Source organism: Rhinoraja longicauda, chromosome 9 (genome assembly GCF_053455715.1).
Source record: "Rhinoraja longicauda isolate Sanriku21f chromosome 9, sRhiLon1.1, whole genome shotgun sequence".
Lineage (NCBI taxonomy): Eukaryota > Metazoa > Chordata > Chondrichthyes > Rajiformes > Arhynchobatidae > Rhinoraja > Rhinoraja longicauda.
In genome coordinates, this window is record NC_135961.1 from 62441376 (window position 1) to 62512979 (window position 71604).

General features: G+C 49.3%; 2 protein-coding genes across 2 annotated transcripts in view; both read right to left on the bottom strand.

Moving 5' to 3' along the window:
* Window positions 1–8377: 8377 nt before the first annotated feature.
* On the bottom strand, window positions 8378–37576 carry hao1 (hydroxyacid oxidase (glycolate oxidase) 1). Its single transcript, XM_078405620.1, has 8 exons — window positions 37411–37576; window positions 31367–31518; window positions 19573–19828; window positions 17288–17460; window positions 16291–16382; window positions 15046–15204; window positions 12570–12639; window positions 8378–8919 (listed from the first exon to the last, which is right to left on the bottom strand). The coding sequence occupies exons 1-8, from the start codon at window positions 37545–37547 to the stop codon at window positions 8849–8851; spliced, it is 1110 nt and encodes a 369-aa protein (XP_078261746.1). The 5' UTR covers window positions 37548–37576; the 3' UTR covers window positions 8378–8848.
* Window positions 37577–42796: 5220 nt separating this feature from the next.
* The window catches only part of tmx4 (thioredoxin-related transmembrane protein 4), a 62690-nt gene continuing 33882 nt past the window's right edge, over window positions 42797–71604 (bottom strand). Inside the window, 7 exon segments of the mRNA XM_078405621.1 lie at window positions 42797–49630; window positions 52162–52225; window positions 53680–53781; window positions 55355–55400; window positions 57369–57497; window positions 61274–61305; window positions 61307–61320. Of these exon segments, the coding sequence (XP_078261747.1) occupies window positions 49341–49630; window positions 52162–52225; window positions 53680–53781; window positions 55355–55400; window positions 57369–57497; window positions 61274–61305; window positions 61307–61320 (677 nt within the window). The 3' untranslated portion in view covers window positions 42797–49340.

Sequence of the window (71604 nt, forward strand, 5' to 3'; positions counted from 1 at the left end):
TCACAATCACAATCACAATCACAATCACAATCACAATCACAATCACAATCAAACTTTATTAGCCAAGTATGTTTTGCAACATGCGAGGAACGTCATTTGCCACACAGTCATAACAGTAAAAAGCAACGGGACACAAGATACATTTTAACATGAACATCCACCAAAGTAACTCCTCCACATTCCTCACTGTGATAGAAGGTGAAAAACAAGTTCAATCTCTCCCTTCTTTGTCCTCCAGCGGTCGGGGGCCTCGGACTTTCTGTTGACTGGACGATCTTGACTCCCGTACCCGGCGGCGGGCCTTCCTCGTCAGGGCGACCAAATTCCTTCATCCGAGGGGGGGAAATCTCAGCCCCCCCCCGCGCCGGCGATCTATAATGTTCTATGGATTCAGGGTCAGTTCCTGTGGATTGGAGGGTAGCTAATGTTGTCCCACTTTTTAAGAAAGGAGGGAGAGAGAAAATGGGAAATTATAGACCAGTTAGTCTGACATCAGTGGTGGGGAAGATGCTGGAGTCAATTATAAAAGACGAAATTGCGGAGCATTTGGATAGTAGTAACAGGATCATTCCGAGTCAGCATGGATTTACGAAGGGGAAATCATGCTTGACGAATCTACTGGAATTCTTTGAGGATGTAACTAGGAAAATTGACTCTACAAATTGAGAGGGAGAAGGGAAAATCGGAAGTGTCAGTGTTACAGTATAGCCAAGGGGATTACAGAGGCATGAGGCAGGAGCTGGCCAGAATTGACTGGAAGGAGGCCCTAACAGGGAAGACGGTGGAACAGCAATGGCAGGTATTCCTGGGAATAATGCAGAAGTTGCAGGATCAATTTATCCCAAAGAGGAGGAAAGATTCCAAGGGGAGTAAGAGCGTGGCTGACGAGGGAAGTCAAGGACAGCATAAAAATAAAAGGGAAGAAGTACAACAAAGCAAAGAAGAGTGGGAAGCCAGAGGATTGGGACTCTTTTAAAGAGCAACAGAAGATGACTGAAAAGGCAATACGGGGAGAAAAGATGAGGTACGAGGGTAAACTAGCCAATAATATAAAGGAGGATAGTAAAAGCTTTTTTAGGTATGTGAAGAGGAAAAAAATAGTCAAGGCAAATGTGGGCCCCTTGAAGACAGAAGCGGGGGAATTTATTATGGGGAACAAAGAAATGGCAGACGAGTTGAACCGGTACTTTGGATCTGTCTTCACTAAGGAAGATACAAGCAATCTCCCAGATGTTCTAGTGGCCAGAGATCCTAGGGTGACGGAGGAACTGAAGGAAATCCACATTAGGCAGGAAATGGTGTTGGGTAGACTGATGGGACTGAAGGCTGATAAATCCCCAGGGCCTGATGGTCTGCATCCCATAGTACTTAAGGAGGTGGCGCTAGAAATTGGTGGCGCTAGAAATTGTGGACGCATTGGTGATAATTTTCCAATGTTCTATAGATTCAGGATCAGTTCCTGTGGATTGGAGGGTAGCAAATGTTGTCCCACTTTTTAAGAAAGGAGGGAGAGAGAAAACGGGAAATTATAGACCAGTTAGTCTGACATCAGTGGTGGGGCAGATGCTGGAGTCAATTATAAAAGATGAAATTGCGGAGCATTTGGATAGTAGTAACAGGATCGTTCCGAGTCAGCATGGATTTACGAAGGGGAAATCATGCTTGACTAATCTTCTGGAATTCTTTGAGGATGTAACTAGGAAAATTGACAGGGGAGAGCCGGTGGATGTGATGTACCTTGACTTTCAGAAAGCCTTTGAAAGAGTGGGGATAAATGGGTCCCTTTCAGAATGGCAGGCAGTAACTAGTGGGGTACCGCAAGGCTCGGTGCTGGGACCGCAGCTATTTACAATATACATTAATGACTTGGATGAAGGGATTAAAAGTACCATTAGCAAATTTGCAGATGATACAAAGCTGGGTGGTAGTGTGAACTGTGAGGAAGATGCTATGAGGTTGTAGGGTGACTTGGACAGCTTGTGTGAGTGGGCGGATGCATGGCAGATGCAGTTTAATGTGGATACGTGTGAGGTTATCCACCTTGGTGGTAAGAATAGGAAGGCAGAGTATTATCTGAATGGTGTCAAGTTAGGAAAAGGGGACGTACAACGAGATCTGGGTGTCCTAGTGCATTAGTCACTGAAAGGAAGCATGCAGGCAGTGAAGAAAGCCAATGGAATATTGGCCTTCATAACAAGAGGAGTTGAGTATAGGTGCAAAGAGGTCCTTCTGCAATTGTACAGGGCCCTAGTGAGACCGCACCTGGAGTACTGTGTGCAGTTATGGTCTCCAAATTTGAGGAAGGATATTCTAGCTATTGAGGGCATGCAGCGTAGGTTTACTAGGTTAATTCCCGGAATGGCGGGGACTGTCATATGTTGAAAGACTGGAGCGACTAGGCTTGTATACATTGGAATTTAGAAGGATGAGAGGGGATCTTATCGAAACGTATAAGATTATTAAGGGATTGTACACGTTAGGGGCAGGAAACATGTTCCTAATGTTGGGGGAGTCCAGAACCAGGGGCCACAGTTTAAGAATAAGGGGTAGGCCATTTAGAACGGAGATGAGGAAAAACTTTTTCAGTCAGAGAGTTGTAAATCTGTGAAATTCTCTGCCTCAGAAGGCAGTGGAGGCCAATTCTCTGAATGCATTCAAGAGAGAGCTAGATAGAGCTCTAAGGATAGCGGAGTCAGGGGGTATGGGGAGAAGGCAGGAACGGGGTACTGATTGAGAATGATCAGCCATGATCACATTGAATGGCGGTGCTTGCTCGAGGGGCCGAATGGCCTCCTCCTGCACCTATTGTCTATTGTCTATTTCGGATCAGCAAGTCTGATGAAGCCTCCGAACCCAAAACATCGTCTGCCAATTCCTTTCGCAGACGCTGCCGCCTGACTTGCCCGACTTAGAGAGTTACTCCAGCACTTTGTGTTTCACTCAAGATTCCAGCATCTGCAGTTCATTGTGTCTCCCCATTACTGATGCGTTCCAGACCCCCACCACTCTCTGTTTTAAAAACTTTGCTCACATATCTCCATGAAACTTTCCCCGTCTCACTTTACAGCCCTGTCCTCTGGTGTTGGACATTTGATCTCTCCCTTGTTCAAAGAATTCTATCATCAAGTAAAATTTTGCTTGTTTACACCATGTGCAGAAAGGAACTGCAGATGCTGGTTTGTACCAAAGATAGACACAAAGTACTGGAGTAACTTTTCACTGTGCCTTGGTACACGTCACAATAGACTAAACTAAACTGAACCCCATACCCCCTGACTCCGCTATCCTAAAGTATACTAACTCAGCGGGTCAGGCAGCATCTCAGGAGAAAATGGATGGGTCGAGACCCTACTCCAGCACTTTGTGTCTACCTGAAACTTTGTTTGGTTTCGTACACCTGTAAACAGAGAAACACAGAATTGAACGTTCTCTGAAGATTACTATGAAAGTTCACAAAAGCACGGATAAAATTTGTGACAATTATATTGGCAGGATATTCGATACTGAGATCACGGTATTTATTTTAGTGCGTTAGTCAGAATGGGCTGCTTCGGCACTCTGCAGGAACTAAGCGTGTTTGGAAATGTCATAACAATATAATCCTTTAAGTAAGCGTTGTTAGCAGTAAGACATCTGAGATTCGCAAGCTTAGTCCTCCAAATCCCACTCCAGAAGTGAAGTCTTAAGTTCACACTTCAGTGCAAGAACGAGGCAGCGTCTCTGGAGAGAAGGAAAGGGTGACGTTTCGGCTCGAGAAATTGTGCTCCTCAATGAGTAGGAAATCCCATTTTCATTTATCCCCCGTCATTAATCTTTGACATTTGAATCTTTCGCTTCTTTGTTTGTTTGTTCGTTTGTTCATAGAAACACAGAAACATTCGGCCCTTCGACCCAGCACCGCCATTCATTGCGATCATGGCCGATCATCCACAATCAGTAACCCGTGCCTGCCTTCTCCCCATATCCCTTGATTCCGCTAGCCCCTACAGCTCTATCTAACTCTCTTTTAAATTCATCCAGTGAATCGGCCTCCACTGCCCTCTGTGGCAGAGAACTCCACAAATTCACAACTCTCTGGGTGAAAAGGTTTCCTCTCACCTCAGTTTTAAATGCCCTCCCCTTTATTCTAAGACTGTAGCCCCTGGTTCTGGACTCCCCCAACATTGGGAACATTTTTCCTGCATCTAGCTTGTCCAGTCCTTTCATAATTTTATTCTGGTTCCGGTGAAGGAGCTGTGCACATGGCAGCACAGCCAACAGTCACTTATATTTTTTTCAGACACTTGTATTTCCCCTCAGATTTAATTTAATTTTAATTTCAGGTTTCCGTGTACCATGTTGTGTGTTGTGACTGTTGGCAGACCCATTTTCCCTCCGGGGATGAAAAAACTTCTATTGTATCGTATCGTATCGTATCGTATCGTATCGTATCGTATCGTATCGTATCGTATCGTATCGTATCGTATCGTATCGTATCGTATCGTATCGTTGTTAAAAACGTAATTCAAAAAATCTGGCAGGTTTTGTTTTCAAAGATTTTTTTAGATTTAGAGACACAGCGCAGAAACAGGCCCTTCGGCCCACCGAGTCCGCGCCGCCCAGCGATCCCCGCACACTAACGCTATCCTACACACGCTAGGGACAATTTTTTAAAAACATTTGCCCAGCCAATTAACCTACATACCTGTACGTCTTTGGAGTGTGGGAGGTAACCGAAGATCTCGGAGAAAACCCACGCAGGTCACGGGGAGAACGTACAAACTCCGTGCAGACGACGCCCGTAGTCAGGATCGAACCTGAGTCTCCGGCGCTGCATTCGCTGTAAGGCAGCATCTCTACCGCTGCGCCACCGTGCCGCTTTCAAACAGTACCAAACAGTCACTTGAAGATAGCAGTTTTTAAGCAAATTCTCATTAATGTGGCAAAGACGCAGAATTCCTTGAAATTACAGAACATTGTAGAGGTTTAACTTGAAAGTGGTCTGCATTTTATTTCTATTTTTTCAAAGATAAATTCCGTTGCCTGAAGAGTGTTTGGTTTTATAGACAATAGACAATAGACAATAGGTGTAGGAGGAGGCCATTCAGCCCTTCGAGCCAGCACCGCCATTCAATGCGATCATGGCTGATCACTCTCAATCAGTACCCCGTTCCTGCCTTCTCCCCATACCCCCTCACTCCGCTATCCTTAAGAGCTCTATCCAGCTCTCTCTTGAAAGCATCCAACGAACTGGCCTCCACTGCCTTCTGAGGCAGAGAATTCCACACCTTCACCACTCTCGGACTGAAAAAGTTCTTCCTCATCTCCGTTCTAAATGGCCTACCCCTTATTCTTAAACTGTGGCCCCTTGTTCTGGACTCCCCCAACATTGGGAACATGTTTCCTGCCTCTAATGTGTCCAATCCCCTAATTATCTTATACGTTTCAATAAGATCCCCCCTCATCCTTCTAAATTCCAGTGTATACAAGCCTAATTGCTCCAGCCTTTCAACATACGACAGTCCCGCCATTCCGGGAATCAACCTAGTGAACCTACGCTGCACGCCCTCAATAGCAAGAATATCCTTCCTCAAATTTTTATTCATTCACTTTTTTTTCTTCACTTTACTGTTGCCACAATTAAATGTAATTAAGAATCCTGTTTTACAACGGTGAGCACTCACTGGCAACAGTACATAATTTGCAGTAAAGTCCTCTGGGACATCCAAAGATCATAAAAGGTACTGCATAAGTTCACAAGTCACAGGAGCAGAATTAGGCCATTTGGCCTCTTTGAGTCTACTCTGCCATTCAATCATGGCTAACCTATCTTTGCCTCTCAACGCCATTCTCTGTCCTTCTCCCCGTAACCTTTGACACCCGTATTAATCAAGAACCTGCCAGATATCCGCTCTAATGATTTGGCCTCCACCGTCGTCTGTGGCAATGAATTCCACAGATTCACCACCCTCTGGCCAAAGAAATTCCTCCTCATCTCCTCCCTAAAGGTATTCTGACTAGACCTCGGATCGTAGACTCTCCCACTGGTTGAAACATCCCATCGATGGCCCTCTAACCCCATCCCATGCATTCCTGCCTCACCTGACAGGTGTTGTGAGTGATGGGGGGGGTACTTATCCAGCTCAATATTATTGATAGAAACTAGATATTCCAAGCCTTGGATAGAGTGGATGTGGAGAGGATGTTTCCACTAGTGGGGGAGTCTGGGACTAGAGGACACAGCCTCAGAATTCAAGGACGTTCCATTGGGAAGATGAGGAGGAATTTCTTTAGTCAGAGGGTGGTGAATCTGTGGAATTCATCGCCACAGAAGGCTGTGGAGCCGATGTCCATGGGTATATTTAAGGCAGAGACACAGTGCCCTCCACAATGTTTGGGACAAAGACCCATCATTTATTTATTTGCCTCTGTACTCCACAATTTGAGATTTGTAATAGAAAAAAATCACACGTGGTTAAAGTGCCACATTGTCAGATTTTAATAAAGGGCATTTTTATACATTAAATGCTGGAGTAACTCAGCAGGTCAGGCAGCATCTCGGGAGAGAAGGAATGGGTGACGTTTCGGGTCGACCCGAGATGCTGCCTGACCTGTTGAGATGCTGCCTGACCTGCTGAGTTACTCCAGCATTTTGTGAATAAATCGATTTGTACCAGCATCTGCAGTTATTTTCTTATACATTTTTATACATTTTGGTTTCACCATGTAGAAATTACAGCAGTGTTTATACATATTCCCCCCCCATTTCAGGGCACCATAATGTTTGGGACACAGCAATGTCATGTAAATGAAAGTAGTCATGTTTAGTATTTTGTTGCATATCCTTTGCAAGCAATGACTGCTTGAAGTCTGCGATTCATGGACATCACCAGTTGCTGGGTGTCTTCTCTGGTGATGCTCTGCCTGGCCTGTATTGCAGCCATCTTTAGCTTATGGTTGTTTTGGGGGCTAGTCCCCTTCAGTTTTCTCTTCAGCATATAAAAGGCACGCTCAATTGGGTTCAGATCGGGTGATTGACTTGGCCACTCAAGAATTAACCATTTTGAGTGGAATCATTGCCTTGCTGTAGAATGAACCGCCTGTGAGCCTGTGAGTTTCACAATGGTCAAAGATAGACACAAAACGCTGGAATAACTCAATGGATTAGGCAGCGTCTCTGGAGACACGGTGGCGCAGCGGTAGAATTGCCACCTTACAGCGAATGCAGCGCCGGAGACCCAGGTTCGATCCTGACTACGGGCGCCGTCTGTACGGAGTTTGTACGTTCTCCCCGTGACCTGCGTGGGTTTTCTCCGAGATCTTCGGTTTCCTCCCACACTCCAAAGACGTACAGGTATGTGGGTTAATTGACTGGGTATAAATTGTCCCTAGTGTGTGTAGGATAGTGTGCGGGGGTGGCTGGGCGGGTCGGACTCGGTGGGCCGAAGGGCCTGTTTCCGCGCTGTATCTCTAAATCTAAATCTAAATCTAAAAAGGAATAGGTGACGTTTTCGGGTCGAGACCCTTCTTCAGACTAAATGTTTATGTTCGTCAGACTCTTGGTCTGAAGAAGGGCTTCGACCCGAAACTTCACCTATTCCTTTTCTCCAGAGATGATGCCTGGACCCGCTGAGTTACTCCAACGTTTTGTGCCTGTCTTCAGTTTAAACCAGCCTCTGCAGGGGCTCATGTCGTCGACCTCCCCGTGGTGAGCCCTGTCAACTGACCACAGTCATAACTTCTGTTGCCTCAAACGCAAGAAGAAAAAGCCTCTATAGTTCCCCCCCCCTTCACAATGATCAAGACGGTTTTAACATAGAATCTTTGCCCTGATATGTTAATTCTGCTTCACCGATGCTGCCTGACATGCTGAGTGTTTCCATCAGATTTAATTTGTATTTAATATCAGATCTGGCCATAGGGTGCATGAATTTATCTTACACAATAAGGTGAGAGAAAGGTAAGGAACAGATATCATCCTGTGAAATACCCTGTTGTAAGTAATGCAGTAAATCAAGATATCGCTTGGACTAAGAAACATTCCTTTTGTGATTGCAGAGTTTTCACCAAGAGTCTAGTGGGAGAGTCTCGGACTAGAGGGCACAGACTCAGAATTAAAGGATGTTCCTTTAGGAAGGTGATGAGAAGGAATTACAATAGACAATAGACAATAGGTGCAGGAGGAGGCCATTCGGCCCTTCGAGACAGCACCGCCATTCAATGTGATCATGGCTGATCATTCTCAATCAGTACCCCGTTCCTGCCTTCTCCCCATACCCCCTGACTCCACTATCCTTAAGAGCTCTATCCAGCTCTCTCTTGAATGCATTCAGAGAATTGGCCTCCACTGCCTTCTGAGGCAGTGAATTCCACAGATTCACAACTCTCTGACTGAAAAAGTTTTTCCTCATCTCAGTTCTAAATGGCCTACCCCTTATTCTTAAACTGTGGCCCCTTGTTCTGGACTCCCCCAACATTGGGAACATGTTTCCTGCCTCTATCGTGTCCAACCCCTTAATAATCTTATACGTTTCTTTAGTCAGAGGGTGGTGAATCTGTGGAATTCTTTGCCACAGAAGGCTGTGGAGGCCAAGTCAGTGGATAAGGCAGAGATTCTTGATTAGTGCGGGTGTCAGGGGTTACGGGGAGAAGGCAGGAGAATGGGGTTAGGAGGGAGAGATAGATCAGCCATGATTGAATGGCGGAGTAGACTTGATGGCCTAAGTCTGCTCCTATTATTTATGACCTGATGAGAGTTCATTTTCCATCCAGAATCAATTTATTCCCGGGAGAATCCCCAACCGTGGTCCCACCACTCTACGGCGATACTTCTGCCGACTCCTTCGTCTCGTTCCAGTGGTGGCTTCCTTCAAATCCGTGCTCTTGCCCAAGGCGCCTTCTTCACGAGAGATCGGTCGATTTCGTTCACGTTACGACACCCTGAAACAATATTTCACATGTAGTTCAATAGGCTTCACGTCCATCAGTGACAGGAGCAGAATGAGGCCATTCAGCCCATCAAGTACACAACGCTATTATATCACGGCTGATCTATCTCTCTCCCTCTCAACCCCATTCTCCTGCCTTCTCCCCATAATTCCTGGTGCCCGTACTAATCAACAATATATCTATCTCTGCCTTTAAAATTTCCATTCACTTGTCCTCCACAGCCTTCTGTGGCAATGAATGCTGTAAATAAGGACAGAGTCATAGAGACATAGAGTAATTCAGTGTGGAAGCAGGCCCTTCGGCCCAACTTGTACACGTCAGCCAACTTGTCCCATCTACTTGAGACCCACCTGCCTGCAGTTGTTTATATCCCTCCAACCCAACATATCGCACAGCGTGGAAGCAGGTCATTCAGCCAAAATTGACCACACCGACCAACATGTCCCCATCTACACTAGTGTAGATGGGCTATTGCATGCTAGCCAATTGTAGTGCTTGTTAGTAGTAGTCCCGCCTAGTACGTGCTTTATAATATTAAGAACTCGCCTACGTCAGGCAGTCGATGTAGCAGCTCAGAGCTGTTATGTACTGCAGGTCCTATGATGTAAGTGCTTCAATAAAATGATGTGTTGTATCTTAGCGTGGACTTAAGCACTTTATTACAACTAGTCCCACCTGTCTGCGTTTGGCCCGTATCCCCCAAACCTATCTAATCCATTCACCTGTCTAATTATTTCTTAAGTGTTGTGATGGTACATGTTCCATATCCCTCCGTTTGCTGCACATCCATGTGCGTGCCTATCCAAAATTCCCTTCAACGCCAACGTTGGTATCTGCCGCCACCACCATCACCCCTGGCAGCACGTTCCCGCCACCCAATAAAGCCTGCCCTGCTTGTCTCTATTTGACTTTGCCCCTCGCATCCTCAAAGCTATGCCCTCTACGGGGCAGCACCGTGGCGTAGCGGTAGAGTTGCTGCCTTGCAGCGAATGCAGCGCCGGAGGCCCGGGTTCGATCCCGACTATGGGGGCGCTGTCTGTACAGAGTTTGTACATTCTCCCCGTGACCCGCGTGGGTTTTCCCCCAGATCTTCGGCTTCCTCCCACACTCCAAAGACATGATGGTCTGTGGGTTAATTGGCTTGGTGTAACATGTAAATTGTCCCCGGTGTGTGTAGGATAGCGTTAGTGTGCACGGGGGGGTCCTGATCGGTGCGGACCCGGTATGGCCAGTTTCCGCGCTGTATCTCTGAACTAAAAAGAAACTAAATCAAAAACACCAATTATGGAGTGGAGAGGTAAGTTGACGCATAAATACAAGTGAACATTAGTCACTGAAAGGAACTCAAGTGAGCACATGCAGACATAATTGTTGAAACAGATGCTGCTCTTTAGAATGGGGTAATGGAGTGAATGTGCTGGGCCTTTCATGTGCTGAATGTGCTGAAGCAGACAGTGACAGTCATATAACTCGTACCGGCTGTGGCTGTATTTTACCACCAGCTACCACGCCCAGGTATTTATTTCACAAAATGCTGGAGTAACTCAGCAGGTCAGGCAGCATCTCAGGAGAGAAGGAATGGGTGACGTTTCGGGTCGAGTCACGCCCAAGTCAACAATGTCTGTTAGCGCACCCAGTAACATGGATAGCGGAGTCAGGGGGTATGGGGAGAAGGCAGGAACGGGGTACTGATTGAGAATGATCAGCCATGATCACATTGAATGGCGGTGCTGGCTCGAAGGGCCGAATGGCCTACTCCTGCACCTATTGTCTATTGTCTATTGTCTAACCTGTTAAGACCATCATCGTCGGTCACTGGAAGCGAGTCTGACTGTCCTCTCCATTGGGTCGGACGCCTGTGCGTGACTTTGTTTAACATGGGGAGACTGGTGCACAGACAGCCACCACACGGTCCTTGGCAGATCTGGGTCAGGACCCAGTGGCGTGGAGTCCAAGACGACCGGGGACCCTTTCCTGCTGCAGCCTTCATCCATCCGCCTTCCCAGCCGTTGTGACGCTCCACTAAAGTCAGCCATCATCCTCCCTCCGCCTGTTCCACCATTGAGGTCTTGGTCGGATTGCTCTTTGTCAGGGACCTCCCCCTCGACCTTACCGCCATGGGTGACCCTACCAGGAGCGTGGCTCCAGACGGCATCGCTCTCAGGATCTCAGGACCACACGAGCTTCTCCACCACGACACGGCGACAATCCACGGAGAAGCGTGTTAAGGCCACACTCAAGAGCAATGATGAGGCACGACCTTCCAAGCAACCTCAGAAGTTGTGCAGCAGAGAACTGCAGATGCTGCTTTACAACGAAGATGGACACAAAGATGGGCGGCACGGTAGCGCAGCGGTAGAGTTGCTGCTTTACAGCGAATGCAGCGCCGGAGACTCAGGTTCGATCCTGACTACGGGTGCTGCACTGTAAGGAGTTTGTACGTTCTCACCGTGACCTGCGTGGGTTTTCTCCGAGATCTTCGGTTTCCTCCCACACTCCAAAGACGTACAGGTATGTAGGTTAATTGGCTGGGTAAAATGTAAAAATTGTCCCTAGTGGGTGTAGGAGAGTGTTAATGTACGGGGATCGCTGGGCGGCACGGACTTGGAGGGCCGAAAAGGCCTGTTTCCGGCTGTATATATATGATATGAAAGTACTGGAGTAACTCATCGGGGTCGGGCAGCATCCCTGGAGAAAAGTTATGGGCGACGTTTCGGGGTCAAGACCCTTCTCACCTTAAATCTTTCCCCCCACACACGAGTGTTCAACCCTTTATATCACAGCACTGTCTGCCTCGCCAACAATCTGTCTGTCCTTTCTACTGTTTTATTACTTTAAGTGTGTTTAAAAGTATGTTTTAGTGTTCCTTGGTTTGTTTTATGTGGGTGGGGGAGTTGGAGTAAACTTTGGGAGCAAGTTCACAAGTTCACAAGTTCTAGGAGTAGAATTAGGCCATTCGGCCCATCGAGCCCACTCCGCCATTCAATCGTGGCTGATTTCTGCCTCCAAATCCCATTTTCCTGCCTTCTCCCCATAAACCCTTGACACCCGTTCTAATCAAGAATTTGTCTATCTCTGCCTTAAAAATACCCACTGACTTGGCCTCCACAGCCCTCTGTGGCAATGTGTTCCACAGATTAACTACCCTCTGACTAAAGACGTTCCTCCTCACCCCCTTTCTAAAAGAGTGCCCTTTAATTCTGAGGCTGTGACCTCTGGTCCTAGACTCTCCCACCAGTGGGAACATCCTCTCCACATCCGCTCTATCTACGCCTTTCATTATTCTGTAAGTTTCAATGAGGTCCCCCCTTGAAGTTTCGTTATAGTTTGGAGATACAGCACGGAAACAGGCCCTTCGGCCCACCTAGCCCGCACCAACCAGCGATCCCTGCACATTAACACCAACCTACCCACACTAGGGACAATTTACATTTACACCAAGCCAATTAACCTGGACGTCTTTGGAATTGTGGGAGGAAACCGAAGATCTCGGAGAAAACCCATGCAGGTCACGGGGAGAACGTACAAACTCTGGACAGACAGCGCCCGTAGTCGGGATCGAACCTGGGTCACTGGCGCTGCAAGCGCTGTAAGGCAGCAACTCTACCGCTGCGCCACCGTGTTTTCCAAGTACAACTTACCTGCAAGAGCTAAGGCCAGCCTGAATTCTTCCTTCAGTATTTGTAGGACTTTGTCAACGCCTTCCTCCCCCTGTCGCTCAAAGAAAATAGTGATTAGAAAACAAAAGATAGACACAAAAAGCTTGATTAGTGCGGGTGTCAGGGGTTACGGGGAGAAGGCAGGAGAATGGGGTTAGGAAGGAGAGATAGATCAGCCATGCTTGAATGGCAGAGTGGACTTGATGGGCCGAATGGGCTAATTCTGCTCCTATCGCTTATGAACCATGAACTTATGTACAAACAAGAGGTCATCTCGAGATAGAACAGGGAGGTCATGAAGGCCGTCCGCCAACTCTGGATTGCTTGGATTTTTTTTTTAGATTTAGAGATACAGCGCAGAAACAGGCCCTTCGGCCCACAGGGTCCGCGCCGCCCAGCGATCCCCGCATATTAACACTATCCTACACCCACTAGGGACAATTGTTACATTTGCCCAGCCAATTAACCTACAAACCTGTACGTCTTTTGAGTGTGGGAGGAATTCGAAGATTTCGGAGAAAACCCACGCAGGTCACGGGGAGAACGTACAAACTGCGTACAGACAGCACCCGTAGTCAGGATCGAACCTGAGTCTCCGGCGCTACATTCGCTGTAAGGCAGCAACTCTACCGCTGCGCCACCGTGCAGTAATAAACTTAACAGAAGCAGAATTAATGTCAATGAACACTAGCCTTGACCCATAGTAAGTGAAATCATGGATAGACACAAAAAGCTGGAGCAATTCAGCGGGTCAGGCAGCATCTCTATGTATGTAAGGTACATCCGATCTGTTTTGGATTAGAGGCAAAACAAAGCTTTTCACTGTACCTCGGTACCTGTGACAATAATAAGCTTACACCTAAACCTAAAGATAAAGCAGGTGCTGGTTTGCGCCAAAGAAAGGCACGGTGGCGCAGCGGTAGAGTTGCTGCCTTACAGCCAATGTAGCGCTGGAGACCCGGGTTCGATCCTGACTACGGGCGCCGTCTGTACGGAGTTTGTACGTTCTCCCCGTGACCTGCGTGGGTTTTCTCCGAGATCTTCGGTTTCCTCCCACACTCCAAAGACATACAGGTATGTAGGTTAATTGGCTGGGCAAATGTAAAAAAAAAATTAAAAATGGTCCCTAGTGTGTGTAGGATAGTGTTAATGTGCGGGGATCGCTGGGCGGCGCGGACTCGGTGGGCCGAAGGGCCTGTTTCCGCGCTGTATCTCTAAATCTAAATCTAAAAAATCTAAAATGCTGCAGTTACTCGACGGGTCAGGAATGGGTGGCGTTTCGGGTCGAGACCCTTCTTCAGACTGAGAGTCAGGGGAAAGGGAAACGAGAGATACAGACGGGGATATGGGGAGATATGGAACAAATGAATGGAAGATACGCAACAAAAAAATAGAAAAAGAGCTTTGGCAATAGATTTAAAACTGAGGTGAGAAAAAACCTTTTCACCCTGGGAGTTGAGAATTTGTGGAATTCTCTGCCACAGAAGGCAGTAGAGGCCAATTCGTTGGATGAATTTAAAAGGGACTTAGATCTCTACACTTGTTCACTGTTAGTCAAGTTTCTGCAATGAAGACCTTGTTTTACTGTTTCGTCAAGCTTTTGAGCAAGACCTCGTTGGTCAAGTTTTATGTGCAAGACCTTGTTTTTTACTGTTAGTCAGGTTTCTGTTATTAGGACCTCATTTTACTGTCGAGTTCCTGAGTAACCTTGCCATTTGAGAATGTAAAACCTCTACCAAAGTCACACTTGGGAGATCAGCTTTGACTGATCTCCCAAGATCTGCGCACCAGATTTAATAAATCGCCCGTTACTTCGAACACCAACTCCCAGTGGCCTTTCCACTTTGCTCCTACAGATACCCAAGTTTTTTTTTGTTCAAGATTCCTGCATCTGAAATTCCTTATGACCTTATGACCCTCTGAGTGAAAGGTTCCTATTCAATAGACAATAGACAATAGACAATAGGTGCAGGAGGAGGCCATTCGGCCCTTCGAGCCAGCACCGCCATTCACCGTGACCATGGCTGATCATCCACAATCAGTACCCCGTTCCTGCCCTCTCCCCATACCCCCTGACTCCGCTATCCTTAAGAGCTCTATCTAACTCTCTCTTGAAAGCATCCAGAGAATTGGCCTCCACTGCCTTCTGAGGCAGATAGTTCCACAGATTCACAACTCTCTGAGTGAAAAAAAGTTTTTCCTCATCTCCCTTCTAAATGGCCTACCCCTTATTCTTAAACTGTGCCCCCCCCCCCCCCCCCACCGGTTCGGGACTGGTGTCGGGGGTTATGGGGGAGAAGGCAGGAGAATGGGAGTTAGGTGGGAGAGATAGACCAGCCATGATTGAATGACGGAATAGACTTGACAGGCCGAATGGCCTTTATTTCTGCTCCTATCACGTGTGGGCCCATGAGCTTATATCCACCGCTCTTCCAGGAAGGGCTTATTTTCTCTTTACCTGATATGCCAGCCCCCAGAGAACTGGCCTTCCCACAAACACGGCCTTGGCACCCAAAGCAAGGGCCTTCAGCACGTCGGTGCCTTTCCTCACGCCACCGTCCAAGTAGACTTCCACCCTCCCTTCCACGGCCGCAATGATCTCAGGCAGGGCATCGATCTGCAGGAAGACAATAGACAATAGACAATAGGTGCAGGAGGAGGCCATTCTGCCCTTCGAGCCAGCACCGCCATTCAATGTGATCATGGCTGATCATTCTCAATCAGTACCCCGTTCCTGCCTTCTCCCCATACCCCCTGACTCCGCTATCCTTAAGAGCTCTATCCAGCTCTCTCTTGGATGCATTCAGAGAATTGGCCTCCACTGCCTTCTGAGGCAGTGAATTCCACAGATTCACAACTCTCTGACTGAAAACGTTTTTCCTCATCTCCGTTCTAAATGGCCTACCCCTTATTCTTAAACTGTGGCCCCTGGTTCTGTTCTCCCCCAGAAGGCCGGGCGTCTCTTATTTCATCTTATATCACTTCTTATTTCTCACACAGTGCGTAGCTACTTACAGTTACGTCAAAGTTCATATGTCCATCAGTCCATAAGTTCTAGGAGTAGAATTAGGCCATTCGGCCCATCGAGTCTACTCCGCCATTCAATCCTGGCTGATCCACCTTTCCCTCTCGACCCAATTCTCAGGCCTTCTCCCCATAACACCTGACACCCGTACTAATCAAGAGTCTGTCCATCTCTGCCTTAGAAATATCCACTGACGGCCTCCACAGCCTTCTGTGGCAATGAATTCCACAGATTCACTACCCTCTGACTAAATAAATTCTTCCTCATCTCCTCTCTAAAGGTACGGCCTTTTATTCTGAGGCTATGGCCTCCAGTCCTAGACACTCTCACTAGAGTCATAGAGCGATACGGCGTGGAAACAGACCATTCGGCCCAACTTGCCCACACCGGCCAACAATGTCCCAGCTACACTAGTCCCACCTGCCAGCATTTGGTCCATATCCCTCCAAACCTGTCCTATCGATGGACCTGTCTAACTGTTTCTTAAATGTTAAAATAGTCCCTGCCTCAAACACCTCCTCTGGCAGCTCGTTCCATACACCCACCACCCTTTGTGTGAAAAGGGGGCTTGGTCTGGTCTACGTCCCGGGTCTCTGGCGCTGTGAGGCAGCAACTCTACCGCTGCGCCACCGTGCCACACATGTAAAATATTTTGGGGATAAATGTGAGTGACCTTACAGTTGCTGGCACGCAGTCCAGTTGTCGTGCTCCGTGGTTCGATACAAGTATTCCGGCAATTCCATGTGTGACAGCTTCCTTGGCATCATCGGCTAAAATTACAAAGCCTCGGCAGTTTAGTTTAGTCCAGAGATACAGCACGGAAACAGGCCATTCGGCCCACCGAGTCCGGACCGACCAGCGATCCCCGCACAGTAACGCTGCCCTGCACAGATCAGGGATCGTTTACAATCTTTACCAAAGCCGATGAACCTACAAGCCTGCGCGTCTTTGGAGTGCGGGAGGAAACCGGAGATCCCGGAGAAAACCCACGCGGGTCACGGGGGAGAACGTACAAAGGCCGTACAGACGGCGCCCGTAGTCAGGATGGAACCCGGGTCTCTGGCGCTGTGAGGCAGCAACTCTACCGCCGTGCCACCGTGCTGCCCTAGTTCTCCATCACCACCCACCCCCCCCCCATCCCTTACTATCAGTCTGAAGAAGGGTCCCGACCCAAAACGTCACCCATCCTTTTTCTCCAGAGATGCTGACTGACCCACTGAGTTACTTCAGCACATTATGTCTAATTATGCGTAAATGTATCATGGTTAGGGTTGCCAACTGTCCCGTATTAGCCGGGACATCCCGTATATTGGGCTAAATTGGTTTGTCCCGTACGGGACCGCCCTTATCCCGTATTAGGCCCAGGGGGCGCTGTAGACCTGGACACTGTAGACCCGGACACTGTAGGCCCGGTCACTTTAGGCCTGGGGGCCAACCCAGGCCCGGACACTATCGGCCCAGACACTGTAGGCCCGGAAGCCCGGGCGCCGCCTAACGGAAGTTGCGTAGCGACCCACCTCCCGGCAAAAGGCCGCCGCCATTGGTGGAGCGGGAGCACGTGGCCGCCGGCTGGGTGAGGTCACATGGGGCGCCTTTCGTCCCTTATTTGGGAGTGAGAAAGTTGGCAACCCCTAAACATGGTACCTTTCACCTGAGGTGAGAAAAGGCTACACACCTCTCAGGATGCCCTTGAGGACGATGGGTAGTTTGGTCAATTGTCTCAGCCAGTCAATATCCTGCCATTTGATGGTGGGGTCGATGGCGCTGGAAGTGTACGCAGCGAGACCACTGTCTTCCCCATAGTCCTTTTTGGAAAAGGACAAGTCAAGGGTCTCGAAGTTGGCCATCCTAAAAGACACGATTCAGAACAAAAAGCTTGATCGCAGTCATTGACAGTCTGGAAAATGCAGCGATAGATCGAAGGGAAGATAGGTCAGAAGATATTTGGCACAAGTTTAATTTAGTTTAGTATTTTTGAGCGGGGAAAAACTTTTGTTGCGTGCTCACCTGTCAGCGGAAAGATAATACATGATTACAAATCGATCCATTTACAGTATACAGATACTTGATAAGGGAATAATGTTTAGTGCAAGGTAAAGCCAGCCACAGTTTAAGAATAAGGGGTAGGTCATTTAGAACGGAGATGAGGAAAAACATTTTCACCCAGAGAGTTGTGAATCTGTGGAATTCTCTGCCTCAGAAGGCAGTGGAGGCCAATTCTCTGAATGCATTCAAGAGAGAGCTGGATAGAGCTCTTAAGGATAGCGGAGTCAGGGGGTATGGGGAGAAGGCAGGAACGGGGTACTGATTGAGAATGATCGGCCATGATCACATCGAAGGGCCGAATGGCCTACTCCTGCACCTATTGTCCATTGTCCAGTCAAGGATAGACTGAGGGTAAGAAATGTTGCTGTAGGAATAGACATTTAAGAGTGAGGAGCTATTGTAATATGTGAGTTTGTAGATCTGCTTCTGTGGCTAGCAGGCGCCTTGCAAGGACTTGGGCGGCACGGTGGCGCGGTGGTAGAGTTGCTGCCTGACCGCACCAGAAACCCGGGTTCAATCCTGACTACGTTTGCTGCCTGCATGGAGTCACGGTTGCTGCCTACAAGTGACAATGAACTAAACTGAAGTGAACTAAGCTTCTTCAGACTGAGAGTCAGAAGATCTTCAACTCTCAGTCTGAAGAAGGGTCTCAACCCGAAATGTCACCTATTGCTTTTCTCCAGAAATGCTGTCTGACCCGCTGAGTTACTCCAGCATTTTGTGTCCTTCGTGAAGCCTTTCTGAGTGTACAGTTGCAGGATAAATGGGGCAACCTGTGGTGCAGGGTACCCAAAGACTACTGGGAAAAAACGTTCCCCGACGTTGGGGGATTCCAGAACCAGTGGTTACAGTTTAAGAATAAGGGGTCGACCAATTAGGACTGAGATGAGGAAAAACCTTTTCACCCAGAGAGTTGTGAATCTGTGGAATTCTCTGCCTCAGAAGGCAGTGGAGGCCAATTCTCTGAATGCATTCAAGAGAGAGCTAGATAGAGCTCTTAAGGATAGCGGAGTCAGGGGGTATGGGGAGAAGGCAGGAACGGGGTACTGATTGAGAATGTTCAGCCATGATCACATTGAATGGCGGTGCTGGATCGAAGGGCCGAATGACCTCCTCCTGCACCTATTGTCTATTGTCTATTGTCTATTGTCTATTGTCTATTGTCTATTGAATGGCGGAGTAGACTTGATGTGCCGAATGGACAAACTAGATGCAGGAAAAATGTTCCCAATGTTGGGGGAGTCCAGAAAAAGGGGTTCCAGTTTTAAGAATAAGGGGTTGGCCATTTAGGACTGAGATGAGGAAAAAAGTTTTCACCCAGAGAGTTGTGAATTTGTGGAATTCTCTGCCACAGAAGGCAGTGGAGGCCAATTCACTGGATGTATTCAAGAGAGAGTTAGATTTGGCTCCTAGGGCTAACGGAATCAAGGGATATGGGGAGAAAGCAGGAACCATAGGCACACTCCCACCTGCACCCTCCGCTCTGCTGCTGCCAATCTCCTATCCCCCCACATCCGGACCAAACTCAGATCCTGGGGGGACAGGGCTTTCTCCATTGCTGCTCCCACCCTATGGAACTCACTACCCCAAACCGTCAGAGACTCCTCCACGCTCACCACATTCAAAACATCAATGAAGTCTCACCTGTTCAGTACTGCCTTCAACCACTGAAGGTCACCTCACCTTCTGTCTCCTTTCTCTGATCGTTTATTTATTTACTTATTTATCTATTTATTAATTTCCCTATGTTCTCTAAATCTCTGTAAAGCGTCTTTGAGTATATGAAAAGCGCTATATAAATAAAATACATTATTATTATTATTATTATGATCATATTGAATGGCGGTGCTGGCACGTAGGGCCGAGTGGCCTAATCCTGCACCTGTTGTCTATGTTTCCAGCACCTTCCATTACCTGAGGTGAGGGGGCAGTTTGAACCTGTTTCGTACGTCCGCTAAGCGCTTGCCCAGGTACGGCGTGTCGACGGTGAGGAAGATTGCCCGGTAGCCGGCCGCCTCTGCTCTCCTCACCAGGGACGCGGTGACCTTCCTGTCCTTGTAGATGTACAGCTGCAGCCAGCGCGTGGCCTCAGGCGCTGCCTCGGCCACCTCCTCGATGCTGGAGGTAGCCCAGGTGCTCAGCATCATGCCCGTACCCTGCGACCTGCAAGCTGGGCTCCCCCAGCACAAGAGAGAGTTAGCCCTAGACTCGTAGAATCATGGAAGTCATTGTTACTTGGTGTTAGAGGTATTTATTTCACAAAATGCTGAAGTAACTCAGCAGGTCAGGCAGCATCTCAGGAGAGAAGGAATGGGTGACGTTTTGGGTCGAGACCCTTCTTCAGACCCGAAACGTCTCGACCCGAAACGTCACCCATTCCTTCTCTCCTGAGATGCTGCCTGACCTGCTGAGTTACTCCAGCATTTTATGAAATAAATACCCTCGATTTGTACCAGCATCTGCAGTGATTTTCTTACACAACCTACAAAACTGCACGTCTTTGGAGTGTGGGACGAAACCTTAGACTCGGAGAATCATAGAAGTCTTTGTTACTTGGAGTTAGAGAAGCCAATATTCGCACACCACTGGGTTGTAAGATGCCCTAGCGAAATAGGAGGTACTTAGAGATACAGCGCGGAAACAGGCCCTTCGGCCCACCGGGTCCGCGCCGACCAGCGATCCCCGCGCACTAACGTTACTCTACACCCACCAGGGACAGGTTTAACATTTACCAAGCCAATTATCCTACAAACCTGTACGTCTTTGGAGTGTGGGAGGAAACCGAAGGTCTCGGAGAAACCCCACGCGGGTCACGGGGAGAACGTACAAACTCCGTACGGACAGCGCCCGTAGTCGGGATCGAACCCGGGACTCCGGCGCTGCATGTGCTGTAGGGCAGCAACTCTACCGCTGCGCCACCGTGACCGCCCACGGACTTAGCCGTAGAGTCGTAGAATCATAGAGTCATCGTTACTTGGAGTTGGAGAAGTCAATGTTCATACCGCTGATGCCCAAGCGAAATAGGAGGTGCTGTTCCTCCCATTACTGGAGGCGTGCGTGGATGGGACTGGTTTAGAGGGATATGGTCCAAACGCAGGCAAGTGGGACTCGTGTCGATGGGACATGTTTTTTTCCATTGTGGAATTAGCCCCTGCAGCCCAACCTGCCCATGCCCACCAAATTGTCCCGTCCACACTAGTCCCACCGGCCCGCATTTGGCCCAGATCTCTCCAAACACTCTCCTATCCATGTACCTGTCTATAGAATATAGAACAACTTAATCTGAATAACATCACGGCCAGGATCGAACCGAGGTCCCTTGGTCCAAGAGGAAGAAAATTGCAAGGCCTCTGGACAGAGCCAGTATGGGCACAATGGGCCGAGTGGCCTCTTATGCGGGCGGATTCTTGGAGTGGGCAATCAACTGTACACGGCGCTACACTGCCCTCTTGTGTTTGACCGTGTCTTGCAGTTAGAGGCTCTTTTGCTTTGGCAATACTTGTCAAGGGGTGTTTTATTGTCATACGACACCAAGTGGACCCGTTGGGCCCAAACCTCTCCTGCATTGGTGTAGCACCCTCTCCTCCTCAGTGGCTAGGACCAGTGGCCATCGCCTCAGAATAAAAAGGACTCTTTGGAGTGTGGGAGGAAACCGGAGCACCCGGGGAAAACCCACGCTGTCACATGGAGAACGTCCGAACTCCGTACAGACAGCACCCGTAGTCAGGGTTTGAACCCGGGTCCCTGGCGCTGTGAGGCAGCAACTCTACCGCTGCGCCACCGTGCCTAAATACTTCATAGGAACCTAAGGGGCAATCTTTGCACCAGACGGTGGTAGGTACCTGGAACGAGCTGCCAGGGGAGGTAATTGAGACGTGCAATAATATAATTTAAAAGGCACTTGGGCAGGTACATGGATAGGAATGATTTAGTGGGAAAAATACAGGTGAATGGGTACCAAGTTCGATGGGGCATCTTGGTGGCTATTGTATAGATGATTTGGGCTGAAGGGCCTGTGTCCGTGCTGGACGACTCTACGTGAAGTCTTTCAAGTCAAATCTATTGAGCTCATAAGTCATAAAGTCGAGTGATAGGAGCAGAATCCGTTCACTTGGGGGCACTCCGCACCACATGGGAGTGTATCCTGATGAAGTGGACAGAAGGGGGTGGAAAGGGGATCATTGGATACGATTTTTTGGTAAGCCATGGGATCCTCATGGACTTACGGAACCACTGCCTTTGGGTGGACAAGGGCGGTAAAGGGGAGATAATAGTGATTAGGGGAAAGGAGGGGAAAGGGACTCTGTGCACCATGAAGCCGCCCGAGGGTTACGACCTCGAGTGCATGGTGGCGGAGGTCCCGGCCGAACTACAAGAGTGTGTGGGGAACAACCTGAACGCGTTTGCGACCCACAAACACGATTGTGGTAGGGTAGTGGGGTTGGAGGTCAGCATAGACGGGGACCCCATGACCAGACCCCAGAGGCAGTACAATTTCCCCAAGGAGGCGGAACCCGATTTGGAGATAGCCATATCTTCACTGGTGCAGCAGGGCGTACTGAGGCCAATAGCCACACACGTGAACTCTCCATTGTGGCCGGTTAGGAAACCGGATAACTCATGGAGGGCCACGGTGGACTACCGGGTCCTCAACAGTAACATCCCCGCCTGCGCACCCACGGTGGCAGCAGTTGCCGACCTCATAGGAAGTATCCCAGCGTCCGCGACCACGTTCACGGTGCTGGATATTTCAAATGGGTTTTGGTCCATTCCGCTGCGGCGGGAGGACCAGTACAAGTTTGCCTTTACCTTTAAAGGGCAACAGTATACCTGGAACTGCTTACCACAGGGTTTCCACAACAGCCCCAGCATTTTTCACCAGTGCATGGCGGATAGCCTGAGGGAGTTTAGCCAGCGCCACCAGGTCGTGCAGTATGTGGACGACCTCCTCCTGTTCACAGACACAAAGGAGGAGCACGGTCCACTGCTGGCCGAGCTGCTAGAGCTGCTGGCTAGGAAGGGTTTTAAGATAAACCCGAAAAAGGCACGGATCGGTCTGCCAGAGGTAAAATTCTTGGGTCTGACCATCCTCGCCGGGGGAAGGGCCATAGATCAGGCTAGGAGGGAGTCAGTGCAGGAGTTGCCGATTCCCTGTACAGTAACGGGTGTGAGGTCTTTCCTGGGACTGACCGGGTATTGCAGAGACTTCATCGAGGACTACGCGGCCACCGCAGCCCCGCTACTCCGACTCCTACACAAGGGAGTGGAGTGGTCTTGGGATGAGGGTTGCCAGGCCGCGTTCGAGAAGTTGAAGGGGGATCTGCAAACCGCACCAGCCTTAGGAGCCATAGATGGGGAGAAAGGGTTTTCTCTGGAGGTGGCAGCCAGTGGGGACAGCCTGAGTGCCGTGCTGCTGCAGGAACGTGTGGCACGGTAGGCTGCGACCAGTGGTGTACTCCTCCAGGGTGCTTACCGATGTGGAGAGGAGTTTCTCCAATTGCGAGAGGCACCTTTTAGCCACGCATTGGGCTGTGAAGAGGGCTCTAATCTTCACAGGAACCTCTCCAATCACTCTCCTCACCCATCACACACCCACCCAGATGCTTCTGGATGGAAGGATCAAGGATGGGACTGTCAGCAGCGCCCGCATCGCGCGCTGGACCCTCCTCCTGTCACAGATGAATCTGAAGATTGAAGATCTGTGCGAGCCCAAGCTCGCGGCAAATTTAGTGTATCCCGGAACGGCCCATCGGTGTTCCGTAGAGGGGGTCTGGGACGTCGACATAGGTCTACGGGCTGGGATCCATCCCATAGGCCGGGAGATCTATGTGGACGGCTCCAGTACGGTGTCAGCTGGCGAACGACTCACGGGGTGTGGAGTTTATGACCCCAAGGCAGGCATTGCCTTGGCAATTAAGCAGTACATGAGCTCAGTATCATGAGCGTGCAGCAGGCTGAGCTGTCCGCAGTGGCGTACGTTGTCACCCACCCAGAGAGGTTCCCAACCCCGTACACGATCTGCTCGGACAGTATGTTGACCTGCAATTCGTGTACCGAGTACCTGGCCATCTGGTCCCGTCGCGGATACACTTCCTCAGACGGGAGGCCTTTAACCGTTAAACCCCTGCTAGAGCAGATTTTGGCCGCAGTAGGGGAGAAAGGGGAGGTTTTTATACATAAGGTGAAGGCCCATTCCACCACAGAGCCCCGGGGGGAGGGCAACAAGCAGGCGGACGCCCTGGCTAAGGAGGGCGCCCGCAATGGCATTTTCTGGGACCCCTATGGGCACAGGCAGATAGCAGCGATCCAGGGTAAGGAGGGTAACGTCGGGACCCCAAAGGTCACATTGCCTCTGGACCTGAGGACCGTCCAAGCTCAGGATCCCGTTTTAAAAGCCGTCCTCAGAGCTGTTAGTGAGGGCGAGCAGGTAGAGGGTCTCTACGGTAAGGAGACCCTCTCCATAAAAGAAGGCATGCTCTTCCATGCCGAACAGTGGGTTGTGCCACAGCAGCACAGGAGGGAGTTCCTCCAGCTGGCACATGAGGGTCCAGGGGCAGGGCACCCCGGACCGGAGGTTACGTGGCAGCGGGTAGAGCAGGCGGGATGGTGGCCGGGGCTTAGGGACGAGGTCCGTGAGTTCTGTGCCAGCTGCCTCGTCTGTGCTGCCAATAACCCAGACCCCCAGAAAAGGAAAGCGCCCATGGGACACGTCAGGAGGGTGGAGGGACCATGGCAGTCGATCCAGATCGACTACATCGGGCCCTTGCCCACCACCCAAGGAGGCTATAAGTACTGCCTCGTCCTCATTGACGTGTTCACAAAGTGGGTGGAGGCTTTCCCCTGTAAAGCAGCTACGACACTGGGTACTGCTAAGATCCTGGTCCAGGAGGTGTTCTCACGGTGGGGGCTCCCTCGTTTTGTGGAGTCCGACCAAGGGAGTCATTTCACCGGACAGGTGATGCAGAACCCCCTCATGCTCCTGGGCATTGAGGGGAAGTGGCACGTAGCCCACAATCCTCAGTCATCAGGGATTGTGGAGCGCATGAACCGGACACTGAAAGAAAGGTTGAGGAAGGAGGCTATGGGCTCGCCCCAAAAATGGGCGGAGGTCCTGCCTCTAGTCCTCATGGGGATCAGGGCCAGCCAGTCTAAGAGCACGGGGTATTCCCCATACGAGCTGATGACTGGCAGGGTTATGCGCACTCCCACCCATGTTCTGGCCCCGATGCTCACGGAGGGTCAGCTCGAGGAGGTTAACAGGGACAGGTTTGTCCAGAATCTTTTCGAGCGGTTGAAGCAGGTCCACGGGCAGGCGGCTGGGAACATGGGAAGGCAGCACCTGGGCAACAAGCTGTTGCTGGAGCCGCGCAAGCTGCAGGAGTGGGAGGTAGGAGAACTGGTAATGGTTCGGAACTACGCTAGGGTAGGTAGTTTCGAACCACTTTACACGGGGCCCTACAGCATTGTAGATAAAGCCAGCCCCATGGTCTACGCCGTGAAGATGCCCCGGCGGATTAAATGGTTCCACATCAACCAATGTAAATTGTACAGGCCGGGAGCACAGGGGTCAACCACAGGGGCCAGCCCTGTGAGTGGGGACTCAGAGCCAAGGATGAGGCAGGTCACGCAGACAGGCAAGGTTGCCTGGGTGAGGGGGGAGGACATTCTCCAGGAATGGAGGGTCTCGCGTTTTGGGTGGGATTCGGACGAGGAAGAGCCTGATCAGCTCGACCAGGGGCTGGATCCCATTACGGAGGAAGAGGAGTCGGAGGGGGACGACAGTAACGTCCCCGACTCAAGCACCAGGAAGGCGGGGGTAGCGAGCGGAGGCTCACCACCTGTAGGTACAGGCAGGGTGAGGCCGGATGCCTTGGGTATACCCAGCACCAAGGGGGCAGAGCTGGATGAGGAGGGGCCAGGCTCGGCAGCTGCGGGGGGTACCCGAGCTGCGGCACGGCAGGAACCGGTCCTCAGCCAGGCTGTCCAGGGGGCAGTGTCTAAGGTGATCCTCCGTAGGTCCAGCAGGGAACCCCAACCTAGAAAGTTTTGGCCAGAGGTCAATCACGCCCCGAGGTACGGGAGCCAAGTGAGGAGGAGGGAGCTAACGTTTCGGAGGAGGTTTAGCCCCCGACAGGCAGCGACAGGCTGCGGAGGATCAAAGGTGGGAGACAGCGTGGTGCAGCCGCAGGAGACGAACCGCTACAGCCCTGACAGGGATTAGCTGAGCCGCCCTGGGAAGGCGGCACTGTGTTATATTTTAGATTAGATAAGGATAAGGATAAAGTAAGATAGATAAGGATAAGTAATGTAGATAAGTTTTGTGGGGATAGTTTTAGATAAAGTTGATGCGTCCAGGATGTGTGGCTGTGGGGTGCAGGCTGGGGGTCAAGAGACCCGCCCGCAGAGGCGTTTAACAAAGCCAAGCGCTCCCCAAGAGGCTGGCTATACCATATTTCTTTATCTGTTTTTCTGGAGTGGAAGGAGGCACTCGTATGGTGGATCGTCGCCACGGCGATCGGATGTGGGTGGGCCTATCGGGGCCGCACCAAGGACATCATCGTCTACGGCTGCTCCAGGGACACGGCTCCCATCGCGACCGATGGGACTGGAAGGAGAGAAGCGGAGGAGACCGCAGTTCACTTTCATGAAGGCCGGTGGCCGGGGGGCTGGGATCGAACTCTTCAGAGTATTCCAGCGCCCCAGGTTTTGCTTATCGGGACACTTCGTTATTGTGCCCGAGAGTCAAGATCGTCGCCCAAAGAATAAGCGCCACCGTTGGCAAAAGGATCTGCCTGGTATGCACGGGGAAGGTCCCCGCGAGCAGGCGGTGGTGGCTGAGGAAAACGAGCCGGACAATGGCCAACTCCACTGTTGAGTGGGAGAGACTTAACAACAACACTCACAGGACTATTTCTGGGACTAATGAACAGTTGAGTGTGTGTTGGGACAAATGGTGGGAACCGGATGAGGGGATCTATATGTGTATGTGGGGTTCGAGGTATCGCCGACGTGCGGGTGGGCGAGCAGGACCCAGCCGCAAGCTGCTAGGAGGACGGGCCCCCTCCGCACCGAGTGAACTGTGTTTTGCATTGTCCTTTTTCAAAATTGTATAAAGAGTGATTGTGCTGAAGGAATGTTAAAAATGTATCGTTTTGCTGTTGTGTTGTTTTCATGTCCTACATTAAAGCTGACACCAGTAGGAGGATGGCGGAGGCATCGGCCTGGGACAAGGTGTGAGTGTATAGGTAGACGTGAAATGTAAATATTTGTAATATAGTTTTGCCCGAGACACGGGCAGTAAAGGTCAGCCTAAAAGATGGGGACTGTATGTTCGCAATGGAACACTAGTTTAGTTAAAACCTTAGGGGTCTGGATGTGGAGAATCGGGAAAACATTGCTCAACCACATTATTTAATTGATTCGATAAACTGGGGTTATGCAAATCAACAGTAGGGACTGTAAGATTTGAGAAGTTTTCCCTCATTCTGCAATCAACATCAAACCAAAGAGCTGCAGTTTGGACATTTTACACGGGAGACTGGGGCTGATAGCGGAGAAAGGCTGCGGTCAGTTTACCAAGGGATGTCACAATCCGTGGGTCCTAAAATGGCCGCAGGACCTCGTGACCAGCCACAAAAGCAAAAACCCCACAGCCCAGTCTCTAGGTTTCTGCAAAGCCACGGCCAGAACAATGGATGGGTATTGGCCATGCAGAAACCCGCGAAACTAGGTCGAAGTCCAGACACTGGGGCGCTGACATCAGCATACTCACAATGCCCCAAGCCGACCTACACAGTTAATCTCGTTAAGGGGGCACAATAGCCCATAGAAACCTACCTGGCAGGTGATGGGAAACGAGTTAAACCCATCACCTCTCAACGAGAAACAGATTAACAGACCGTCTAGCCATCACCGGTACCCCCGGACAGAACGCAGAACAGAGAGAAAACTCAAATACCCATCTTTGAAACAAAGAGATCCCGAGATCTGGCGGGAGATAGGACGGGTCAGAATTAGTATAACTGGCCACGACTTTTGGGTTTTAAACTCATGCAAGTCAAATCGTGCAAGACAGAAGTCAGAGGAGGCAACAAACGGCACGGAGAACGGAGACTCACCGAGAAGAACGGAAGGAAGAAACTCACGGAACAAGCACGACCCTCACGGAGAACAGCGGAGAAGCAGCACGAACAGCCAGTAACCCCAGTAATAGCCCCATGGTGAGCATGTACCCCGATCCTGCACATCCTGGACATAGTTTAGTGTAGAGGGGAGGGTGGTTTAATTAACGTGGGTGTATAAGTAAATATGTGTTGGCCAATTTTGCGATGTGTCGTACGTTCCCCATCTTACAGTCGTGTATATGTCTTGTAGAACTGTACGTTTTAGAATTCAGAGTCAAAAGTATTCATGTATATGTCTTGTAGAACTGTACATTTTATGATTTTTATAAGGGCGGCACGGTGGCGCAGCGGTAGAGTTGCTGCTTTACAGCGAATGCAGCGCCGGAGACTCAGGTTCGATCCTGACTACGGGTGCTGCACTGTAAGGAGTTTGTACGTTCTCCCCGTGACCTGCATGGGTTTTCTCCGAGATCTTCGGTTTCCTCCCACACTCCAAAGACGTACAGGTATGTAGGTTAATTGGCTGGGTAAATGTAAAAATTGTCCCTAGTGGGTGTAGGATAGTGTTAATAGTGTTAATGTACGGGGATCGCTGGGCGGCACGGACTTGGTGGGCCGAAAAGGCCTGTTTCCGGCTGTATATATATGATATATGATATGATATGATTCATAGTCAAAAGTATTCATGTAATTCGGTATGTGTCTTATAGATATGTCTTATAGAACTGTGAAGAGCATTCATGTACAATAGTCCCAAGCGCTCAATAAAAGCCTTTTCCATTTAAACCCTGGTCTTCAAATCTGGTCTGGTTGAGTTTTTCTGCACTATCAACGCTCCTGCATCTAAGTCCAGTGTCTAGAACCGTAGGGGGTGAGTGGGTCGAACCACTTTCGGGGAACCAGTGTGCACGGCCTGGTCAAGGAATCAGAGCAAGGCACGGGGACCTTAGGTCGGGTGAAAGCTCGGCGCAGAAAACCCCTTACAAAGGGATAGGCCATTTAGAACGGAGACAAGGAAAATCTTTTTCAGAATGTTGGGGGAGTCCAGAACCAGGGGCCACACAGTCTAAGAATAAAGGGGAGGCCATTTAAAACTGAGGTGAGAAAAAAACTTTTATCCCCCAGAGAGTTGTGAATTTGTGGAATTCTCTGCCACAGAGGGCAGTGGAGGCCAATTCACTGGATGAATTTAAAAAAGAGTTAGATAGAGCTCTAGGGGCTAGTGGAATCAAGGGATATGGGGAGAAGGCAGGCACGGGGTACTAATTGAGAATGTTCAGCCATGATCACATTGAATGGTGGTGCTGGCTCGAAGGGCCGAATGGCCTATTCCTGCACCTATTGTCTATTGTCTATTGTCTATTGAATGGGTGACGTTTCTTCAGAAGGGTCTCGACCCCAAAACTCTACATCACTGCCTATATCTCTTGTCTCCCTTTTTCCTGACACTCAGTCTGAAGAAGGGTCTCAACCCAAAACGTCACCCATTCCTTCTCTCCAGAGGTGCTGCCTGTCCCGCTGAGTTACTCCAGCTTTTTGTGTCTATCTTCGGTTTAAACCAGCATCTGCAGTTCCTTCCTACATAGAACAGTGCAGTTCGGGAACAGGCCCGTCGGCCCACAATGTCCAACGAACTGTATAATGTTGATAACTATATTCTGTTAAAAAAAAGTCACAAAGTGTGGGGGGTTGTTCAGCGGGTCAGGCAGCATCCTTGATCTGATGGATGATGTTTCAGGTCGGGACCCTTCTTCAGACTGTGTTTTTTTTTTCACTGAACCACTATCTGCAGTTCCTTGTTTAACATAGAAAATAGATGTAGGAGTAGGCCATTCGGCCTTTCGAGCCAGCACCGCCATTCAATACGATCATGGCTGATCATCTAAAATCAGTACCCCGTTCCTGCTTTCTCCCCATGATTCCTTTAGCCCAAAGAGCTAAATCTAACTCTCTCTTGAATACATCCAGTGAATTGGCCTCCACTTCTGTGGCAGAGAATTCCACATATTATTTTCTATACTATATTCTGCACTCTGTATCTTCCTCTTTGCTCCATCTTCTGGACTTGAGTTTCAACCGGTTGTATGGTATATCATATTTGTTTGGACAGCACGGAACACAATGCTTTTCACTGTACCTCGGTACATGCGACAATAATAACAAGCCTAACTTTAATAGCACCTTGAAGAAACTGAGGGGCAGCATGGTGGCGCAGTGGTAGAGTTGCTGCCTCACAGCGCCAGAAACCCGGGTTCGATCCAGACTACGGGCGCTGCCTGTACGGAGTTTGTACTTTCTCCCTCACGTGACCTGCGTGGGTTTTCTCCAGGATCTCCAGTTTCTTCCCACACTCCAAAGACGTACAGGTTCGTAGGTTGATTGCCTTGGTATAATTGTAAAATGATAAAACCTAGAGTGTGTAGAATGGCGTTAGTAGACGGGGATCATTGGTCGGCGCGGAATCAGTGGGCCAAACCTGTTTCTGGGCTGTATCTCTAAACTAAACTAAACTAAACTAAACTAAACTAAACTAAACTAAACTAAACTAAACTAACCTGACCTAAACTAAACTAAACTAAACTACACTACACTACACTACACTACACTACACTACACTACACTACACTACACTACACTACACTACACTAACCTACACTACACCACACACTACACTACACCACACACTACACTACACTACACTACACTACACTAAACTAAACTAAACTAAACTAAACTAAGCTAAACTAAACTAAACTAAACTAACCTAAACTAACCTAACCTAAACTAAACTAAACTAAACTAAACTAACCTAAACTAAACTAACCTAAACTAACCTAACCTAAACTAAACTAACCTAAACTAACCTAAACTAAACTAAACTACACTACACTACACTACACTAAGCTAAGCTAAGCTAAGCTAAACTAAACTAAACTAAACTAAACTAAACTAAACTAAACTAAACTAAACTAACCTAAACTAAACTAAACTAAACTAAACTAAACTAAACTAAACTAAACTAAACTAAACTAAACTAAACTAACCTAAACTAACCTAACCTAACCTAACCTAAACTAAACTAACCTAAACTAATCTAAACTAACCTAAACTAACCTAAACTAACCTAAACTAAACTACACTACACTACACTACACTACACTAAACTAAACTAAACTAAACTAAACTAAACTAAACTAAGCTAAACTACACTACACTACACTACACCACTCTAACCTAAACTAAACTAAACTAAACTAAATTACACAAAACTAAGCCAAACTAAACTACGCAAAACTAAACTAAACTAGGCAAAACTCAACTAAACTCAACTCAACTCAACTAAACTAAACTAAACTAAACTAAACTAAAAGCAGCATCATCCCTTCCCTGATTCTCAGGATCCAGACCCGAACAAGTCAAACGACTGCATCTGTTGTATCAAGGGAGGCTCTGCTCACACTAACTTCTGCCAAGATGCGAACCTCAAATAATTGAAAACCAAGTGAAAGGTTGGTTATGCAATCAAACATTTCAATGCAAACGGTGGTAGATAGATAGGAACAATTCAACGACACCACAATCACCTCTCACCGTCGCCACCTCCCCTTCTGGATGCCCCATACGTTGCATGGCGGTGGCTGAGACACAGACGGGCATGCTAACTCGTTGTCCCAAGATAGTCACTGATAAGTCCATGTGTGACACATCTCTGAGTACACGTGGCCACAGTTGCCATCTAGAAAAGCAGACAGCCAAGTTAGAAGTTAGATAACACTATCTACCTCTTTGGTGACCCTCGGACTATCTTTAATCGGACTTGGGTCCCAGTGGCTCAGCATTTCAACTCCCCCTCACATTCCCAATCTGACCTTTCTGTCCTGGGCCTCCTCCATTGTCAGAGTGAGGCCCAGCGCAAATTGGTGGAACAGCACCTCATATTTTGCTTGGGTAGCTTACACCCCAGCGGTATGAACATTGACTTCTTTAACTTCAAATAGCCCTTACTTTCTCTCTCCCTCCCCTCCCCCTTCCCAGTTCTTCCACCAGTCTTACTGTCTCCGACTACATTCGATCTTTGCCCCGCCCCCTCCCCTGACATCAGTCTGAAGAAGGGACTCGACCCGAAACGTCACCCATTCCTTCTCTCCAGAGATGCTGCCTGTCTTCCAGAGTTACTCCAGCATTTTGTATCTACCCTTGACTTTACCGGCTTTAACTTGCACTAAACATCATTCCCTTATCAAGTAGCTATACACTGTAAATGGCTCGATTGTAATCATGTATCGTCTTTCCGCTGACTGGTTGGCACGCAACAAAAGGTTTTCACTGTACCTCGGTACACGTGACAATAAGTTAAACTGAACTGGTCAGTTTAGTTTAGTTCAGAAGTTCATAAGTGAGAGGAGTGGAATTAGGCCATTCAGCCCATCAAATCTATTCCGCCATTCAATCATGGCTGATCTATCTCGCCCTCCTAACCACATTCCCCTGCCTTCTCCCCATCGCCCCTCAAGTTTAGAGATACAGTGTGGAAACAGGCCCTTTGGCCCACCGAGTCCACACCGACCAGCGATCACCCCGCACATCTTAGGGGTGTGGGTGGAAACCAGAGCACCCGGAGGAAACCCACGTGGTCACAGGGAGAATGTACAAACTCTGTGTGGGTTTTCTCCGGGTGCTCTGGTTTGCTCCCACACTCCAAAGACGTGCAGGTTTGTAGATTAATTGGCTTCAGTAAACAATCGCAAATTGTTCCTGGTGTGTAGGATCAATAGACAATAGACAATAGGTGCAGGAGTAGGCCATTCGGCCCTTCGAGCCAGCACCACCATTCAATGTGATCATGGCTGATCATTCTCAATCAGTACCCCGTTCCTGCCTTCTCCCCATACCCCCTGACTCCGCTATCCTTAAGAGCTCTATCTAGCTCTCTCTTGAATGCATTCAGAGAATTGGCTTCCACTGCCTTCTGAGGCAGAGAATTCCACAGATTCACAACTCTCTGACTGAAAAAGTTTTTCCTCAACTCCGTTCTAAATGGCCTACCCCTTATTCTTAAAATGTGGCCCCTTGTTCTGGACTCCCCCAACATTGGGAACATGTTTTCTGCCTCTAACTTGTCCAACCCCTTAATAATCTTATACGTTTCGATAAGATCCCCTCTCATCCTTCTAAATTCCAGTGTATACAAGCCTAGTCGCTCCAGTCTTTCAATGTATGACAGTCCCGCCATTCCAGGAATTAACCTAGTAAACCTATGCTGCACGCCCTCAATAGCAAGAATATCTTTCCTCAAATTTGTAGACCAAAACTGCACACAGTACTCCAGATGCGGTCTCACTCGGGCCCTGTACAACTGCAGAAGGACCTCTTTGCTCCTATACTCAATTCCTCTTGTTACGAAGGCCAACATTCCATTGGCTTTCTTCACTGCCTGCTGTACCTGCATGCTTCCTTTCAGTGACTGATGCACTAGGACACCCAGATCAAAACCATCCATCGGCTTGGCCTTTATTCCCCGTTTATTCCCATTGAAACTTATTGAAACTATACAACGCCCAAATCATTGTGATCTGCCCGGTCAATGCCTTTCCTGCATGAAGTTAACTGCAAACATTCAGAGGGAAGTGATGACCAGGGTTGGAGATGTTGAAGGCTCAGGGATTGGGAGAGGGTGAGGGAAAGTAGACACAGAGTGCTGGAGTAACTCAGTGGGACAGGCAGCATCTCTGGAGAGAAGGAATGGGTGATGTTTCGGGGCGAGACCCTTCTTCAGACTGATGTCAGGGGAGTGGGCGGGACAGAAATAAAGTGTAGCCGGAGGCAGTCAGACCGGTGGGAGAACTGGGAAAGGGGAGGGGATGGAGAGAGAGAGAGGGAAAGCAATGGCTACTTGAAGTTAGAGAAGTCAACGTTGATACCTCTGGGGTGTAAGCTGCCCAAGTGAAATATAAGGTGCTGTTCCGCCAATTTGCGCTGGGGCTCACTCTGACAATGGAGGAGGCCCAGGATGGAAATGTCAGTGTGGGAGTGGGGGGGAGGAGTTAAAGTGTTGAGCAACCGGGAGATCAGGTAGGTCTAGGGATGGTTGAGGGGGAGGGAAGGATGGTTAGACTAAGGAACAGTGAGGGAGGGGAAGATTTGGTCATCAAGGGTCATGGGATGTGGGGTGAACAGTCTTGGTTGTGGTGTTTAGGGGGAGAAGACTTGATATTTTACCTAATAATGAACGGTCTGGAGAACTTAACGAATAGTGAAAGGCCTGGATGGAGTGAATGTTGAGAGGATGTTTCCATTATTGGGACCAGAGGCCACAGCCCCAGAATAAAAGGACGTACATTTAGGAAGGAGATGAGGAGGAATTTCTTTAGTCAGAGGGCGGTGAATCGGTCGAATTCATTGTCACAGAAGACTGTGGAGGCCAAGTCAGTGGATATTTTTAAGGCAGAGATAGATTCTTGTTAGTGCGGGTGTCAGAGGTTATGGGGAGAAGGCAGGAGAATGGGGTTAGGAGGGAGAGACAGATCAACCAAGATTGAATGGCGCAGTAGACTTGATGGGCCGAATGGCCTAATTCTACTCCTATCCCTCATGACCTTATGAGTCAGGCAGCATCTCTGGAGGAAAAGAATATCATATCATATCATATATCTACAGCCGGAAACAGGCCTTTTCGGCCCTCCAAGTCCGTGCCGCCCAGTGATCCCCGTACATTAACACTATCCTACACCCACTAGGGACAATTTTTACATTTACCCAGCCAATTAACCTACATACCTGTACGTCTTTGGAGTGTGGGAGGAAACCGAAGATCTCGGAGAAAACCCACGCAGGTCACGGGGAGAACGTACAAACTCCTTACAGCAATAGGTGATATTGCAGGTCGTTTCTAGGCTGAGGAATGGTTCCAACCCAAAACGTCACCCATTCCTTTTCCACGACAGCCTATGTCCGGGTTAAGAAAGCAGACTAAACTATATAATTCCCAAGAGAGGCAAGAAAGCTTAGAGTGTTTTATTGTCATATGTCCCAGATCGGAACAATTAAATCCTTACCTTGTACTCTGTATAACACTTTAGTCTAAAGAATAATCTGTCGCTAAACAAGCTTCACAAAACAATTTACTGTTAGAATGCAAAATGCAAATAAATGTCCTGATCCAATGTTTCCTGATATTTGCTTCTTTAGAAAATTGTTTCAGATGTAACGGAGCAATGATTTTCCAGCTGCAGTGAGATATAAAATGAGTGAATCCATCTTGTCTAATTTCCCACATCGTTTTTAGCCCCTTCAGCCCACGCCGGCCAACATGCCCCATCTACCCTAGTCCCATCTGCCTGCATTTTGGCCCATATCCCTCCAAACCTGTCCTATCCATGTACCTGTGTATAGAATAACAACAACTTGGTCGGAACATCTCGTCCTGTACACTCCCACCCCATCACAACAGAGTTTTAGTTTAATTTAGTTTAGTTTAGAGGCACAGCGTGGAAAGAGGCCCTTCGGCCCACCGAGTCCGCACCGACCAGCGATCCTCGCACATTAACACTATCCTACTAGGGACAATTTTATGTCTACACCATTTTGTGTCTATCTTTGGTGTAAACCAGCGTCTGCAGTTTGCTTCCTACACGTTGCTTAAAGCCTGTTTGCCTGGTAATTTATGATCGTAGATAATGGGCCATAAAAGAGGCGATATTATGTGGAAAGTCTAATTCTGTTGGAATAATATCCTTAAATGATGCCCCACTCCCACGTCTGAAGCTATTTTTCTGTAATAGTGAATTATATCCCTGCTCCATCCCACAAACCAACCTTCCGTGAAAGCTTGAGTCATTGAGAACAACATTACAGAGGCAGAGAGTTTAGTTTTTCATTTGGTCTCGAGATACAGCGCGGAAACAGGCCCTTCGGCCCACCGGGTCCGCACCGACCAGCGATCCCCGCACACTAACACGATCCTACACACACTAGGGACAATTTTACGTTTGCACCAAACCAATTAACCTACAAAACTGGAGGTATTTATTTCACAAAATGCTGGAGTAACTCAGCGGGTCAGGCAGCATCTCAGGAGAGAAGGAATGGGTGACGTTTCGGGTTGAGACCCTTCTTCAGACCCGAAACGTCTCGGCCCGAAACGTCACCCATTCCTTCTCTCCTGAGATGCTGCCTGACCCGCTGAGTTACTCCAGCATTTTGTGAAATAAATACCTTCGAATTGTACCAGCATCTGCAGTGATTTTCGTACACAACCTACAAAACTGCACGTCTTTGGAGTGTGGGAGGAAACCTTAGGCTCGGAGAATCATAGAAGTCATTGTTACTTGGAGTTAGAGAAGTCAATATTCATATGGCTGGGTTGTAAGATGCCCTAGCGAAATAGGAGGTGTTTAGAGATACAGCGCGGAAACAGGCCCCTCGGCCCACCAGGTCCGCGCCGACCAGCGATCCCTACACACTAACGTTACCCTACACCCACTAGGGACAATTTTTACATTTACCAAGCCAATTAACCTACAAACCCGCACGTCTTTTGGAGTGTGGGAGGAAATGACTTGGATGAAGGGATTAAAAGTACCATTAGCAAATTTGCAGATGATACAAAGCTGGGTGGTAGTGTGAACTGTGAGGAAGATGCTATGAGGTTGCAGGGTGACTTGGACAGGTTGTGTGAGTGGGCGGATGCAAGGCAGATGCAGTTTAATGTGGATAAGTGTGAGGTTATCCACTTTGGTGCAAAGAATAGAAAGGCAGAGTATTATCTGAATGGTGTCAAGTTAGGAACAGGGGACGTACAACGAGATCTGGGTGTCCTAGTGCATGAGTCACTGAAAGGAAGCATGCAGGTACAGCAGGCAGTGAAGAAAGCCAATGGAATGTTGGCCTTCATAACAAGAGGAGTTGAGTATAGGAGCAAAGAGGTCCTTCTGCAGTTGTACAGGGCCCCAGTGAGACCGCACCTGGAGTACTGTGTGCAGTTTTGGTCTCCAAATTTGTGGAAGGATATTCTTGCTATTGAGGTTTACTAGGTTAATTCCCGGAATGGCGGGACTATCATATGTTGAAAGACTGGAGCGACTAGGCTTGTATACACTGGAATTTAGAAGGATGAGAGATCTTATCGAAACGTATAAGATTATTAAGTGGTTGGACACGTTAGAGGCAGAAAACATGTTCCCAATGTTGGGGGAGTCCAGAACAAGGGGCCACAGTTTAAGAATAAGGGGTAGGCCATTTAGAACTGAGATGAGGAAAAACTTTTTCAGTCAGAGAGTTGTGAAACTGTGGAATTCTCTGCCTCAGAAGGCAATGGAGGCCAAATCTCTGAATGCATTCAAGAGAGAGCTAGATAGAGCTCTTAAGGATAGCGGAGTCAGGGGGTATGGGGAGAAGGCAGGAACGGGGTACTGATTGAGAATGATCAGCCATGATCACATTGAATGGTGGTGCTGGCTCGAAGGGCCGAATGGCCTCCTCCTGCACCTATTGTCTATTGTCTATTGTCTAACCTACAAACCCGCACGTCTTTGGAGTGGGGGAGGAAACCGAAGATCTCGGAGAAAAAACCCGCTCGGGTCACGGGGGGGGGGGGGGGGGGGGGGGGTGGGGGGAGGTGTTAAAGTACCTGGAGAAAGCGGCCACATTGTCCTTCAAGGTCTGCTGTTCATCGGCTCCTGAAGAGTAGTAGTCATAGACTGCTTTGGGTAGAATACCTTCCGCCAGCTTTTCAAAGTCATCGATGCACACGGGGCTGCCGGACATTATCTCCACGCTAGCTACGAGCGAGAGGTCGATGTAGTCAGTCGGTAGCTCAATACGTGACATTGCCCTGTGTTTATCCATGCAGTTAACGTTTAACTCCCGTGACAACAGTGCGGTGTGCTGTGCAATCGATGTGGAAAGGAGGGTTAGACATAGAGTGCTAGTGTGATACAGTGTGGAATCAGGCCCTTCGGCCCAACCTGCCCATACCGGCCAACAATGTCCCAGCTACACTAGTCCCACCTGCCTGCGCTTGGCCCCCGTCCCTCCAAACCTGGCCAATCCACTATATATGTGTAAGCAAGAACTGCAGATGCTGGTTTAAATCTGGTGTTCCCTCCTGTTAAATCCATAACCCTCCAAACCTGTCCTATCCATGTACCTGTCTAATGTTGAGATAGTCCCTGCCTCAACTACCTCCTCTGGCAGCTCGTTCCATACAACCACCACCCTTTGTGTGGAAAAAGTTGCCCCTCAGATTCCTATTAAATCTTTTCCCCTTCACCTTGAACCTATGTCCTCTGGTCCTCGATTCCCCCACTCTGGGCAAGAGACTCTGTGCATCTACCCGATTTATTCCTCTCATGATTTTATACACATGGCCAACTAATAAACTAACGAACCCTCATACCCTGCCCCTCAACGTGAATACTACAGAATGATCTTACAGAAGTTCACGTTCACAAGTAGAATTAGGCCATTCGGCCCATCGAGTCCACTCCGCCATTCAATCATGGCTGATCTCTGCCTCCTAATCCCATTTTCCTGCCTTCTCCCCATAGCCCTTGACACCCGTTCTAATCAAGAATTTGTCTATCTCTGCCTTAAAAATATCCACTGACTTGGCCTCCACAGCCCTCTGTGGGAATGAGTTCCATAGATTAACGACCCTCTGACTGAAGAAGTTCCTCCCCACCTCCTTTCGAAAAGAGCGCCCTTCAATTATGAGCCTTCCTCAGATATGGGGCCCAAATTTGCTCACATGTATAAGATCATGAGAGGAATAGATCGGGTAGATGCACACAATAGACAATAGGTGCAGGGGGAGGCCATTTGGCCCTTCGAGCCAGCACCGCCATTCAATGTGATCATGGCTGATCATTCTCAATCAGTACCCCGTTCCTGCCTTCTCCCCATACCCCCCTGACTCCGCTATCCTTAAGAGCTCTATCTAGCTCTCTCTTGAATGCATTCAGGGAATTGGCCTCCACTGCCTTCTGAGGCAGAGAATTCCACAGATTTACAACTCTCTGACTGAAAAAGTTTTTCCTCATCTCAGTTCTAAGCACTGCTCTTGCCCAGAATAAGGGAATTGAGGACCAGAGGGCTTAGGTTTAAGGTGAAGGGGAAAACATTTAATAGGAATCTGAGGAGTAACTTTTTCACACAAAGGGTGGTGGGTATATAATAATAATAATAATAATATATTTATTTTATATGGCGCCTTAACACATGCACAAAGCGCTTTACAAATACAATTAACATAGAAACAAACAGACAAACAGACAAACTATCCTGACGGAAAAGCGGCGAATACTCAACGCCAGCGTCCTCTCACGTCAGGGTCCAGCAGTAGACATTAAAGAACACAAGACACACAGATACAATTTTTTACACAAAACAGCCATCACAGTGATTGCTCTAGGCATACCCTCACTGTGATGGAAGGCAAAGTCTTATCTCCTCCTCGTTCTTCTCCCGTGGCGCCACGAGGCGATCGAGGCTCCCAACCCCTTGAAGCCCCCACCGGTCGATGGAAAGTCCCAGGGTCGAGCCGAGCAGGCCGATGAAAGTCCTGAGCCCCCACCGGGCGATGGAAAATGCCGCGGCCGAGCCACGCAGGGCGATGAGAGTCCTGAGCCCCCACCGGGCGATGTAAAGTGCTGCGGCCGAGCCACGCAGGGTGATGAAGGGCCTGCGGGCGGGTTGATCGTGCCTCGTGCTTCGGGGCGGTCGAAGCTGCTACGGCTGGAGCTCCCAAAAACCGGTCGCCAGCCAGGGACCTGCGAGCTCCCGATGTTGCGGTCTGCAGGGCCCACGGCCGAAGCCTCCGAGATGGTAAGTCCAGGCCCTGCGACCGGAGTCTTCGGGGTCGATCCCAGCTGGAGGCCGCCGACTCCACGATGTTAGGCCGTTGCGCGAACGGAGATACGACACGGTAAAGGTCGCATCTCCGTTGAGGAGGAGATTTAAAAAAAGGTTTCCCCCAACCCCCCCACCACCCCCCTACATACACAGAATTAAAAATAAAACAAAATGTACATTTAACATCAACAATGACAAAAAAAACACAAAAAAAAACGGAGAGACTGCCGGTGAGCCGCAGCTGCAGAACACAGCCACGCCCCCAATATATGAAACGAGCTGCCAGAGGAGGTAGTTGAGGCTGGGACTATCCCAACGTTGAAGAAACAGTTAGATAGGTACATGGATAGGACAGGTTTGGAGGGATATTGGACCAAGCGCAGGCAGATGGGGCTAGTGTAGCTGGGACATGTTGGCCGGTGTGGGCAAGTTGGGCCGAAGGGCCTGCTTCCACACTGTATCACTCTATAACTGTACAACACCGCACTTATTTGCATACTGCTGGACTTTATACTAGATTGCACCTAGTATACTTAACCTATATGTAGTATATATATATATATATATATATAATGAGTGTATATGAATAACGTCCAGTGCAAGATAAAGCCAGTATAGTCCGATCCATGACAGTCCGAGGGTCTCCAATCAGGTAAGTAGTAATTTAGGACTAGCATCTAGTTGTGGTAGGATGGTTCAGTTGCCTGATAACAGCTGGGAAGAAACTGCCCCTGAATATCTGGAGGTGTGTGTTTTCACACTTCTGTACCTTTTGCCCGACGGGAGAGGGGAGAAGAGGGAGTGGCCGGGGTGAGACTGGTCCTTGATGATGCTGCTGGCCTTGCCGAGGCAGCGTGATGGAGTCGGTGGAAGGGAGGTTGGTTCATGCGACAGTCTGGGCTGCGTCCGCAATTCCCAGCGATGTCTCGCGGTCTCAGATGGAGCTTTACCGCGATGCCCCCCCCCCCCCCCCCGGTAAAATGCGTTCTGTGGCGCATCTGTAGAAGTCGGTGAGAGTTGTTGGGAACGAGTGATGGATGTGGTTTGAGACGATGCAATGCTCAGCATTCTACATTAAGGTCCTTCCCCAAATAAGACAAGCAGAGGTGTACAAAGGCAAGCCTTTATTAGACACGACAGAAATAAATGGATCACTAGAAATAACATCTCTGCATGGTTAAAAAGTACGCCCCTTTGTTTCCAAAAATAACAAAAAGTGTTGTGCTTAAGTGACTAATACCTTCTGCTGTACAACGGGCATGGCTAATGACGCGTTGAAAAGCTCGCGAGGAAAGTCCGTGCCTTAAATCTTTTGGTCCGTGACTTCTCCAGTTTGCTTGGCTGCCCACTGTAGCATCCACCCCTTTGAGCTTTCATGGGTCAACTCATAAGTTAACATTGCACAGCGTAAAACAATAAAACTTGTGAACATTTTTTTTTTTTAAAAGGCAAGGTGGATGGAGAAGTGCAGCAGCCATTGCACTTTGTACACATGCACCCGTCCCGGTCGAAGTGCAGAGGAGCGAGCAAAAGCTTTCAGAAGATAAGACACAAAGCGCCGGAGTTACCCAGCGGGTCAGGCAGCATCTGCGGAGAAGATGGACAGGTGACGTTTCGGGTCGGGACCCTTTCTTCACACTTTAAAGCTTCCCTCGAGTCCCGACCCGAAACGCCACCTGTCCATGTTCCTGCCTGACCTTCTGAGTTTGGTTTAGTGATACAGCACAGAAACAGGCCCTTCGGCCCACCAAGTCCGTGCCGACCAGCGAATCCCGCACTATCCTACCCACACTAGGGAACAATTTACATTAATACCAAGGCAATTAACCTACAAACCTGTACGTCTTTGGAGTGTGGGAGGAAACCGAAGATCTCGGAGAAAACCCATGCAGGTCCCGGGGAGAACGTACGGACAGTGCCCGCAGTCGGGATCGAACCCGGGCCTCTGGCGCTGCAAGCGCTGTGAGGCGGCAACTCTACCGCTGCGCCACCGTGACCGCCCCGCGGAGTTACTCCGCGCACTTTGTGTCAATCTTTGGTATCAACCCGGCGGCATCTGCAGTAGATTTTTATTAAAGCTTTCTGAAACCTCTGCACGACACGTAAACGAGGTACAGCCAATCTATGGGCAAAGCAATAAATACAAAATATAACAGGCATTTCTGCATTCATCTTACAAAAGTGATTCATCGTGGACACTTTGTCGTCTTAAAATACAAAAGAGGGGAATTTCAAAATTCAGCTTCCCTTACCCCCTCAATACAAATCCAGAAAGAAAGATTATTTTCAAAAATAGTACAAATCTTTACACTTCAAGCCTCATTTTATATTGAGGGAGGATTACCCACCCGATTATGTACAAAAAGCAAAGATTTTGTTAAACCGCTTTCTGACAAACACACAGGGCACATGCAAACCTGCCAGTATATTGCTCAAAATACATAGACGTGAAACATTTCAGAACAATGTCGTTGCATTCAATTCACAAAATCAATGGTTCCTTGGATGTTATGAATCTACCCACACAAACACACACCAAAAAAAAAGTTCTTTAAACTTAACAGACCTTTAGGAAGGCATGATGTCGGCTGATATGGTGGATGTGGAGAGGATGTTTCCACTAGTGGGAGAGTCCAGGACTAGAGGTCGCAGACTCAGAATTAAAGGACGTTCCTTTTGGAAGGAGACGAGGAGGAATTTCTTTAGTCAGAGGGTGGCGGATCTGTGCAATTCATTGCCACTGACGGATGTGGTGGTCGAGTAGAAGGATATATATTGAAGGCAGTTACAGATAGATTCTTGATTAGTACAGGTGTCAGGGGTTATGGGGAAGAAGGCAGGAGAATGGGGTTGAGAGGGAGAGATAGATCGGCCTTGATTGAATGGCGGAGTGGACTTGACGGGCCGAATGGCCTAATTCTGCTCCAATCACTTATGACCTTCTGAATTTAGTCGTGCAAGTCTTTCCTCTACTTCCTGTTCCACCCATATCCTTCCCTCTAGTTTTACATTTCTCCTCTCCACTCTTTATCTGACACCCTTGTGTCACTTAAGTTTAATTTAAGATTTGTCGCTTACTTCCAATCTGCAAATTAACTCCCCTCCCCACCTGTATCCACCCATCACTTGCCAGACTTTGTCCCGCCCCCCGCCCCATCCCTCTTTCCCAGCTTCCCCGCTCTCCATTCCCGCTAATATCAGTCTGAAGAAGGGTTCCCGTCTGAAAATTCCCTCCCCAGACGCTACCTGACCCGTCGAGTGCCCCCAACACCATGCGCTTTCATGCAGTCCACTACTGTAGAAAAGATACCGAAATCAGGAAGGATGTCGACAAAATGGAGAGGGTACAGAGGAGATTTACTAGAATGTTGCCTGGGTTTCAGCACTTAGGCTACAGAGAGAGGTTGAACAGGTTGGGTCTTTATTCTTTGGAGCGTAGAAGGTTGAGGGGGGACTTGATAGAGGTTTTTAAAATTTTGAGAGGGACGGACAGAGTTGACGTGGGTAGGCTTTTCCCTTTGAGAGTGGGGAAGATTCCAACAAGGGGACATAGCTTCAGAATTGAGGGACAAAGGTTTAGGGGTAACATGAGGGGGAACTTCTTTACTCAGAGGGTTGTGGCTGTATGGAATGGGCTTCCGGTGGAAGTGGTGGAGGCTGGCTCGATTTTATTATTTAAGAGTAAATTGGATAGGTATATGGATAGGAGGGGATTAGAGGGTTATGGTCTGAGTGCAGGTAGATGAGACTAGGTCAGGGAGAATGGTCGGCGTGGACTGGTAGGGCCGGACAGGCCTGTTTCCATGCTGTAGTTGTTATATGTTATATGTTATCAGGGAACCCAGTTTCTGTCTGATATGAGAGTTTGTAACCTTTAATGTTCGGGAAGAAACAGAGGAAACCTTTTAACTCACGTTTACCCTGAACTGTGTCTCTGACGGGATTATGCGCAGGAAGGAACTGCAGATGCTGGTTTACACAGAAGATAAGACACAAAATGCTGGAGTGACAGCGGGACAGGCAGCATCTCTGGGGAGAAGGAACGGGGTGACTTTTTGGGCCTGAAGAAGGGTCTCGAACCGAAACGAAACGTCACCCATTTCTTCCAACCGGAGATGCTGCCTGTCACGCTGAGATTTTGTGTCTATCTTCTCTGACTGGATTACATCTGCAGTCCAAGATTCACTCAGAGCAGTGTTTTTTTTCTATTCAGAATAAACCCCAAATTAGACAGGTACACACATGGATAGGACAGGTTTGGAGGGATAAGGGCCAAACGCAGGCAGGTGGGACTAGTGCAGTCGGGACATGTTGGTCAGCATGGGCAAGTTGGGCTGAAGGGCCTGTTTCCATGCTGTGTGACTCTATGACTCTCACACCTCAGGTTAATTACAGTAATTGCACCAAAGAGACTTCAAAAGGGTGAAGCGTGATTTGCCCCCATTTCTGGAGCAGTCCGTACCCTCAAATTATATTGGGCAATATGAGGTGGCAAGGTGACGCATCTGGTGCAGCCCGCTGCCTTACGCCCGGCGTCAGAGACCCAGGTTCGATCCTGACCTCGGGGGCTGTCCGTGTGGAGTTTGCACGTTCTCCCCGTGACCGCGTAATTTTTCCTCCGGGTGCTCCGGTTTCCTCCCACGTCCTAAATAGGTTCGGGTTTGCAGGTTGATCGGCCTCGGTAAACCTGTCCGCAAGTGAGTGGGGAGTGGATGTAAAATGGCGCCCAAGGTGGGCGTCTCTCTGCGGCCCCTGGGTCCCAGAAATGGATCGGCGATCACTCATTACAATTCCCTCTCCCTCCGTCCCACCCCCTCCCTGGTCGTCCTGCTAGTTTCACTGTCCGTCCCCCCTCGTTACCACCTCTTTCACAGCCAACAATGGACCATTGTGGGCTCCACCTTCCCTGATCATCGTTGCTGGCCTTAATTTGTTCTTTTCATTTAGTTTAGTTTAGTTTAGATTTAGAAATACAGCGATCCCCGCACACTAACACTATCCTACATCCACTAGGGACAATTTTTACATTTACCAATATCATATCATATCATATCATATATATACAGCCGGAAACAGGCCTTTTCGGCCCTCCAAGTCCGTGCCGCCCAGCGATCCCCGTACATTAACACTATCCTACACCCACTAGGGACAATTTTTACATTTACCCAGCCAATTAACCTACATACCTGCACGTCTTTGGAGTGTGGGAGGAAACCGAAGATCTCGGAGAAAACCCACGCAGGTCACGGGGAGAACGTACAAACTCCGTACAGACAGCACCCGCAGTGGGGATCGAACCCGGGTCTCCGGCGCTGCATTCGTTGTAAGGCAGCAACTCTACCGCTGTGCCACCGTGCCGCCCATAAACCTCTATGCCCACAGCAGATACTGCGGGCTTCTCGTTTGTAATCGTGTATTGTCTCTCCGCACGACTGGTCAGCACGCAACACAAAGCTGTTCACTGTGCCCGGGTACACCTGACGATAAACTAAACTAGAATGGGATACTTTGTGTGATAGATGGTTGGCGTGGACTGAGTGGGCCGAATGGCCTGTTTCCATGCTGTATCTCTAAACAAAACTAAACTAACGTAAACTAAAAAGTGTGGGGTAACTTGAATCGCAAGACAATGTTACTGTTCGAGTCCGACTGATGGTCAAACTAATTACACTTTCCATTTTACCGGCGAATTGTAACCCATTTATTGAATCAGTGGAAGACTGTGACTGGCAACTATTGCTACCTTTGCATAGGGAGGGACTACAGGTAATTCAGCAGGTCAGGCACCGTTTTGCTGAACACCTACGCTCAGTCCACCTTGGACTACCGGATCTCCCGGTTGCCAAACACTTGAACTCCCCTTCCCATTCCCATTCCCACACTGACCTTTCTGTCCTGGGCCTCCTCCACTGCCAATCGAAATTGGAGGAACAGCGCCTCGTATTTCCCTTGGGCAGCTTACAGCCCGGCGGTATGAATGTTGATCTCTATAACTTCAAGTAACCCCATGCTTTCCCTCTCTCTCCGTCCCTCCCCAATCCTAGTCGGCCTACTACTTTCACTGTTCGTTATCCCCTCGTTATCAGCTCCTCCACAGCCATCAATGGGCCATTGTGAGTTCTTTGGCCGTCGGTGCCATTTGTTCTGAACCTTTTCACACCTCTAGTTTCCCTCTCCCCCTGACCCTCAGTTTTAAGAAGGGTCTCGACCCGAAACGCCACCTATCCCTTTCCTCCAGAGATGCTGCCTGACCCACTGAGTTTAGTTTAGTTTAGAGATACAGCGGGGAAACAGGTCCTTCGGCCCACCGAGTCCACGCCGACCAGCGATCCCCACACTTTAACACTATCCTACACAATGGGAGAAATTTTACATTGATACCAAGCCAATTAACTTACAAACCTGCACGTCTTTGGAGTGTGGGAGGAAAACCGGTTCTCAGGTGGGTCACGGGGTGAAGCAACACTAGCAAGTTTGCAGATGACACAAAGCTGGGTGGCAGTGTGAACTGCGAAGAGGATGTTAGGAAGTTGCAGGGTGACCTGGACAGGTTGAGTGAGTGGGCAGATACGTGGCAGAAGCAGTATAATGTAGATAAATGTGAGGTTATCCACTTTGGCGGCAAAAACAAGGAGGCAGATTATCATCTCAATAATGTCAGATTAGGAAAAAGGGAAGTGCAACGAGACCTGGGCGTCCTTGTACACCAGTCACTGAAAGTAAGTGTGCAGGTACAGCAGGCAGTGAAGAAAGCAAATGGCATGTTGGCCTTCATAACGAAAAGGATTTGAGTATATTGAGGCAGTGCAGTGTAGGTTCAGGAGGTTAATCTCCGGGATGGCGGGACTGTCATATGAGGAAAGATTGGAAAGACTGGGATTGTATTCACTGGAGTTTAGAAGGATGAGAGGGGATCTTATAGAGACGTACAAAATTATAAAAGGACTGGACAAACTAGATGCAGGAAAAATGTTCCTCATGTTGGGGGAGTCCAGAACCAGGGGACACAGTCTATGAATAAAGGGGAGGCCATTTAAAACTGAGGTGAGAACAAAAAAATTCACCCAGAGAGTTGTGAATTTGTGGAATTCTCTGCCACAGAAGGCAGTGGAGGCCAATTCACTGGATGAATTTAAAAGAGAGTTAGATGGAGCTCTAGTGGCTAGTGGAATCAAGGGATATGGGGAGAAGGCACAGGCACAGGTTACTGATTGTGGATGATCAGCCACGATCACGATGAAAGGCGGTACTGGCTCGAAGGGCTAAATGGCCTCCTCCTGCAACTAGTTTCTATGTTTCTATGTTTCTATGTTTCTACCACAACCAGAGAGCAGTGCGGAACTACTTTCTACGTCTCTGATGATCAGGCTTTACCTTGCACTAAATGTTATTCCCTGATCATCTATCTCTGCGCACTGTAAATGGATCGATTGTAATTATGCATTGTCTTTCCGCTCAAGGGGTCAGCACGAAACAAAAGCTTTCCACTGTACCTCGGTACACGTGACAATAAATTAAACTAAACTACTAAACTTTAACAACGCTCTTCAATGGAAATCCTACTGTGTAAGAAGGAACGACGGATGCTGGTTTACACCAAAGGCAGACACGGAATGCTGGAGTAACTCAGCGGGACAGGCAGCATCTCTAGAGAGAAGGAGCGGGTGACGTTTACAGTTCGAGAACCATCCTTACTGTTTTACTTTGATCTTACCGAGTTTATTGAAATCACGTTTCCAAGTGAAAGGTGCCGAAAGGATTTGATTTGATTTAGAGATACAGCGCAGAAACAGGCCCTTCGGCCCACCGGGTCCGCGCCGCCCAGCGATCCCCGCACACTAACACTATCCTACACCCACTAGGGACAATTTTTCTAATTTTTTTTTTACATTTGCCCAGCCAATTAACCGACAAACCTGTACGTCTTTGGAGTGTGGGAGGAAACCAAAGATTTCGGAGAAAACCCACGCAGGTCACGGGGAGAACGTACAAACTCCGTAGACGGCGCCCGTAGTCGGGATCGAACCTGAGCCTCCGGCGCTGCATTCGCTGTAAGGCAGCAACTCTACCTCTGCGCCACCGTGCCGCCCAAAGTTCCAAACTTTGAAACTTAAACCTTCCAACTTCTACCTGTGTTGAGGGGGGCTGAAGTTTTCTCGGAACCTGAGGGGTAACTTTTTTCCACACAGAGGGTGGTGGGTGTACAGAACGAGCTGCTGGAGGAGGTAGTTGAGGCTGGTATTGTCACAAGGTTTAAGAAACAATTCGACAGGTACATGGATAGGACAAGTTTGGAGGGATATGGGCCAAACGCAGGCAGGTGGGACTAGTGTAGCTGGGACATGTCGGGCCGAAGGGGCCCGTTTCCACGCTGTATGACTCTATGACTCTACTTAAAAACAGAATTCCTATTAAGATGCGCGCTGTAAAAGTGTGTACAGGCAACGCAGGGCGTGCCTGGTTGACAAATACTGTCGGCAAACATGTTATTTGTTTTGAAGATAAACTCCATTTGCTCGCGTGCAGTCGGGCAGGTAAAGCGCACTTACTGAACAAAAGCCTGCGGTCGAGGTCACGTAAAGGGGTCGGCCAGTCGAGATCGATTGGTGCGGGTGTCAGAGGTTATGGGGGGAAGGCAGGAGAATGGGGTTAGGAGGGAGAGAGAGATCAGCCACGATTGAATTGCGGAGTAGCTTGATGGGCCGAATGGCCTAATTCTGCTCCTATCCCTTATGACCGTATGAGGTCGGGTTGGCAGTGGGTGCCACAGAGGTCAGAAGAGAACAGGAGGACCCAGCGTGGGGGAACCGCAGAGAGGGGGAACAAAAGGGGGGGGCACAGTGCAGGGGGAACTGTGGAGATGGGGAACAAAAGGGGGGGCGCACAGCGTAGGGGAACCGTGGAGATGGGGAACAAAAAGGGGGGACCCAACATCAAAGATACTAGAGGAACAAGATAGACCACTCGACCCTAAAATCCATAGTATGTCACGGCGCCATTTTAGTAGGCAGAAACTTGCAGAAACATTTAAAAAGAAAAATAACAAAAATCTGTGAATTGATAGATGAGATATATTCTGCATTTTAATGGTATCATCACACATACTGTTCCCCCCAAAACACTGATTACACTGCAAGAGGCATGACGAACGAAGGGGTTTGCTTACTAAAATGGCGGACGTTACGCTCCTTTGCGTACTACAGTATAGGCGATTTCAACGTTGCTCCTCTAGTATCTTTGCCCCAGCATCGAGGAGGGCCGCCGAGAACTAAGGGGGTCCCAGCGAGGAGGGGACCCCAAATGGAACATTTTGTAGCTATTTCTCACTGACCTTTATGTGGCAGCTCTTTGCATACCTTGGGCACGCGACAAAGAAACAGAGAATCTCGCTGTGACCCGTCACATGTGATAATAAAATATCATTCACTCATTCATCCATCCATTCATCCACCCCTTTCGATCGGGAAGCCATTTTGTTTTTGTTAAAAGCGTTTTTTTTTAAAGATTATTTTTTTTACAGGCATATCCAGCAAATTGAAATTTGATCAAGATTGTCACAGCCAATAAATTGGAAGAAAAAATATTTTTTTTGGAATTCAAACAAAAGCTAAAAGAAAAGAAAATTTTAAGTTCAAAAAACGAGCGGGGCAGAAAATGCGCAGAAGCACAATTCATTCTTTGGTCCAGGTTCCAGCGGGTGATGTTCGTTTAGGAGTCTTCCTTCAGTATTCTCTTTCTGAGCGCGCCCTCTGTCTCGCTGCTCGAAGGCCGTGGCTCCAGCTCGTCTTCGTGCTCGCTGTTGCCAAGGTCACCCTCCACCGGGGAATCGTTATCCTCACAGGCCTTGCAGGTGGGGTCCTCACCTTCCTCCTCCGCCTCCGAGCCATTCGCTCGCCAGCCCGGAGCTTCCGGAGCCTTCTTCTCCCCTCCTTCCTGGTAGTCCTCCTCCTCCTCCTCCTCCTCCTCATCCTCCGCCTCGTTACCTACTTCGATAACCTCTGTCATCGCAGAAAGCAGGGAACCCGTTATCATTCGACACGATCAATTCAATATACACGATGTTCGGCACGAAGACCCATCATTTATTTATTTGCCTCAGGACTCCACAATTTGACATTTGTGTTTGAAAAAAAATCACTTGTGGTTAAAGTGCACTTTGGCAGATTTTAATAAAGGCCATTTTTATACATTTTGGTTGCCCTGAAATGGGGGGGGGGGGGACCATGTATAAACACCGCTGTAACTTCTACATGGTGAAACACAAATGTATAAAAATGATAGAGCTCTTAAGGATAAGATAGAGCTCTTAAGGATAGCGGAGTCAGGGGGTATGGGGAGAAGGCAGGAACGAGGTACTGATTGAGAATGATCAGCCATGATCACATTGAATGGCGGTGCTGGCTCGAAGGGCCAAATGGCCTCCTCCTGCACCTATTGTCTATTGTCTATTGTAATAGCCTTTTAATAAAATCTGACAACGTGCACTTTCACCACATGTCATTTTTTTTCCTATTACAAATCTGGGTGGTAGTGTGAACTGTGAGGAAGATGCTATGAGGTTGCAGGGTGACTAGGACAGGTTGTGTGAGTGGGCGGATGCATGGCAGATGCAGTTTAATGTGGATAAGTGTGAGGTAAGAATAGGGAGGCAGATTATTATCTGAATGGTGTCAAGTTAGGAAAAGGGGACGTACAACGAGATCTGGGTGTCCTAGTGCATCTGTCACTGAAAGGAAGCATGCAGGTACAGCAGGCAGTGAAGAAAGCCAATGGAATGTTGGCCTTCATAACAAGAGGAGTTGAGTATAGGAGCAAAGAGGTCCTTCTGCAGTTGTACAGGGTCCTAGTGAGACCGCATCTGGAATACTGTGTGCAGTTTTGGTCTCCAAATTTGAAGAAGGATATTATTGCTATTGAGGGCGTGCAGCGTAGGTTTACTAGGTTAATTCCCGGAATGGTGGGACTGTCATATGTTGAAAGACTGGAGCGACTGGGCTTGTATACACTGGAATTTAGAAGGATGACAGGGGATCTTATCGAAACATATAAGATTATTAAGGGGTTGGACACGTTAGAGGCAGGAAACATGTTCCCAATGTTGGGGGAGTCCAGAACCAGGGGCCACAGTTCAAGAATAAGGGGTAGGCCATTTAGAACCGAGATGAGGAAAAACTTTTTCAGTCAGAGAGTTGTAAATCTGTGGAATTCTCTGCCTCAGAAGGCAGTGGAGGCCAATTCTCTGAATGCATTCAAGAGAGAGCTAGATAGAGCTCTTAAGGATAGCGGAGTCAGGGGGTATGGGGAGAGGGCAGGAACGGGGTACTGATTGAGAATGATTAGCCATGATCACATTGAATGGCGGTGCTGGCTCGAAGGGCCGAATGGCCTCCTCCTGCACCTATTGTCTATTGTCTGTTGTCAAATTGTGCAGTGCAGAGGCAAATCAATAAATGGCGGGTCTTTGGCCCGGACATTATGGAGGGCACTGTACAAGACGGGTTATGGGGAGAAAGTAGCAGAATGGGGTTAGGAGGGAGAGATAGATCAGCCACGGTTGAATGGCAAAGAATTCCACAGATTCACCACCCTCTGACTAGAGAAGATCCTCCTCATCTGGCTTCTTTACCACTCCATCTACTTGCGTTGGCCACGCCCAGTGCGTTGTGGACCACGGCATGGTGAGATACGGGTGATTTAAGAGGCATTTAGAGAGGCACTTGGATAGTTGCAAGTTTACACCTGGATGTAAGAAAATAACTGCAGATGCTGGTACAAATCGAAGGTATTTATTCACAAAATGCTGGAGTAACTCAGCAGGTCAGGCAGCATCTCAGGAGAGAAGGAATGGGTGACGTTTCGGGTCGAGACCCTTCTTCAGACTGATGTCAGGGGGGCGGGACAATGGAAGGATATAGGTGGAGACAGGAAGATAGAGGGAGAACTGGGAATGGGGAGGGGAAGAGAGGGACAGAGGAACTATCTAAAGTTGGAAAAGTCAATGTTCATACCGCTGGGCTGCAAGCTGCCCAAGCGAAATATGAGGTGCTGTTCCTCCAATTTGCGGTGGGCCTCACTATGGCACTGGAGGAGGCCCATGACAGAAAGGTCAGACTGGGAGAAGGAGGGGGAGTTGAAGTGCTCAGCCACCGGGAGATCAGGTTGGTTAAGGCGGACTGAGCGAAGGTGTTGAGCGAAACGATCGCCGAGCCTGCGTTTGGTTGTAAAGAAGTTGACATCTAGAGCAGCGGATACAATAGATGAGGTTGGAGGAGGTGCAGGTGAACCTCTGTCTCACCTGGAAAGACTGTTCCCAGTTCTCCCTCGATCTTCCTGTCTCCACCTATATCCTTCCTTTGTCCCGCCCCCCCTGACATCAGTCTGAAGAAGGGTCTCGACCCGAAACGTCACCCATTCCTTCTCTCCTGAGATGCTGCCTGACCTGCTGAGTTACTCCAGCATTTTGTGACTAAATACACCTGGATGTAGATCATTGCAGGGGGTGGAAATACCTCACTCAATCAGTTCTTACCTGATACTTCGCGTCTATCATGGCGCTTGGGAGGACATATACAATCAGCGATTAAGACCAAAATCTGAAAACCAAAGAGATATAATTGAACACTGACTTTTTAGGAAAGATTTTGGAGCATGGTGGCGCAGCGGTAGAGTTGCTGCCTTACAGCATCTGTAGCAACGGAGACTCAGGTTCGATCCCGACTATGGGTGCTGTTTGTACGGAGTTTGCACGTTCTCCCCGTGGCCTGCATGGGTTTTCTCTGAGATCTTCAGTTTCCTCCCACACTCCAAAGACGTACAGGTTGAAAGGCCTCCACCCGAAACGTCACCCATTCCTTCTCTCCTGAGATGCTGCCTGACCTGCTGAGTTACTCCAGCATTTTGTGAATAAAGACGTACAGGTTTGTAGGTTGATTGGTTTGGTGTACACCGATCAGCCAAAACATTATGACCACTGACAGGCGAAGTGAATAACATTGGTTATCTTGTTACGGTGGAACCTGTCAAGGGGTGGGATATATTAGGCAGCAAGTGAACAGTCAGTTCTTGAAGTTGATGTGTTGGATGCAGGAGAAATGGGCAGGAAGTAAAGACCTGAGCGACTTTGACAAGGGCCAAATTGTTATGGCCAGACGACTGGGTCAGAGCATCTCTGAAACGGCAAGGCTTGTGGGGTGCTCCCGGTCAGCAATGGTGAGTACCTACCGACAGTGGTCCGAGGAGGGTCAAACCACAAACCGGCGACAGGCAGGGTGTTGGGCGCCCAAGGCTCATCGATGCGCGAGGGCAACGAAGGCTATCCCGTCTGGTCCGAACCGACAGAAGGTCGACTGTGGCACAAGTCACAGAAAATTTTAATGATGGTCACGGGAGGAATGTGTCACAATACACAGTGCATCGCGCCCTGCTGCGTATGGGGCTGCACACGGAGGACCAACAGCCTATTAGGCAGGTGCTCATAATGTTTTAGCTCACCAGGTCATAATATTTTGGCTGATCGGTGTATGTATAAATTGTCCCTAGTGTGTGTGGGATAGTGTTAATGTGCGGGGATCGCTGGTCGGCGCGGATTCGGTGGGCTGAGGGGCCTGTTTCCGCACTGTATCTCTAAGCTAAACTAAAGTAAGGGTCTCGACCCAAAACGTCAGTCTAAAGAAGGGTCTCGACCCGAAACGTCACCCATTCCTTCTCTCCAGTGATGCTGCCTGACCCGCTGAGTTACTCTGGCATTTTGTGTCCCTCGTCTAAATAATCCAACATTTAGTACGCCCCCTTAACATCACTCCAAGGACCCATCTGTGAAAAGTGAAAGAGACCGTGAAAATGAAAGGTGGCCCCCTGTATGACTCTATATTACATATAGGGAATCACAGAAGTTGTACAGCACGGAAACAGGCCCCATCAGCCGGCCCACCTTGTCCGTCCCGACCAAGTTGGCATTTTGGGGCCAGTGCCGTTTGTTTGCATTTGGCCCCTTAGCCCACGAAACCCTTCCTAGCCTTTCATAATCGGACAGTGGATATGGACTCACCAGGCCCAGAACGAGACCCACCACGAGGGTTGCCAAAGCAAAGATGATGTAGGAGCCCCAGACTGGAATTCCCATCGTCTCAGTCAGGTAACTATGCATTTGCTGTGGGTCAAAGGGAAATATTTGACATCGACTGTGTTAGTTGTTCAAGACTTAATAGAATCATAGTCATACAGCAGGGAAACAGGCCCTTCGGACCAACTTGCCCACACCGACCAACATGCCCCATCACACCTGCCTGCTTTTGGCCCATATCCCACCAAACCTGTCCTATCCATGTAACATCTACATGTTTCTTAAACGTTGCCCCCCACTACCTCCTCTGGCAGCTCATTCCGTGCACCCACTGAAAAAGTGAATAGGTTACCCCTCAGATTCTTATTAAATCTTTCCCCCCACCCCCTCACCTTAAATCCTTTGGTTCTCGATTCACCTACTCTCGGCAAGAGACTCTGTGCGTCTACCCGATCTATTCCTCTCACGATTTTATGCACCTCTATAAGATCAAATGTTATATACAATGTCATATCAAATAAAATCTCACATTAACGCTGGATAATCTATCAATCTCTGCCTCGAAAATATCCACTAGCTTGGCCTCCACAGCCGTCTGTAGCAATGAATTCCACAGATTCACCACCCTCTGGCTAAAGAAATCCTTCCTCAGCTCCATTCTACAGGTACCGTACGTCCTTTTATTCCGAGGCTGTGCACTCTGGTCTTAGACTCTCCAACTGGTGGAAACACCCTCTCCACATCCATGGTGGTTTGTTTGGGTCTATTTTACGCTCTGATAAAGGCTAAGGCGCTGATTTAATATTAACTCTGGCTGTGAAATAGAAACATAGAAAATAGGTGCAGGAGGAGGCCATTCGGCCCTTCGAGCCTGCACCGCCATTCAATATGATCATGGCTGATCGTCCAGCTCAGTAACCAGTACCTGCCTTCTCACCATACCCCAGATCCCTTTAGCCACAAGGGCCACATCTAACTCCCTCTTAAATATAGCCAATGAACTGGCCTCAACTACCTTCTGTGGCAGAGAATTCCACAGACTCACCACTCTCTGTGTGAAGAAATGTTTTCTCATCTCGGTCCTAAAAGACTTCCCCCGGTCTCATCTCGGTCCTAAAAGAAAAATAGCTTTGTCTACCTACACCGACGTGACTTTGTGCCTGCTGTCTCCCACGTTTTGTGATATTCCACACTGGAAATAGATCTATATCGGCCTAGACCTGGAAATAGGCCTAATTCTACTCATCTCTATCACTTATAGACAATAGGTGCAGGAGGAGGCCATTCGGCCCTTCGAGCCAGCACCGCCATTCAATGTGATCATGGCTGATCATTCTCAATCAGTACCCCGTTCCTGCCTTCTCCCCATACCCCTGACTCCGCTATCCTTAAGAGCTCTATCCAGCTCTCTCTTGAATGCATTCAGAGAATTGGCCTCCACTGCCTTCTGAGGCAGAGAATTCCTTAGATTCACAACTCTCTGACTGAAAAAGTTTTTCCTCATCTCAGTTCTAAATGGCCGACCCCTTATTCTTAAACTGTGGCCCCTTGTTCTGGACTCCTCACTGTGGCCCCTTGTTCTGGACTCCCCTTATGATCTTATAATCTTAAAAAAATTAATGTTTGCTCCGCGAGTAGTTTTGCAGGGGATGACACGTACTCTAATCCATACGGAGAGCCGGAAAAGTCCCGCCATCCCGGACATCCTAAAGGAGAAACGGATAAACAAGAGCAAATCAATGACAGGAACTATTTAGCCGCGTTGCACTGTCAGCCATTTCAGAACGCACGGTGGCGCAGCGGTTGAGTTGCTGCCTCACACCGCCAGGGTCCCGGGTTCCATCCCAAGCACTCGTACGGAGTTTGCACGTTCTCCCCGCGACCTGGGTGGATTGCCTCCGGGATTTCCCGCTTCCCTCCCACTCCAAAGACGTGCAGGTTTGTAGGCCAATTGGCTTGGTGTAAAAGTAAAAAATTGTCCCTAGTGTGTGTGTGTAGGGTAGTGTAAGTGTAAGTGTGCGGGGATCGCTGGTCGGCGCGGACACGGCGGGCCGAAGGGCCTGTTCCGGTCTGAACCCTTCTTCAGACTCAAATACCTTGCCCTTGCTCCCAGTTTATTGATGGTGAAGGGTTATTTATTTTTACGCACGCATATGTACAATGAAATTCTTTTTTTTTAAAAATAGAGTGTAAAAAGTAAAGTATTGCCACACAATCACCGATTAGTACAGAGTGTATAGAAATAGCCCACTGAGACTGAATTCAAGAGTTGCCAGCTTTTGGCGCCATTTTCAAAGTCCAGCCCAGTCCAGGTCTTCCACCCCAACTATGTCCCAGAAAACTGGCACCATTCTAGTTACCCATTCACTGTTCTCTAAGACTAACGAGACGTCACTTAAATAAACGATTCCAGCAAACGGAAATACATATCGTTGCTTTTATAAATGATCGCACCGATGTTAATCTTATACTTAACAGTGTTGTACTTTAATCTTTGACATGCAGCGGTGATATGGGGCGTTGTGTAAAGTCTGGAAGTGCATAAGATCATGAGAGGAACAGATGCACACAGTCTCTTGGCCAGAGTAGGGGAATCGAGGACCAGAGGACATAGGTTTAAGGTGAAGGGGAAAAGATTTAATAGGAATCTGAGGGGGTAACTTTTTCACACAGAGGGTGGTGGGTGTATGGAACGAGCTGCCGGAGGAGGTAGTTGAGGCTGGGACTATCCCAACGTTTAAGAAACAGTTAGGCAGGTACATGGATAGGACAGGTTTGGAGGGATATGGGACAAACGCAGGCAGGTGGGACTAGTGTAGCTGGGACATGTTTGCCAGTGTGGGCAAGTTGGGCCGAAGGGCTTATTTCCACAATGTATTCACTTTTTGTGAAGGATCAGCTCCTTCAACATCTTCAGAAAGGTCCTTTTTTTCCTGTGACTACAGCAGTGTACAACTCCTGCCCCACCCGCCTCCCCAAATCTATGCACATCCACAATCCTATCCACCCCTCACCTTCATTTCAAGTTTCATGTATCTTGTGTTTTTATGACTGTTGGTGAGACCGCATTTAGAATATTGTGTTCAGTTCTGGGCACCATTTTATAGGAAAGATATTGTCAAGCTTGAAAGGGTTCAGAAAAGATTCTAGTTGCCAGGACTAGAGGGCGTGAGCTGCCGGGAGAGGTTGAGTAGGCTGGGACTCTATTCCATGGAACGCAGGAGGATGAGGGGTGATCTTATAGAGGTGTACGAAATCATGAGAGGAATAGGTCGGGTAGTCGCACAGAGTCTTGCGCAGGGGTATGGACCAAGCGCAGGCAAGTGGGACTAGTGTAGCTGGGACATTGTTGGCCGGTGTGGGCGAGTTGGGTCGAAGGGCCTGTTTCCACACTGTATCACTCTATGGCTCTATCAATTTCCCTCATGGCATGAAGAAAGTTCTATCGTATCGTATCGTGTCACTGTGACTCCATAAGGTTGTGTGTCCCCCCCCCGTAGCCCCACTAGCGGAGTCAGGGGGTACGGGGAGAAGGCATGAACGGGGTATTGAATGTGGATGATCAGCCGTGATCACATTGAATGGCGGTGTTGGTAGCGAAGGGCCGAATGGCCTACTCCTGCACCTATTATCTATTGTGTCTATTGTGTCTATTGGCTAAATGCGTTCATTACACAATGGAAGATGGAGATTTCCATCCACTGATCGATTCCACAGCCTCCCACTTCTTCTCCTTGATGAAGCTCTGGAAGTCCTCCAGCATCCGTGCGCCATGGTACTTGCGGAAGACACCTTCCTTGGCACTGTCAGCAGAAGGCAAGAGGCAGCCATTAGCACAGGCGAAAATGGGAGGCCCGAGGCCTTCAGAAACAACACAGTCAGGCAGCTCAATCCACGTCTGGACTCAAACAGCACCACAACAGTCAAACAGACGTTCTTTTAGGAAGGAGATGAGGAGGAATTTCTTTATCATATCATATCATATCATATATATACAGCCGGAAACAGGCCTTTTCGGCCCTCCAAGTCCGTGCCGCCCAGTGATCCCCGTATATTAACACTATCCTACACCCACTAGGGACAATTTTTACATCTACCCAGCCAATTAACCTACATACCTGTACGTCTTTGGAGTGTGGGAGGAAACCGAAGATCTCGGAGTAAACCCACGCAGGACACGGGGAGAACGTACAAACTCCTTACAGTGCAGCACCCGTAGTCAGGATCGAAACTGAGTCTCCGGCGCTGCATTCGCTGTAAAGCAGCAACTCTACCGCTGCGCTACCGTGCCGGTAGTCAGAGGGTGGTGAATCTGTGGAATTCTTTGCCACATAAGGTTGTGGAGGCCAAGTCAGTGGATATAGTTAAGGCAGAGAGAGATAGATTCTTGATCAGTACGGGTGTCAGGGGTTACGGGGAGAAGGCAGGAGAATGGGGTTAGGAGGGAGAGATAGATCAGCCATGATTGAACGGCGGAGTAGACTTGATGGGCCGAATGGCCTGATTCTGCTCCTATCACTTATGATCTAAAATAGACTCTATCTGTCCTCTCCAAGACTTCAACCACGCTTGGCTAATTTTATACCATTGCTTTGTAGGAAGGAACAGCAGATGCTGGTTTGAACCGAAGATAGACACAAAAAGCTGGAGTAACTCAGCCTGACAGGCAGCGTCTCTGGAGAGCAGGAATGGGTGACGGTTCGGGTCGAGACTGAGTTGCTTCCGCCTTCCGGAGGTGCTGCTGAGAAGCCGAGGCCAGAGCCTTGCGGGTCAACAGAGCCCGCGGCCACCGGCCCCATGGTCTGTGGGGCCCTTGGCTGGGGCCTGGGTCTGTGGGACCCGTGGCTGGGGCCTGGGTCAGTGGGGCCTGTGGCTGGGGCCTGGGTCTGTGGGGCCCGTGGCTGGGACCTGGGTCAGTGGGGCCCGTGACTGGGGCCTGGGTCAGTGGGGCCTGTGGCTGGGGCCTGGGTCTGTGGGGCCCGTGGCTGGGGCCTGGGTCTGTGGGGCCTGTGGCTGGGGTCTGGGTCAGTGGGGCCTGTGGCTGGGGCCTGGGTCTGTGGGGCCCGTGGCTGGGGCCTGGGTCAGTGGGGCCTGTGGCTAGGGCCTGGGTCTTTGGGGCCTGGGTCTGTGGGGCCCGCGGCTGGGGTCTGTGGCTGGGGCCTGGGTCTTTGGGGCCTGGGTCTGTGGAGCCGGTGGCTGGGGCCTGGATCTATGGGGCCGGTGGCCGGGGCCTGGGTCTGTGGGGCCGGTGGCCGGGGCCTGGGTCTGTGGGGCCCGTGGCTGGGACCTGGGTCTGTGGGGCCCGTGGCTGGGGCCTGGGTCTGTGGCTGGGGCCTGGGTCTGTGGGGCCCACGGCTGGGGCCTGGGTCTGTGGAGCCCATGGCTGGGGCCTGGGTCTGTGAGGCCTGTGGCTGGGGCCTGGGTCTGCAGGGCCGGTGGCTGGGGCCGGGGTCTGTGGAGCCCGCGGCTGGGGCCTGGGTCTGTGGGGCCCACGGCTGGAGCCTGGGTCTGTGGGGCCCGTGGCTGGGACCTGGGTCTGTGTGGGGCCTGTGGCTGGGGCCTGGGTCTGTGGCTGGGGCCTGGGTCTGTGGGGGCCCACGGCTGGGGCCGGGGTCTGTGCGGCCCGCGGCTGGGGCCTGGGTCTGTGGGGCCCACGGCTGGGGCCTGGGTCTGTGGGGCCCACGGCTGGGGCCTGGGTCTGTGGGGCCTGTGGCTGGAGCCTGGGTCTGTGGAGCCCATGGCTGGGGCCTGGGTCTGTGAGGCCTGTGGCTGGGGCCTGGGTCTGTGCGGCCCGTGGCTGGGGCCTGGGTCTGTGGGGCCTGTGGCTGGAGCCTGGGTCTGTGGAACCCGTGGCTGGTGCCTGGGTCTGTGGGGCCTATGGCTGGAGCCTGGGTCTGTGGAACCCATGGCTGGGGCCTGGGTCTGTGAGGCCTGTGGCTGGGGCCTGGGTCTGCAGGGCCGGTGGCTGGGGCCGGGGTCTGTGGGGCCCGCGGCTGGGGCCTGGGTCTGTGGGGCCCACGGCTGGAGCCTGGGTCTGTGGGGCCCGTGGCTGGGACCTGGGTCTGTGTGGGGCCTGTGGCTGGGGCCTGGGTCTGTGGCTGGGGCCTGGGTCTGTGGGGCCCACGGCTGGGGCCGGGGTCTGTGGGGCCCGCGGCTGGGGCCTGGGTCTGTGGGGCCCACGGCTGGGGCCTGGGTCTGTGGGGCCCACGGCTGGGGCCTGGGTCTGTGGGGCCTGTGGCTGGAGCCTGGGTCTGTGGAGCCCATGGCTGGGGCCTGGGTCTGTGAGGCCTGTGGCTGGGGCCTGGGTCTGTGCGGCCCGTGGCTGGGGCCTGGGTCTGTGGGGCCTGTGGCTGGAGCCTGGGTCTGTGGAACCCGTGGCTGGTGCCTGGGTCTGTGGGGCCTATGGCTGGAGCCTGGGTCTGTGGAACCCGTGGCTGGTGCCTGGGTCTGTGGGGCCTATGGCTGGTGCCTGGGTCTGTGGGGCCACATAGGCACCCGGAGAGGACGCGGCGGCGTTAGTGGAGAAGTTGGAGCGGCGGTCGATGATGGCACCGACCGACGGAAAGGACGGACACGTGGAAGTGAGGACGCCGCTGCCGGGGGAAGGAACAAAGGAGGAGCCGGGCGTGGGGGGGGGGGGGGGGGGGGGGGGGGGACCGCCGTGAGGGAGGGGGATGAACAAAGGGGGACCTGCCGCGCGCGAGTGAGGGGGGCTGGGGGGGGGGGTGGCGATTTGTAACATTGTCAGGACCCTCTTTGGGTGACTATGTGCAAGCAAAGAATTTCACTGTCACTTGTCACATTTGACAATAAGATATTCAATTACTCCAGCATTTTGTGTTTTTTACCATTGTTGTTGGGTCCCAAAGCATTCCAACTTACAGCCAACACGCATCACAAGTGATAGGAGCAGAATTAGGCCATTCGGCCCATCGAGTCTACTCCGCCATTCAATCATGGCTGATCTATCTCTCCCTCCTAACCCCATTCTCCTGCCTTCTTCCCATAAGCCCTGCCACTACGGTTGCCAACTGACCGGTATTAGCCGGGACATCCAGTATATTGGGCTAAGTTGGTTTGTCCCGTGCGGGACCGCCCTTGACCCGTATTAGGCCCGGGGGAGCGCTGTTGGCCTGGGAGCGCCCGGGGGACACTGTTGGCCCGGACATTGTAGGCTCGAACACTGTAGGCCCGGACACTGTAGGCCCGGGGGCCGCTGAATGCCTGGACAGTGTAGGCCCGGAGGCCCGGGCGCTGCCTAACAGAGGTTACATAGCAACCCGCCTCCCGGCCCGGTCGGCCGCCATTGGTGGAGCGGGAGCACGAGCCCGCTGGCTGGGTGAGGTCACGAGGGGCGCGGGGCGGTGACATCACCTTTTGTCTCTTATTTGGGAGCGAGAAAATTGGCAACCCTACCTGACACCCAGAACAAGGAAACTCCCATCGCATCCCCAAGTGCCCGAAAACGCAAGGACTGCAAATAATCGGGTCATTTTGACTAGTGTCGTCTTCTTGCCAATAAAACTGATGTTAATTAAGAGAGAGCACATTGAAAAATGAAAAATGGAAATGTACTTACTGATAAATGGTCGGCAAAGTAGTTACAAAAAAAACGGCCACTCAAACCTAAGCAAGAGATTTTGAAGAAAAAGTTTCATCACAGTATTACGTGCCTTAATGCAAACACAGTTATTGATTTTAGAAAAGACAATACAAAAATAATTATACTATTATACAACATGCCTTAAGGACCCAATGTATTTAAGAACACATGTGCTTATATTTTTACAGAAAACCTTGCATTTATAAATTGTTTTTCATCACCTCTGGACATTCAAAACAAATTGAGTACATTCAGAGTCATAGAGTCATAGAGTGTGGATACAGGCCCTTCGGCCCAACTTGCCCACACCGGCCAACAATGTCCCAGCTACACTTGTCCCACCTGTCTGCGCATGGTCCATATCCCTCCAAACCTGCCCTATCCAATAGACAATAGGTGCAGGAGTAGGCCATTCGGCCCTTCGAGCCAGCACCGCCATTCAATGTGATCATGGCTGATCATTCTCAATCAGTACCCCGTTCCTGCCTTCTCCCCATACCCCCTGACTCCGCTATCCTTAAGAGCTCTATCCAGCTCTCTCTTGAATGCATTCAGAGAATTGGCCTCCACTGCCTTCTGAGGCAGAGAATTCCACAGATTCACAACTCTCTGACTGAAAAAGTTTTTCCTCATCTCAGTTCTAAATGGCCTACCCCTTATTCTTAAACTGTGGCCCCTTGTTCTGGACTCCCCCAACATTGGGAACATGTTCCCTGCCTCTAACGTGTCCAACCCCTTAATAATCTTATACGTTTCGATAAGATCTCCTCTCATCCTTCTAAAATGTACCCGTCTAACTGTTTCTTAAATGTTGGGATAGTCCCTGCCTTAACTACCTCCTCTGGCAGCTTGTTCCATACACCCACCACCCTTTGTGGGGAAAAGTTACCCCTCAGATTCCTATTAAATATTAAATTTGTCGTAGCACTGTGTGGATTCCAGTAAATGCCTTGAGTTTTAAGTTTGAGTTTGAAGTTAAAGTTTGAAAGGATTGAACTCTTGGTCATGAACTACTATCTACCTCATTGGTGACCCTTGGACTATCTTTGATCTGTCTTTACTGGCTTGACCTTGCGCTAAACTTTATTCTTTTTAGTTTAGTTTAGAGATACAACGCGGAAACAGACCCTTTTGGCCCACCAAGTCCACACCGACCAGCAATCCCCGCACATTAACACCATCCAACACACACTCAGGACAATTTAGATTTATAGCAAGCCAATTAACCTACAAACCTGTATGTCTTTGGAGTGTGGGAGGAAACCGAAGATCTCGGAGAAAACCCACGCAGGTCACGGGGAGAACGTACAAACTCTGTACAGACAGCGCCCGCAGTCGGGATCGAACCCGGGTCTCCGGCGCTGCATTCGCTGTAAGGCAGCAACTCTACGGCAGTAGAGTTGTAAGGCAGCGACTGCCATATGTTGAAAGACTGGAGCGACTAGGCTTGTATACACTGGAATTTAGAAGGATGAGAGGGGATCTTATCGAAACCTATAAGATTATTAAGGGGTTGGACACGTTAGAGGCAGGAAACATGTTCCCAATGTTGGGGGAGTCCAGAACCAGGGGCCACAGTTTAAGAATAAGGGGTAGGCCATTTAGAACTGAGATGAGGAAAAACATTTTCAGTCAGAGTTGTGAATCTGTGGAATTCTCTGCCTCAGAAGGCAGTGGAGGCCAATTCTCTGAATGCATTCAAGAGAGAGCTAGATAGAGCTCTTAAGGATAGCGGAGTCAGGGGGTATGGGGAGAAGGCAGGAACGGGGTACTGATTGAGAATGATCAGCCATGATCACATTGAATGGCGGTGCTGGCTCGAAGGGCTGAATGGCCTCCTCCTGCACCTATTGTCTATTGCTGCACCACCGTGACCTCCCTATTTTGTTGCGTGTTGTCCAGTCAGTGGAAAGACAAATCATGATTAGTATCGAGCCATTTATGGTGTGTAGATAGAGACACATAGATTTATAGATGCATGATAAGGGATGTTATCCCTTGTTCCCATCTTTGGCCCATATCCGTCTAAACGGTTTCTATCCAAGTACCTGTCCAAGTGCCTTTTACATGATGTTATTGTACCTGCCTCTGCTATGTCCTCCAGCAGCTTGGTCAATGTCCCCTCCCCACCAGCCTCTGGTTGTCCCTCAGTCCCTATTAAATCCACCCCCCCCCCACCTTAAACCTATGTCCTCTAGATCTTGATTCCCCAACCCTGGTGAATCTAAGGTCACAAGTCAAATTGTTATAGTTTTAGGTTTATGGGTTAAGGTTAAGTTAAGTTCATTGGTTTAAGGTGAAGGGGGAAAAGATTTAACAGGGACCGGAGGGGTAACTTTTTTTTTTACACAAAGGGTGGTAGGTGCATGGAATGAGCTGGTGGAGCAGGTAGTCGAGGCAGGAAGTCCAGAACCAGGAGCCACACAGTCTACACAGTCTAAGTAATCCACATCCCCAGGATGGCGGGACTGTCACATGAGCAAAGATTGGAAAGACTGGGCTTGTATTTACTGGGGTTTAGAAGGACGAGAGGGGATCTTATAGAGACGCGTAAAATTATAAAATGTCTAGACAAGCTGGATGCAGGAAAAATGTTCCCAATGTTGGGGGAGTCCAGAACCAGGGGCCACACAGTCTAAGAATAAAGGGGAGGCCATTTAAAACTGAGGTGAGAAAAAAACTTTTATCCCCCAGAGAGTTGTGAATTTGTGGCATTCTGCGCCACAGAGGGCAGTGGAGGCCAATTCACTGGATGAATTTAAAAGAGGGTTAGATAGAGCTCTAGGGGCTAGTGGAATCAAGGGATATAGGGAGAAGGCAGGCACGGGTTACTGATTGTGGATGATCAGCCATGATCACAATGAATGGCGGTGCTGGCTCGAAGGCCTAAATGGCCTCCTCCTGCACCTATTTTCTATGTTTCTGTGACAATTAAGAAGCATTTGGATAGACACGTGGATATGACAGGTTGAGAGGTATATGGGGCAAACGCAGGCAGGTGGGACTAGTGTAGATGGGACATGTTGGGCGATGTGGGCAAGTCGGGCCGAAGAGCCTATTTCCACGCTGCATCACTCTATGACTCTGAAACTTTCTGATCTAATTTCTGCACGCTGGATTGACTCAGCGGGTCAGGCAGCATCTCTGGAGAACATGGGATAGGTGACGTTCCGGGCCCAGACCCTTATTCGGAGACTTCCTTCATTGTGTCACAAGGGAATGCAAATGTTGCTTTACACCGAAGAGAGACACAAAACGCTGGAGTATCTCAGCGGGACAGGCAGCGTCTTCGGACAGTTGTAACGGGTGACATTTCGGGTCGAGACCCTTCTTCAGACAAATCGCCCTCTCAGTTGTGGCCGATTGTGGTGCGGAGGCCAAAATTCAGAAGTGGGAAAGGGGGTCGTATCGTGATATGATCACAGTTAAGAATGAGACTTGTTGTGGTCCCCACCCAACGTAAAGGACATGTGTGTCCCACAAGTGTCCAACGATGATCACTCCCAGGTCAACGTGATCTAAATGGTGAAAGCACAGTCTGAAGAAGGGTCTCGACCCGAAACGTCACCCATTCCTTCTCTCCAGAGATGCTGCCTGTCCTCGCTGAGTTACTCCAGCATTTTGTGTCCATCTTTCATAATTGGGTCAGGCTAGGGTTAAAACCAAAAGAAATAGGGGCCCAGAATTTCTGTGTCGAACATGATGACCAACTCTTGTCAACCTAAGGGCGGTCACGGTGGCGCAGCGGTAGAGTTGCTGCCTTACAGCGAATGCAGCGCCAGAGACCCGGGTTCGATCCCGACTACGGACGCTGTCTGCACGGAGTTTGTACGTTCTCCCCGTGACCTGCGTGGGTTTTCCCTGAGATCTTCGGTTTCCTCCCACACTCCAAAGACGCGCAGGTTTGTAGGTTAATTGGCTTGGGTATAAATGTAAAAATTGTCCCTAGTGGGTGTAGGATAGTGTTAGTGCGCGGGAATCGCTGGTCGGCGCGGGACCCGGTGGGCCGAAAGGGCCTGTTTCCGCGCGGTATCTCTAAACTAAACTAAACAAGCAGGTTAACAAGACCAGCAAGTTAACAAAGATTTTGCTGCCCTTTGGATCTTTCAACAGAGGAATGATAAATTCGCTCCACTAGATGGCGCCACTGCATTGGGAGAACGAGGGTGTTGCGAATCGGTCCGAAGAAGGGGTCTCGTCACGAAACGTCGCCCCTTCCTTCTTTCCAGAGATGCTGCTGTCCCGCCGAGTTACTCCAGCATCTTCAGCCTATCTTCGGTTTAAACCAGCCCTACACAGTCTCTGTTAGTCTTCTGTGTTCACCCTCCAAATAGTTCACCATTGACCCAGCTTCCATCCTGACAACAGGTGCTGGCTGGATGGTGTTTATACGTTCTCCCCGTGACATGTGTGTGTGTGCGTGTGTGTGTGTGTGTGTGTGTGTGTGTGTGTGTGTGTGTGTGTGTGTGTGTGTGTGCAGGTGGTGCGTGTGTGTGTGTGTGTGCACGTGTGTGTGTGTGTGTGTGTGTGTGTGCATGTGTGCACGTGTGTGTATGTATGTGTGCATGTGTGCATGTGTGCAGGTGTGTGTGCGCGTGTGTGATAGTGTTAGCGTGCGGTTTGTAGGTTAATTGGTCAGCACGGACTAGGTGGGCCGAAGGGCCTGTTTCCGCGCCGTATCTGTAACTGAACTAAACATACTTTGTGGAGATTTTTGCAGTGAAGCAATTTATGCTGCACCAATTAAATATATTTATGAGACAACTCTTGGATCCTTACAACATTCATAGCTCACAGTTTTTAAAACAGGTGATAAATAAAAATAGGATTGAAATCCTGGGAGGGGCCGTAGCTGGACAATCTCCAGTGTGGTAACGAGGATTGAAATTGCTAAACAGGAGTGAATTTTCAGCGTATAATGTCAAGCACTTTAGCAGGATATTAAACTGATCTATAGGGAGCTATACAATTGCCCAGAAATTTATCTGTGGTGTTAATACGAAAATGTTGCATATAGGAAGGGCTAGATATTGCATAGGGAGGAACTGCAGATGCTGGTTTAAAGCGAAGATTGAGACAAAATGCTGGAGTAACTCAGCGGGACAGGCAGCATCTCAGGAGAGAAGGAATAGGTGACGTCTTGGACAGACAGACAGACAGACAGACGGACGGACGGACGGACGGACAGACAGACAGACAGAGAGAGACGGAGAGAGACAGAGAGAGACAGAGACAGAGACAGAGAGAGAGACAGAGCAGAGAGAGACAGAGAGAGAGACAGAGACAGAGAGGAGAGAGAGAGAGACAGAGAGAGACGGAGAGAGACAGAGAGAGACAGAGACAGAGACAGAGAGAGAGACAGAGAGAGAGACAGAGAGAGAGACAGAGACAGAGAGAGACAGAGAGAGAGAGAGAGAGAGAGAGAGAGAGAGAGAGAGAGAGAGAGAGAGAGAGAGAGAGAGAGAGAGAGAGAGAGAGAGAGAGAGAGAGAGAGAGAGAGAGAGAGAGAGAGAGAGACAGAGACAGAAGAGAGAGACAGAGAGAGAGAGACAGAGACAGGAGAGAGAGACAGAGACAGAGAGAGACAGAGCGGAGGGGGGGGAGAGAGAGAGAGGAAAAGAGAGGGGGAGAGGGGGAGGGAGGGGGAGAGGGGGAGAGGGGGAGAGGGAGAGAGGGAGAGAGGGAGAGAGGGAGGAAGAGAGAGAGGAGAGAGAGAGAGAGAGAGAGAGAGAGAGAGAGAGAGAGAGAGAGAGAGAGAGAGAGAGAGAGAGAGAGAGAGAGAGAGAGAGAGAGAGAGAGAGAGAAAGAAAGAAAAAAAAAAGCAACACTGATAGCCAGGCAGTTGTTAGCTGTGGGCTGGATGAAAATGAGTAACAGACAGTGAAACTCAACAGGACGACACTGAAACTAGAACATCAACGAGGGTGAGGGAGGGAGGGACGGAGAGAGGGGGAATGCAACGGTTCCGGTTAGAGAGAAGTACAAAGCCAATTTACAGAAAACTCTGCTTAAAGTGTCGAAGAGGTCAGGAGGACACATGATCGTCAACAGTGCAGAATACAAGATTCAACTGTCAGCTCCTCACACCCGTTTATCCACCAGACAAAAATCAGATTCGTTTCTGGTTTCTGGAGGGAGAGACAGATTGCACTCTGCAATGATCTTTGGCAAAGATTCTCCTCGAGCATCACCTCTAAGTGGAGAGAATCAATCTCCAAGCGCAGAGCATGTTGTACATACCCATTCACAGGTAGGACACAGAGTTGTACGCCTAGTTCAGTATTCCCAGAGGTATTCGTTGATCACAGGCTACATGATCCCAAAGATTGCTCCAAGGGCCTACTCCAGGTGAGTGCATTTCAGAGGCATAATTATATCGTGGCAGTGTGCGCCGGAGGTGAGGCTCCAGGGACACGAGATAAATGAGTGACATTACAACTCCAAGGGGCGCAAGGTCCACGTTAGCGTGCGGGTAACGCTGGTTGGGACAGACGCTGTCACAAGGACACAAGCGACAGGAGCAAAATTAGGCCATTCGGCCCATCAAGGCTACTCCGCCATTCAATCATGGACGATCTATCCCTTACTCCTAACCCCATTCTCCTGCCTTCTCCCCGTAACCCCTGACACCCGCACTAATCACGAATCTATCTATCTCTGCCTTATAAATGTCCACTGACTTGTGGCCTCCACAGCCTCCCGTGGCAAAGGATTCCACAGATTCACCACCCTCTGACTAAAGAAATTTAGAAACATAGAAAATAGGTGCAGGAGTAGGCCATTCGGCCCTTTGAGCCAGCACCGCCATTCAATATGATCATGGCTGATCATTCAAAATCAGTACCCCGTTCCTGCTTTTTCCCTCATTTACCCTTTAGCCCTAAGAACTACATCTAACTCTCTCTTGAAAACATCCAGTCAATCGGCCTCCACTGCCTTCTGTGGCAGAGAATTCCACAGACTCACAACTCTCTAGGTGAAAAAGTTTTTCCTCATCTCAGTCTTAAATTGTCTTACCCCTTATTCTTAAACTGTGACCCCCAGGTTCTGAAATTCTGAAATTTCTCCTCATCTCCTTCTTAAAGGAACGTCCTTTAATTCTGAGGCTGTGACCTCTGGTCCTAGACTCTCCCACTAGTGGAAACATCCTCTCCGCATCCACTCTATCCAGGCCTTTCACCACTCGGTGGGCCGAAGGGCCTGCTTCCTCACTGTATCTCCAAAGTGAACTAAACATACTCTGATGAGATTTTTGCAGTGAAGCAATGTCTGCTGCATCAATGGGACATCAGTCCCATTCCTGCCCTATAACCAAACAACCCCTTTCCCCCCACACTCCAAAGACCTACAGGTTTGTAGGTTAATTGGCTTGCTAAATGTAAAAATTGAACCTAGTGTGTGCAGGATAGTTTCAGTGTGCGGGGAGTATTGGAGTATTGGACCTGGAGTATTGTGTGCAGTTTTGGTCTCCTAACCTGAGGAAAGACGTTCTTGCCTTAGAGGGAGTACAGAGAAGGTTCACCAGATTGATCCCTGGGATGGCGGGACTTACATATGAGGAAAGACTGGATAGACTGGGCTTGTACTCGCTGGAATTTAGAAGACTGAGGGGGGATCTTATAGAAACATATAAAATTCTTAAGGGGTTGGAGAGGCTAGATGAGGGAAGATTGTTCCCGATGTTGGGGGAGTCCAGAACCAGGGGGTCACAGCTTAAGGATAAGGGGGAAGTCTTTTAGGACCGAGATGAGAAAACATTTCTTCACACAGAGAGTGGTGAGTCTGTGGAATTCTCTGCCACAGAAGGTAGTTGAGGCCAGTTCATTGGCTATATTTAAGAGGGAGTTAGATGTGGCCCTTTTTGCTAAAGGGATCAGGGGGTATGGAGAGAAGGCAGGTACAGGCTACTGAGCTGAATGATCAGCCATGATCATATTGAATGGCGGTGCAGGCTTGAAGGGCCGAATGGCCTACTCCTGCACCTATTTTCTATGTTTCTATCGCTGGTCGGCGCGGACCCGGTGGGCCGAAGGGCCTGTTTCCGCGCTGTATTTCCAGACTAAACTGGTCGCTGTAGATTCAGGGGGGGGGGGGGCGGGCGGGAGAGGGGAGGAGAGGGTGCTGCACCAATGCAGGAGAGTTTTGGGTCCCAATGGGTCCACTTGGTCTAGTTCTTAATAATCACAAGGATACTGCAGCTTTGGTTTACGTTCAGTGTGTGTAGGATAGTGTTAATGTGCGGGGATCGCTGGGCGGCGCGGACTAGGTGGGCCGAAGGGCCTGTTTCCGCGCTGTATCTCTAAATCTAAAAAATTCTAAAACGATTCATCCAAGCTCCTCACCACAACAGCTCAATTTAGTCGAATGTTTTAACTTTAAGCCGGATGCATGCAAGACAATATTTTTCTCCAAGAAATATTTTTCAATCAAGATATGTTTTATTTCAGGCAATAACTATATATGTATATATATATATATAAATATTTTAAAATAATAAATTTTGGAACAAAATGTCCCTAAAACTAGTTTTGTACTGATTTACTGAGGACAATATGCAAAAAGGCAAGTGTGTGATATTGCATCTGACCGTGATATGAATGTAAATAACTGCAGATGGTACAAATCGAAGATATCACAAAATGCTGGAGTCACTCAGCGGGGGTCAGGCAGCATCTCTCTGACTGGAAAAGTTCTGCATTCAAGAGAGAGCTGGATAGAGCTCTTAAGGATAACGGAGTCAGGGGGTATGGGGAGAAGGCAAGAACGGGGTACTGATTGAGAACGACTGATTGAGAATGATCAGCCATGCTCACATTGAATGGCGGTGCGGGCTCGAAGGGCCGAATGGCCTCCTCCTGCACCTATTTTCTATGTTTCTATGTTTCTTCCTCCGGACTCTGGCACGAACAAGTCGGCTTCAGCGATTATCCTCAAAACAGCCGACCGCCTTCTCAGTGGTTGTACCCCAGCCAGTCCTCTCTGTCACTGGCACGGGCTTCTAGTTCTTCTGGGGCTGGGCCTGCGTGCTGGAGGTGATCCTTGGTGCAGTCTTTGAACCGTTTCTTACCCTCAATTAATCTCTCAGTTAATCTCTCAATTAATCAATGTCGAAACATATGTTCTGGACATTAGCTTGATGCTGCTTATCGGAACCCGCTGTGTGCAAATTGGCCATCATTTTTGCTTTAGCTCCAGTGACCCTGGTTCAATCCTCTAAGAGGGAATAGATTGAGTCATCGCCATAGTCTCGGTCGACATTCTACAGCAAATGGAGTACATTTAGAGTCACAGAGTGATACAGTGTGGAAACAGGCCCTTCGGCCCAACTTGCCAACAATGTCCCAGCTACACTAGTCCCACCTGCCTGCGTTTGGTCCATAACCCTCCAAACCTGTCCTATCCATGTACCTGTCTAACTATTTCTTAAACATTGGGACAGTCCCTGCCTCAACCACCTCCTCTGGCAGCTCGCTCCATACACCCACCACCCTCAGTGTGAAAAGGTTACCCCTCAGGTTCCTATTAAATCTTTTCCCCTTCACCTTAAACCTATGTGCTCTGGTCCTCGATTCCCCTACTCTGGGCAAGAGACTCTGTGCATCTACCCGATCTATTCCTCTCATGATCTTAAGATCACCCCTCATCCTCCTGCGCTCCAAGAAGTCCCAGCCTACTCAATCTCTCCCTATCGCTCACACCCTCCAGTCCTGGCAACATCCTCGTAAATCTTCTCTGAACCCTTTCCAGCTTGACGATATCTTTCCTATAACAAGATGCCCAGAACTGAACACATTACTCTAAATGCGGCCTCACCGACGCCTTGTACAACTGCAACATGGCCTCCCAACTTCTATACTCAATACTCTGGCTGATGGAGGCCAATGTGCCAAAAGCCTTTTTTGACCACCCGATCTACCTGCGACTCAAACCTTCAGGGAACTATGCACCTGCACTCCTAGATCCCTCAGCTCTACAACACTACCCAGACACCTACCATTCACTGTGTAGGTCCTGCCCATGTTAGACTTCCTAATCAGGAGAGCAAACATCCTCCATAAAGAAACAGGAGTTTTGAAAGATCGCTCCCACGCTCACCCAATTCGCTCTAAATGGGAGTCATAGCTAGCAGGTAGCAAGTGAATAGAAAAAAAGTGTTTCAAAAGGCAGGAGCAACATTAGCTTTGAGTGTTACATGCGGGGGAAGGTGCTCGTGGGATATTGTATAACGTCACATTTTATTTGGCATGCATTAAATATTTGGCAACCGTATGAAAGTATGAAAAGAGATCAAGGATTCCCCACACTTT

What these genes read in the sequence shown, in the direction of transcription:
- hao1 (XM_078405620.1), bottom strand. Translation starts at nt 37,547, where the DNA reads ATGTCCGGCAGCCCCGTGTGCATCGATGACTTTGAAAAGCTGGCGGAA. An exon ending in GGAGGTGGCGACGGTGAGAG is followed by an intron (nt 19,829 to 31,366) that starts GTGATTGTGGTG and finishes GGGGGAGCCCAG; the next exon opens with CTTGCAGGTCGCAGGGTACG. An exon ending in TCTGGGGGCTGGCATATCAG is followed by an intron (nt 12,640 to 15,045) that starts GTAAAGAGAAAA and finishes TTTGAGCGACAG; the next exon opens with GGGGAGGAAGGCGTTGACAA.